This window comes from Labeo rohita, unplaced genomic scaffold, assembly GCF_022985175.1.
Source record: "Labeo rohita strain BAU-BD-2019 unplaced genomic scaffold, IGBB_LRoh.1.0 scaffold_571, whole genome shotgun sequence".
NCBI classification, from domain to species: Eukaryota; Metazoa; Chordata; class Actinopteri; order Cypriniformes; family Cyprinidae; genus Labeo; species Labeo rohita.
In genome coordinates, this window is record NW_026129495.1 from 1 (window position 1) to 50921 (window position 50921).

The 50921-nt window shown below is 40.4% G+C and overlaps 1 protein-coding gene and 2 pseudogenes across 1 annotated transcript; all 3 read right to left on the reverse strand.

Moving 5' to 3' along the window:
- Positions 1-6300: 6300 nt before the first annotated feature.
- LOC127161184 (alpha-amylase-like) lies at positions 6301-9006 on the reverse strand (annotated as a pseudogene).
- Positions 9007-21468: 12462 nt separating this feature from the next.
- LOC127161182 (alpha-amylase-like) lies at positions 21469-25397 on the reverse strand. The gene is made up of 10 exons (XM_051103823.1): positions 25195-25397; positions 24925-25071; positions 24642-24839; positions 24303-24533; positions 24092-24225; positions 22866-22988; positions 22657-22756; positions 22444-22565; positions 21899-22024; positions 21469-21723 (listed from the first exon to the last, which is right to left on the reverse strand). The coding sequence occupies exons 1-10, from the start codon at positions 25360-25362 to the stop codon at positions 21534-21536; spliced, it is 1539 nt and encodes a 512-aa protein (XP_050959780.1). The 5' UTR covers positions 25363-25397; the 3' UTR covers positions 21469-21533.
- A 9642-nt stretch (positions 25398-35039) lies between these two features.
- LOC127161183 (alpha-amylase-like) lies at positions 35040-38929 on the reverse strand (annotated as a pseudogene).
- Positions 38930-50921: the final 11992 nt, after the last annotated feature.

A 50921-nucleotide genomic window follows, 5' to 3' on the forward strand; every position in this document is an offset into this window, starting at 1 on the left:
GGGAAGAGAGAGGGGTCGATGCCTTTAAACTCTCTGGAGGCTGTGCCTCCTGGAGGTCCATGAACCAATGGTAAATTTCACCTTTGGAGGGAAAGTTTACGACTCTTTGTCTGTGAGCATGGTATTTTGCATATGTAATTCGATTGGGTGTTGATGCAAAAACTACTAAGGTTTCTTAAAACACTAACATGTTGCAAAGGTATCAACATCTAATTTACACCATCTTTTAGATCATTAAAATACGAATTAAAAGAGTCCAATCATGACATAGGTGGTTTATACAACTAGTCATCTATCATAACGCATACATAAAACAGTAGAAAGACAAATACAACAGACAAAATTAAAATACAATGCAGTAATACTGTACACAATGACCTGGGCTATGCGTGATAGGAAGGTCAAGGATGGGTTTGTCTGTGAATGAATGGGAAAGTAGTCATTTCCTATAGCAGTATGTTCCTGTTTTAGAGAGATTTAAGTAAGGGGAGATTCTCTCTACATACTTGCAGGTCGTAAAGTTTATCTGATCTGGCCGAGGTATTCTGGTTGCCATGGTAACCAGGGGCCTGGTGGGCCATTGGAGATGTCCCGGCAGCCAGTGTTGTGGATTGGGCGAGGGGGTTTGTGATTATTTGTTAAATGTAACAAATAACTGTATGTCTGATTGGTCCAGATGCTACACAGGGTTGCGTACATATGTGTGGGGAAGAGATATCAAAATAGGACCGAGGTCCTGTTGGGCTATGGGCGTGTTTGTTTTGGTGCTTTTAAATATCAACATTGTTTTGCAAAAATCGTTTACTACTGCTGCTAACATCTTGGTGCCAGATACAACAGCACACCTTCAGGGGTCTAGAGCTGTTTTGGCAGCAAAAGTGGAACCAACACAATATTGGTAAGATGGTCATAATGTTATGCCTGATCGGTGTAAATACAAATGACAAAGCCAAGTTTTGGCACCATTCTTTTGTTTCAAGCTAAAAAGCAGAAATTGCACGCACTTCCAGATCTGTTTCCCCCCTGGTCATGAGAGCAGATATGGCAGTTCAAAACAGTAAACGTTCTCCATTCTATTGTGTTTTTAACTGTATAAAGTAAATTTTATCATCTACCTCTACTATTCCTAAAGTCATGTTCCCATTCTTTATATTGTGTGGAGTGCCGCGGGAATGAGATGGAGGACCTAAAACAATGTCTAATAGAGTGGACTTACTGGCTTGAAAAGCAGCACAGAAATGGTCCTTTTGGAAGACTTTTTAAGGACATTCATTGAAAATAATACCTTTAAAACGCAAAAGTGATTGACAACTATTTTTGCTGTATCATGCTTGCTCACTTACAGATCACTATTTACACACTTTTTTATTTGTACCACTGTTATGTAATAATGTAATATGTAATAAAGTTCCTGAAAAGTGAGGTGTGCATAACTTTCACTTATTTAAGGTCCAGTAATGACTGCTTTGTAATTAACCCACAAATGTTAGTAACACATCATTTTATGTTGGACTAGTGCACACTGTACAATAAGGTTCACAAATTCCCTTAGTAAAAACTTTGTTAATGGTAAGTCATGTTAATAAACAGTCTACCAAAATGAGTAACATATTTGTTAATGTCCAGATGGTTTCCACTTTAGAACTTACCAATAACCCAAATCAGTGCCCAGATGGTGAGTATATTGTTCATCCTTCGTGTTTGTTAGCTGCTATATAATAAACTTTTTGTACATATGCAGTATGAATTAGCAATACGATAAATAAAGCTATTTTCAGGCATAGTTCATTGTTATTTCATGCTAACTAATGCAATAACCACCATTAACTAATTAAGCTGTTAATGTAAAGAGATGCATTAGTAAATGTGTAAGTTAACATTAACAAAAAATAACCCTAAACAGTGGTGTTGTTCATTGTTAGTTTATGGTAACAATATGCATAATTTAACATGAACAAAGATTAAGTAATGCTGGACAGATGCATTGTAAATTGTTAGTTCATGTTAACTAATGCATTAACTAACGCTAACTAATACAACCTTATTGTAAAGTGTTACCAATAATAATAATAGTAGTATTAGTAGTAATAACAATAACAATAAAATGTTGTTAAAATCTAAATACTAAAACATAAATGAAAAGAAGTATGCTGTGTTCAGAGTATCACAAGTATTTGTACTGATGCGTGAGATACAGTTATTATACTTTACATCTTTATTCATGTTTAATATTTACTCACAAAAGTGAGTACACCCCTCACATTTCAGCAATCATTTTAGTATATCTTCTCAAGTGACAATACTATAGAAATGAAACCTTGGATATATTTTGAAGTAGTCAATGTGCAGCTTGTATAGCAGTGTATATTTACTTTCCCCTAAAATAACTCAACATACAGCCATTATTGTCAAAACAGCTGGCAACAAAAGTGAGTACACCCTAAGTAAACTTGCCAAAACTGTGTCCAAAGTGTCAATATTTTGTGTCAAACTATTGTTATCTACCGCTGCCTTCATCATTTTGCGCATGGAATTCACCAGAGCTGCACAGGTTGTTGCTGGGATCCTCTTCAAATCCTCTATAATGATATCATGATGCTGCTGGATGTAAGACACATGGTGCTTCTCCACCTTCCACTTGAGGATGCCCCAATGGGGTTCAATAGGGTTCAGGTCAGATCACCTTCACCTTCAGGCAATTGTCATCTTGGTGGTGTGTTTGGGGTCATTATCATGTTGGAAAACTGCCGTTCGGCCCAGTTTCTGAAGGGAAGGCATCATGTTCTGCTTCAGAAATGTACAGTACATAATGGAATCCATGTTTCCCTCAATGAACCGCAGCTCCCCAGTACCAGCAGCACTTATGCAGCCCCAGACCATGATGCTACCACCACCATGCTTGACTGTAGGACAGACACAATTTTCTTGGTACTCCTCACCAGGGCATCACCACACGTGCTGGACACCATCTGAGGCAAACAAGTTTATCTTAGTCTCATCAGACCATAGGACATTCCAGTAATTCATGCTCTTGGACAGGTTGTCTTCAGCAAACTGTTTGCGGGCTTTCTTGTAAGCCAGCTTCAGAAGAGGCCTCCTTCTCAGATGACGCCAATGCAAACCAACTTGTTGCAGTGTGCAGTGTATGGTCTGAGCGGACCTTCTACTTCTGCAACCTCTAAAGCAATGCTGGCAGCACTCATGCATCTGTTTTTTGAAGCCAGGTTCTGCACCTGACGCACAGAACGAGTATTCTACTTCGTTGATCGACCTTTGCGAGGCCTGTTCCGAATGGAAAACATCTTGGAAAACCTCTGTATGACCCTGGCTCCAGTATTGTAACTCAGTTTCAGGTTGTTACCGAACCTTTTATAGGCCACCTTTGTGGAGAGCAACAATTCTAATTCTCAAATCTTCAGAGAGTTCTTTGCCATGAGGTGCCTTGTTGAACATCCAGTGGTCAGTATGAGAGAATTGTACTCAAAGCACCAAATTTTAACTGCTCTAATACAAGATACACAACTTTTTATGGTCCTGTCAAGCAGACAAAAACATGAACATATAATAGAATTGTTTGAAACATTGAATAGGACATGTGGCTTTGCATGGTTAAATGACATAGTGCTGTTATCCCTTGTTGAGTTATTTTCAGGGGACAGTAAATATACACTGCTATACTAAGTTGTAAGTTGACTATTCTAAAATATATCCAAGTTTCATTTCTATAGTATTGTCCATTGAGAAGATATACTAAAATGATTGCTGAAATGTGAGGGGTGTACTCACTTTTGTGAGATACTGTATGTCTTGAGATCAGACGGGAGCTCTGGAGCGGACTGGTGAACAGACGTGGCCTCAGGGGTTGATTTGTGAACAGACGTGACCTCAGGAGCTGACTTGTGAACAGACGTGACCTCAGGGGCACAGTGTGCAGCCCACACACACTCTGAGCCGTCGGGCAGGATGTGACTTGGTTCGTGATGACCAACTGTGACTTGACCTGCTTCGTGAAGATCAGTAGTGAATTGACTTGGCTCATGAAGGTCAGCAGTAACTTGACTCGGTTTGTGACGACCAGCTGTAACTGGGCTTGGTTCATGGAAATCCGCTGTAACATGACTTGACTCAGGGACAACAGCCTTGGTGTCGCTGGACTTGGCAGCTTGACTGGACTTGGCAGCTTGACTGGACTTGGCAGCTACAGCCGTAGCCTGACTTGACTCTGGAGCAGTGGCTGAAGCTTGACTTGGCTCTGGAAAAACAGCAGCAGCTTGGCTTGGCTCATGAAGAACAGCTGTGACTTGGCTTGACTCGTGGGAAACAGCTGTGACTTGGCTTGACTCTGTGTATTGACTTGACTCTGGGGTAGCCGCCGTGGCATTAAGGAGCGCCATTTTAGCTGCCCATACCGTCACTAGAGGAGTGTCCAGCACGTGGGCCATCATGACCACAGGTGGCGTCCGGATGGCGGCCATATTGTGGAGTGGCCTGGAGACGGCGGCCATCTTGTGTAGTTGCTCGGAGACGGCGGCCATCTTGTGCTGTTGCTTGGAGACGGCGGCCATCTTGTGCAGTGGCTCTGGCGTGGCAGCCATCTTGTGCAATGGCTCTGGCGTGGCAGCCATCTTGTGCAGTGGCTCAGGCGTGGCAGCCATCTTGTGCAGTGCCTCTGGCGTGGCAGCCATCTTGTGCAGTGGCTCTGGCGTGGCAGCCATCTTGTGCAGTCGCTCAGGAAAGATGGCTGTAATCTGACTTGAGACAGGGGCAATAGCTCTGACTTGACTTGACACAGGAGACACAGCTGCAATTTGACTTGACTTGGGAACTTGACAAGACTCAGGAAACACAGCTGCAACTTGACTTGACTTGGAAACTTGACTTGACTCAGGAAATGCAGCTGTACCTTGACTTGACTTGGAGACTCGACTTGACTCAGGAAACACAGCTGCAACTTGACTTGACTTGGAAACTTGACTTGACTCAGGAAATGCAGCTGTAACTCCATATAGCTCTGGTATAGCAGCTGTGACGTGACGGAGCTCTGTTTCCGCCGCCATCTTGTGAACGGGCTCCGCCGTCGCCGCCATCTTGTGAGCGCGCGCCGGCACTGCCGCCATCTTGTGAACGGGCACCGCTGTCGCCGCCATAGCTTGAGCGCGCTCCTGCACGGCCGCCATCTCACGAGCGATCCAGGCGGCAAACGTGTTCGTGGGATCGTGCTCCAGCATGACCGCCAATTTGCGAGTGGGACGCGCGGGCGCCATTACCGTGTTGTCGAGTTCCCTCTGCGCGACCCCCACGGTGTACGGCGAACCCACACACAACAGCGCAAAGTTCAGAGACGCCTCCAACGACGAGCGCGGGCCCTCGCGTCTCAGTCACGCACGGAGGGGCTGGTTCACGCCGTCACAGAAAATCTCAGCTTTTATACAGTCCGGGAGAGTGGAATAATTGGCAATTGAAATAAACTCACGGATGTATCGATGAAGTGTGTGCGGTCCTTGTTTTATGCGGCATAGAATCCTGTCAGTGTCTGTATCTGAATGTCCGGGGGTGAAGCTGCTGGATCCTGTTGTGATGGATTGTTCTGTTACGCGGAGTGAATGACGAGAGGCGAGCGGATCCATGTGCGAGCTTTATTTAAACAAACAAAACAGATACAGGGTCGAGCAGGCAGGGTCGAGACAGGAGCAGACAGGTGTGTAACAGGCAGACGAAGAGAATAATCCGAAAAACCAGAGCGATAATCCACAAGGCAGGCGGCTAGACAGACGTAAACGAGAAAACCAGGCGGGAGATCAAAAACCAGGAACTTGGAGCAGGAACTAGGAATACAACAATACAATAATTCAACGATTCAACAATCCATGAAGTGCACTGGGGAGGACCGGGGTTTTTATAGAACGCCTGATTAGTCACGGGGGCTGACGCAATCAGAGCGGTGGAGAATGGGAGATGCAGTCCGAGATGCAAAGTAACAGTCAGAGTGTGTAGGTGAAGCGAGAGTGACCTCTGGTGGTGAGTGGACAACGGGACACCGACGAGATTCGTGACACTGTATATGTATCATTGTTCTGCTTTCAAACTATGTAGGGTGAATGGAATTTGGAATATTACACAGTGAATCTAGAATATTTTATAATTGCAATTATATTATAGTTCTTAATGATGAATAATACTTTAATTCTAAAGATAAACTGGAAATGCACTTTTTGCAACTCAAGCCAACAGGACGAAACCCTGTAAAAATGTCAGTAGTTATACCTTTTATACTTTTCTAAAGTACCTTTATACTTTTTTATACTGTTTATTTAAATAACATTAATTAAAGCATAAAGTCAGCATGAATGGCAACATTAATTAAAACTTAGAGTCGGCATGAATGGCAATGAATGGGTCCTCTTCCTGGTTGCTGATTCTGATGCTAGCACGTCCATCTCCTCCAACCACCACCTGTTTGCCAGTACATCTGCCACTTTCCTTCTGACCAGAAATCACATCACAGTAGGTGCCTGCTGGCAGGCCAGTGCTGAGGGTCTCATTCAGCTCCCTAAAGCACAAGTGAATGTTATACTGTAATTTATATACTGTTGATAACAGTGGCTGTAGCTACATACACAGCACCTACCAGTATAACTTGTTTTAAAAACAGCATATATCTTAATAGAAATACAAACCAATTTTTTTCTCATATTGTACCTTTTTTAAAGAAAAAATTCTTACCAGTCATCGTTGTTAAAGACAATGAACCCTTTGCTGCCATGGCTGAAAGAGATTTGGTTGCTTCCATTGTCCCACCAGTTAGAGAATGCCTGTCCATTTACAACATTACGGAATGCTACCATGTTTCTGTGGAGTAAAGTTTGTTTTTATTGTACATCTCTATAATGGTTATAAATTCTCAGGTACATTAACGTGCAAAAGCTTGGATGCTTACAAGTGCAAGGCACTTTTGCAATGAAAGTGTAGGATAGAACTCACTTGATCTGACACCATCTGTGTTCACAAACCCAGCCATCTCCACAGGTAGAGTCAGGGTTGATGGGAACAGGTTTGGTGGATCCATCACTGTTGCTGGGGGGTCCCTGCCAGTCATTTTGGTCCTGAGTAATAAGAAAGTGTGCAGTTATTATAAGAACACTTTAAACCTGATTAGTATTTGTTTTCTCACTAAGCCTTATCATCTACCTGTCCATTCACAATGTTGCGGTCCCACCTGTTGCTGGACATTACTCTGGGAAATCCATATGGGTGGGCCAACATAAAGGCTACAGCCATTTTGTAAAGCCTAGAAAGAGAATGATGAATACAGTTGAAAGGAAATGTCATGTTTTCATTCAACAAGCAAATGCTGTTTTGTAAATTAAAATTAAGATAAGTTGTACCTGGGATGTCACAATAGATGCACCTCCGACACCACGTCCTCTCTGGTTCTCGTGGTTGTCAGCAAACACCAGAGCTTTATCAGAAGGCATAAAGCCCCAATCCTCATCCCAGTTCCTGAAACAAAAATGAGTTCATCTGTCAATTTTAGGTTGCAAGAAATGATAAATACAACCGGATGACAAAACAGAGCTAAAATGTTTAGAAAATGTTTAAATGAATAATTCAGTTGCTAAAATCATAAAAACGGTCACTTGTTTCTGAATGAATCTATATTTCAAAACAAATCAGCTGAGTGAATGATTCAATTGCTCACTCATAAAAGGAATCAATTGTGTGTTCCTGAATGAATACGTATTCATTCAGGAACAAACAGAACAGAAAAATGACCCAGTGCTGTGGGACTGTATATCAGCAATCTTGAAATGCTTTTTGACCAATCAAATTCCATGACCAATTAACAGTTGTATAATTAATAGTAATGCAAATCCTTTTTACTTGACGTAGGCAAGTTTTTGTCCATTCCATTTGCGGATGACATCTCTCAGTTTGGCACCATACTTGAACTCAGTCACTCTTCCAATTCCAGTGTATTCACCTGATATATATGGATCAGTCACCTAAATACATACCTAATATATCACTAATACATAATTTTCCACCTTTATACAATGTTTCATTTGAAAATGACTAGAAATACCTATTGGAAGATAAAAGGACTGGCACCAGATGAGAACCACTGTGTGTTCAGGTTATGGAGACGGCTGTAGATAGCAGAAAGATCACGGGGCCACATGTACTTGCAGGCGCCCACTCTGAATCCAGCCACCCCATGTCGATCAGCTTGTTCATGTAGTCAGCCACCTTACCACGCACATAGTCCTTCTCCAAAGCCAAGTCCAGAAGACCAAGTAGACAACAATTTCTCACTGCCCACTGCCAATGCTGCATTTGCCATCATTGAAGTCTAAGTAGAAGTAGGGAACTATGGGGAAGTCCTTGTTGTTGGCATCAAAATATGAACCACAGCTTGAGTGGGTACCGGCTCCACACATGTGGTTGATGACTGCATCAGCATAGATGTTCACCTACAAAACAAATGGAAGTCTATGAATTTTACATAGGGAACAAAGCAATTTGCTAGTTATTCTCTGATTGTCATTTATATTTACCCCAACATTGTTGCACCTAGTGATCATGTCTCTCAGCTCATTTTCATTTCCTGAACTGGAACACAGATTGTAACCAATTGGCTGATATCTCTGCCACCAAGGGTGCCAGCGGTCTGTGACGATAATGCTTTCACTTGGAGGAGAGATCTGAAATGAAAAATCAATAGTTTGTTATTACTATTAAACATTTTTCTCATAGAGCACAGTAAATTATAAACTGCAAATGAACTCCTTGCAGGCTTAACTATAATGATGTGTTTAAAATTACCTGAACTCCACCAAAGCCATTTGGTCCAAGGTAGCGCTCACACTCTGCTGCTAAATCGGCCCAGCGCCACTCAAACAGGTGGACGATAGCAGTCCTTTTGGTGTTTGGGTCAAACTGAGCAAAGCTAAATCTGAACAGCGCAGCCAAGATCAAAAGCTTCATTCTTGGTTAGTTCAGAGAAAAACCTAGAAACAAAATTAGGCTCATGTTCCGTTTATATACAAAATAACATTTTTTTCCTCTGACCTATCGGGGACCTCAGAGGTTTGGGAAAACCACTTTGAACAGGTGAAAAACACTGGCCATTTCCCATAGTGCAAACTAAAAATACAGACCTGTCTAAATACACTTACGTAAACAGTATAATAAAACAGTTAGGTAACAAATTAAAAACTTAAATTTAAACTTAAATGTTGTTTTCCCCTCCACAAACTCACTGATATCACAAAGAAGAGACTATAAGCCGTAGGTTCTTTCATTACAAAACTTGAATGCTTACACTTGCTTTTACTGAATCTGTATAAGGTGTTATATAAATAAAACTGACTGAACTTAATGACCAAAAAACAAAACAGGTGAATAAACACCATTGAATCATGTTACATAATGAGGAAGTTTTTGCAACAACCACTAATATCATGTGAGAAAAGAAATAACCAAACCTAAAAAAAAAAAAAAAAAAGTACTCTGCTTACTTCATAAGCCCTCATTTAATCTGGATATGTGACTGACATTTTTTATTATGTAATTAACAACTATAATTAACAACTGCAATACCCATTTAGATAAACCAGTGTATAATATATTAAATTAATGTTTATTACTTAAAATATAAGTAACTGTCACGTTTGCAGAGGGATGAGACCAGAAACAGGTGTAAGCAGAGTAACTTGAATGTTTCTTAACAGTTTTCACGGTGAACAGAATGCAGGAAGTAATGGCAGTGAAGTAGCTTATCTGACAGTCCTTGTTGTGAGGTTTGATGAGCAGTCCGAGGAGCAGAGCAGAGAAGTTGATGCACACACTGGAGAATCTGAGAAGCATGAGGTCTGGAGATGGCGTAGGGGAAGTGAACGGTAGACCAGACAAGGGCTGAATGAAAGGAGAGTCTATTTATAGGGCATGGTAATGAGATTCAGGTGTGCGTAATCAGAACTCCAGTGAGGCAGAACGAGTGGGTGGTGCTGTAGGTGACGTGGCTGATGGAGGTGGCTGTGGTGAATGCCTGACATTACCCCCTCCTCCAGGGGTGGCTCCCGATGCCCTAACACGACGTCAAGGACAGCCGCGACTGCGAGGGGCCGGCCGATTTGGGTGGCTGCGGTGGAATTCCAGCAAGAGTAATGGATCCAGGACATCATCTCTATTCACCCATGATCTCTCCTCCGGGCCGTACCCCTCCCAGTCCACGAGATATTTCAGGCGACCCCCGCGACGTTGCGAGTCCAGGATCTTGTGCACTGTGAAGACTGAGGGTTGGTCCAACACTTCCGGAGGAGGGGGCTCAGCTTCAGCTCCAGGGGCTTCTGTGGCAGAGGGAGAGAAGGGTTTTAGTAGGGAGACGGGAAAGGTGGGATGAATGCGATACCTGGGTGGGAGCTGAAGCTGGAATGTCACATCGTTGATCTGCCTCAGGATGCGAATCGGACCAATATAACGAGGACTGGGCAGGGCAGACATAGTCGCAGGTCACGGGTGGAGAGCCAGACTAGATCCCCTGGTTGGTAGTTGGGTGCAGCTCTCCTCCTGGCGTCAGCGAAGCTCTTATGTCGACGTACTGCCCGCTGTAGATGGTGATGAGCTGAGTCCCACACTCTCTCGCTCTCTCGAAACCCATGGTCGACAGCTGGAACATTAGAGGGTTCTTCCGTCCAGGGGAACAGCGGAGGCTGGTATCCGAGTACGCACTGGAAAGGTGTTAAGCCGGTGGTATCTTGGTGGAGGGAGATTTGTGCGTACTCGGCCCACGGGAGGAACCTACTCCAGCTGTGTTGGTCATCTTGGCAGTATGCCCAGAGGTAACGTCCCAGCTCCTGGATCTTCCTCTCAGTCTGGCCATTAGTCTGTGGGTGGTAACCGGAAGAAAGGTTAACAGTAACACCAAGCAGCTTAAAGAAAGCTTTACGTGAGAAGTGAATTGAGGACCCCGGTCCGACACTGTCTCCTCCGGGAGACCAAAATGTCTGAAGACCTGGTGAAACAGATGTTCAGCCGTTGGTAGGCCCCTCAGAGGAACCAGTTTACAGGCTTTTGAGAATCGGTCAACAATGACGAGGACACAGGTGTTACCTTCAGAGTCAGGCAGGTCGGTGATGAAATCCACTCCTAGATGGGACCAGGGCCTCTGTGGGATGGGTAGTGGAACCAGTTTTCCTGTAGGAAGATGACGGGGTGACTTGGCACAGACTGAGCAGCTTTGGACATACCTAATGGTATCCCAGTGCATACTGAGCCACCAGTAACGAGACTGCAGAAGTGAGAGGGTCCTACTGCTGCCTGGGTGTCCAGAGCCCGGAGACCCGTGAGCTGTGCCCAGAAGGGTTTGACGTTGGGAGAGGTGCACGTAGATCTAGAGGCACACTGAATAGCCTCGTCCAGTTCCCAGATGATAGGGCTGACAATTAGGTCGGAGGGTATAATGGGTTCAGGTTCTTAAGTTGTTTCAGGAGAAAATCGTCGAGAAAGAGCATCTGCGGGAATATTCTTTGAACCAGGTCTGTAGGTGATGGTAAACTGGAAGCGTGTCAGGAAGAGAGGCCAATGGGCTTGTCTTGGGTTTAGACGCCGGGCTTCTCTGAGGTACTGCGGGTTCTTGTGATCGGTGATGATGGTGAATGGATGAGTTGCTCCTTCTAGCCAGTGACGCCACTCCTCCAGGGCCAATTTGATTGCCAGCAGTTCTCGGTTCCCAACGTCGTAGTTCTGCTCCACCGGAGACAGCTTACGGGAGAAAAAGGCACAAGGATGGAGGAGAGAGGAGTTGCCGACCGCTTGTGATAGCACCGCTCTAACTCCAATGGTGGAGGCGTCGACCTCCACCGTGAATGGGCGTTCAGGGTCCGGATGGTATAGGACAGGACAGCTCTCCCAAACTCCCTTAGAAAATTTTTGCATTTAAGATGTGCTTTACTTCTATATTGGATATGGGAGACTAGTGTCCTTGCACCAGGTCTCAAGTGGTCACACCTGTATTTTTTTTTTTTTTTTCCTCATATGAGCCCTACAAGTGTATTGCCATCTGCAAACCTGATGTGATGGTTATTTTGTTTGGTGATGTAGTTCTAGGTAAGAAAGCTGTGCTGTGGTGGGATGAGTATACAGCCCTTCAACACAGTGTTGATTATGATGAAAAGTTCCTCCCAAACTATTGTTTGGAAATCCATTAATGTATGATCACTGTTATCACCAGCATATAACCACTTTGTTGCTCTAGAGAGCAGAATGGAACCCTAAACACTGGTCTGGTAGGTCGAGGTTGGAGGTGATGGACATGCTTATTTCAGAATCAGCAACCAGGAACAAGGAACTCCTGAAAAGATATGTTTAATAAATATGCAAAAACAAATATGCAGGCTTCTGTAGTTTTATGTTCTACGTCGACAATGACATTGGGGTCTCACAGGGAAACCCCATTCACCTCTGAGTACTACAAGAAAAGGCCAATGACAACTGGCGAGCGGAATTTGCATGCCAAGCCACCCCCCATACATACAGGTATATAAGATGGCGGCGTGCATACACTCATTAAGCTTTTTGCTTTGGAGCCGATCGCTTCACGAGTGCATCTCTCCATTAATTTAAAAGATACTACAAGCAGAAGAAATAAGAGCTGCATGAGTTAATCTACTGTGAACTACAATCTGTGGCTGCCCATTCGGAGTCTAAGGCTGAGTTGATGGCAATGCTCCTCCAGGCGGCCAAAAGCATCGGGGTGAATTCTCCAACTTTGCCTGAATGATCGAGACTTGATAATTGGTGTCTGGGCTCAGGACTTGACTCTCAGCCACGTTCCGCCCCAGTGCCTTTCTTTCCGGAGGCCCATGAAGAGCTCACCAAAATGTGGAAAGCCCAGTACAACACCCGACCGTGTCTGAGTTTTTCCCTCCTTGCTACCCTCAATGGTGGGGTGACCAGGGGATACGCTGACATCCCCAAGGTACAGCTTGTGGTTGCAGGTGCACTTTGTCCTGCCTTGGCGCAAGGTCGTGCCTTCAGGGAAGGGGAGTGATACAGCCATGTGAAAAAGTTAGAACACCCTATTGAATTTCATGGTTTTCTGTATCAGAACATAATAAAAAATTATCTGGTCCTTGGCAGGTCTTAAAATTTGGAAAATAAATTGTCAGATAAACATCATCACATGACATATTACACAGTGTAATTATTTATTTAAGAAAAATACAACCAAGAGGGAAAGGCCATGTGTGACAAATTTAGGACACCCTATGAGTCAATTGCCTGTAGATGCACTTTTAGCAGCAATAACTTCAAGCATTCATTTTCTGTGTGACTTTATCAGTCTCTCACATCGTTCTGGAGGAATTTGGACCACTCTTCTTTTCAACATTGCTCCTGTTTATTGCGGTTTGTGGACATTTGCTTAGCTCTCACCACAGCATTTGAGTCAGGATGAGCTCTGGACTTGGACTGGGCTATTGCAACACCTTGATTCTTTTCTTTTCAGTCATTCTGCTGTAGATTTGCTGGTGTGCTTGGGATCATTGTCCTGTTGCATGACCCAATTTTGGCCCAACTTTAGATGTCAGACAGATTGCCCTCACATTTGACTCTAGAATACTTTGATATACAGAGGAGTTCATGGCCAACTCAAAGACTGTGAGGTGCCCAGGTCATGTGACTACAAAACAAGCCCAAAATGATCAGCCCTCCTCCAGCATGCTTGTCTTTTTATATGAGGTGTTTGTGCTGATATGCTCTTTAGGTTTTCACTAATCTTGGTGCTGTGCTTTATGGCCAAACATCTCCACTTCGGTCTCGTCTGTTCAAAGGACAGTGGGTTTTTTTTAGATAGAAGAGGCTTTCTTCTGCCAAGCCTTCCAAACATGCCATGTTTGTCCCATATTTTTCTAATGGTATTGTCATGAACTTTATCATTTAACATGTTAACTGAGGCCTGTAGAGTCTGAGGTGTAGTTCTTGGGTTGTCTGCCATTTCTCTGAGCTTTACACGGTATGATCTCAAGGTGAATTTTCTGGGACGTCCACTCTTGGAAGGAGAGGTGTCTGTTTTAAATGTCTTCCACTTGTGAATAAACTTCAGATTGTTTGGAAATGGCCGTATTACTCTTCTCAGATTGATGGCAGCAACAATTGCTTCTCTAAGATGGCTGATGTCTTACCTCCTTGGCATTGTGTTAACACACCCCTGAAGGCTCCAGACCAGCAAACTGCCAAAGCTTATGCTTTTATAGAGGCACTCAGACTTGCTGATGATCAGTTAATCAAAGGTATTTGATTAGCAGTGCCTGATTGTTATTTACCCTCTTAATTCCAATGTTAACAGTAAGGGTGTCCTAACTTTGTCACAAATGGCTTATCCATTCTGGCTTTATTTTTGTTCAGTAAATAATGACACGGTGCAATTTGTCATGGGTTGTTGTTCATCTGAGGTTTCATTTTCAAAATTTTAAGACCAGCCAAGGACCAGTTTTTTTTTAATGATGTCCTCATACGGAAGACTATGGAATTCAATAGGGTGTCCTAACTTTTTCACATGACTGTATGTCACAATCACATGGACTTTTATTTTGTTTTCATTCCCTTGATCTAGTTTCTGTCTCCCCTTGATTACCTGAGTTAGTTCACCTGTGTCTTGTCAGTTATCCTCATTTGCCTGTGTATTTAAGCTCCTGTCTGTACAATTTTAGTTTGTTGGGTCTCGTCTATTGTTGTGTGGGTTTCTACCTACCTCTGTGTGGATTACTCATCTGTGGTTTTATTAAAGACTGTTAACCATCATCTTCGTTTGTCTTTATCAACACCATATCGTGACAGCAGGCAGTGGCGTAGCACAAATCCATGAATAAATTTTCCAAAGTGAAGTAAACTTTAACAGTGCTCAGGGAGTAGGGAGCAAACACAGTGTAAGGACCATGTCAGTCAGAGCACAGTTCATGCATTGAGCTCTGTTCTAACGAGCTGATGATCTGAGGTCTGTTAAACAAGAAAGACATGCAAAATATGCAGAGCGGGGTTCGCAAGGACTGGAATTGAGAACCACTAATGTATTTAATCTACACATATCATCACATCACCTTAATTTCTTAATGTTAAAACACTAACGTCCCGGGGTCAGCTAAGGCACCAGCAGGAGCACTTGCATATATTCCAGATGACAGAAAAATAACCTAAACTGCTCCCTCAGTTTTGATTGGAAACATAAAAGCAATACATTAGCTAAATCTGTAAAGGGTTTACTTTTATTTGTGTACACTCACCATATCAACCAACTTTTGTGTTTTTTTTTGTTTTTTTTTAAATAAAGAAAATATACAGGGTGTCCTTTCAGTCTTCTCAGTCTCTGTGAATATCCAGTTGAAATGCGTCACTAAAATGAACTCAGCGAATACGAGACACACAAACACGAGAGATATAGAAAGCTTGAAATGTCTACATTTAAATGAAGTAAGTCTTACCAAAAAAAAAAAAATCTGTGTTAAAGTAATTCGTATGAAACCAGTGCGATGTCCTGTTTTTCCCCTCTGAGCTCATTACCTCCAATTAGATCACGCCCACGCGCTGTTCGTGCTATTGATATTACAAACATCCATGTGAGAGAGGCGAGACATGTGAATGCCCACATCAACTCGTAAACAAAGCAGCAACGTGTTTATGTCGGATAGTTTCGTTTTTGGAAGGACGTACTGAGAAGAATAAGCCGCCTTGTATTTACTTTCTATTTATTTTTCTATTTATTTAGAAGATGACGCGCTGAGAGGAACAGGCTAAGCTTGTTTATCTCACAAACAGAACGCGAGCGCAGCTACAGACAGCTGACGAGAACTCTTATACAGTGTAAGTAATGTTTCTTATTGGCATTAGAAAACATGTTGTTGAGACATAAACTTTAATGCATTTACTAGTTGGACCTTTCCAAATAATTCCTGACTAAAATGTGAGCGAGTACAACATTTTGAAATATATGGCAACCTTTCAATGCATCTGTAAGGCATCAGGAATGTTTTATGTTTCATAAACAATACGACATAAAAGTAGGGCTAATGTTTAGACGATATAAAAGTAATGTCTAAGAATGCTTAGACCAATCTTTACTGTTAAATACTCTGTCTGCAAATATCTGCTCAAACGTGTTTGTAATGTGCTTAATAATAATTTAGTTTCTCAGATGTTTTTGTACTGTATAATAATAAATACAAAGCATGTGTGCATATGATAGCAATAAAATCACATGGGCAATATTGATGATTGCTAATGTAACAACATAGTTGCTCCTGGCCTATCAACATGCTCACTGATTTATTCATTTATTTATTTATTTTAGTGACCAGATATCTATATGAATATTTTTCGGGATAGAAATTATAGAACTAATCCTTTTATTTAGCAAGGATGCTTTAAATTGCTCCTGATATTAACATGCTCACAGATGTTTTTGTTTGTTTGTTTTAGTTTTTTGTGATCTGATACCTGCACAACAGATGAATCCTGCGAACTGCTTTTGTCACGGTACGTGCTGGATAGATGAGTCGAGAGACGAGATACGATACAAATAACAATTTAATATAACTCTTAGTAGGAACAGGCAGGAACAGAACGATAATCCACACACATCCAAATAACGTCAAGGACCGAACGCAAACTCAAATCACAAGCAGACTTATAAAGGGTGGTGATTAAGACACAGACAGGTGTAGTAAATAAACTAATCAGGACAAAATGAGGACAGGAAGAACCAAATATGGGCACAATGGGAAAAACAAACATAAACAGTCCAAATGGCACACAGAACTCTGACATTACTCCCCCCTCCCGGAAGGCGCGACCTCGCGGCGTGTGAAAGGAGTGAAAATAATAAAGTCATTGTGGGAGGAGGCTCTGGTGGCGGACGGTCTTCCGGGAGGAGGACAGTAAACAAAGTCCAGGGTGGTGACGACGGAGGGAGGAGCCAGGGAGAACTCAGGAGGGACCCGGAGCAGGAGGAGCCATGCGAGACCCAGACCACAGCCATCATGACGACCCACGGTGGAGCCGACGGAGGGAGGAGCCATGGTGGAGAAAAGGCTGACGACTCCAGGGGGCGACCGACGGAGGCGGAGCCGCTGGCGGAGGAGCTGGCGGAGGAGCCCGAGGCGGAGACGGAGAGCCGAAGATCCAGGGCGACACCGAGGATCCGGAGGGCCAAGGCGGAGCCCTAGGCTCTGGCGACCGAGGCGTAGGCGGAGATCCGAAGGTCCGCGGCGGAGCCGGAGCGACAGAGGATGGAGGCTGTGCCAGAGGGAGGAAGGAGGTCCACAGAGCCGGTGGGACGGAGTGACGAGGCGCAGCCGTAGGAACAGAGTCCTGAGGTGATGAAGGGCCGACGACCGACCAGGGCGGAGCCGGAAAGACGAGGGAGCCCGGTGGAGCTGGTGGACCGATGGGCGACGATGGAGACGAGGGCGCTGAGAGCCGTGGTGAAGCCGCAGGGTCGGAGGGCTGAGGCGGAGTTCTGGACTCTGAGGCTGGAGGCGGAGATGAGGGATCCTCCAGCCCTGACGCCGATGGAAGCTGGCAGACCCGCGGCGCACCCACTGCACAGGTGGTGGGCTGAGGGTGAGCAGAGGGGCTGTCAGGGGACAGCGGTGAGCAGACAGATGTTGACATAGGCAGAAGAGGGAGGGTGGGTGGGGATTCCATACAGGCAGGCATAACGAGACAGGTAGATACTTCTGTAAAGAAGTCTATTAAATCCCCAGAGTTATTCTCTAGATCTTCCGTAGAAAAGTCAATCAAGTCCCCAGAGTTATCCTCTAGATCTTCCGTAGAAAAGTCAATCAAGTCCCCAGAGTTATCATCCAGCTCACCCCCAGCAGTGGTGCAGTGGGCAGGGCTCTCCATAGCCCTCACACGCTCCATCTTGCACTCCCCGTCATGGTAGATGTAGCCGGCTCTCGCACCTGATCGGATGTGTAGGGCTCTGGCTCTGTGGCGATCTTTAGCTCTGTCGCTCGTGGCTCTGGCTCGTCATCCGCGGTGGGCTCGGGCTCAAACTCCGCGTGTCGGGGTGCTGGTTGGCTGGGCTCTGGGTCTTGAGTGGGGCTGGTGTCATCCTCCGCGGTCAACGAAGATCTACAGGACACCAGCACCCACTCCATGTAGTCGGCGAAGCTCTCTCGTGGACCCTCCCCGGACAGCTGCGCTTTCGTGGCGATGTTCAGTCCTGCACGGTAAAATGTGCAAAGGCTGCTGTCCGGGAAGTGTGTGAGTGGTACGAGGTGGACAAAGTCTCTAGTGTGGTCCACGAGAGAGCGATTCCCCTGCTCCAGGAGAAGGAGGAGGACAGCAGGGTTATCCATAACGAAAAACAAAAAAACAAACACTGAGAAAAAAAAAACGGAAAAAATAAAGCAGGGAAACGCCGGGGATAAACTGTAGGGTCGGTCCTTCTGTCACGGTACGTGCTGGATAGATGAGTCGAGAGACGAGATACGATACAAATAACAATTTAATATAACTCTTAGTAGGAACAGGCAGGAACAGAACGATAATCCACACACATCCAAATAACGTCAAGGACCGAACGCAAACTCAAATCACAAGCAGACTTATAAAGGGTGGTGATTAAGACACAGACAGGTGTAGTAAATAAACTAATCAGGACAAAATGAGGACAGGAAGAACCAAATATGGGCACAATGGGAAAAACAAACATAAACAGTCCAAATGGCACACAGAACTCTGACAGCTTTCCTCTGAGAGCACTGTACCAACATCAGATGTTCAACAACACTGTTATTCTATGGTAAAACAAGTTCCTTGACTACTGATGATGAGTTTTGCAAGCATTTAAATATAAGGTATGATTTACTTGTTTCACTTGTTGAACAGAATTCAGAAAACAGTTTTCAGGAATTACACAACATCTGTTCACATCTCTGTGGTTAGATCAGTGTGCTTAATAATGTGTCTTTAACCTTTATTATGTGTGTTTTGATGATACTGTGTTGTAAATAAAATACAGATAATCTAAAACCCCATTCTTTGAATCTTCTCACATTTTTACATATTCATGACCATTGTCACTCCCTCGCCTATTCCCTTTCGATCACAAAACATCTTAAAAAAATGTAAATAAGTATACTCAATAAGTATTATTATTATTTTTTTTTTTTTTGTGAACGAAACTAGATGATTTTCACATCATTTTGTAGAAAAAACTCTAGCCTGCCACATTCAGTTCTCAAAAGTCTTGTGCATGAATGTTCTGAATGTGTTTCATGGCCTTACTTCAGTGACTTTTAGTTTAATTTAGTTTTTCACTAACCACGCCAAAACGTTGTTTTCTCAAAAACACAAACATGTACATTCATGTTGCTTACATATTATTGTAGCCCAGTTTGTGCTGATTACAGTGTAATCAGACTTTAGACATCAATATATTTTTAAGATAATGAAAAAAAGCACAAATGTCAGGGCATGTCAAAACTTCTCCAGGGCCCCAAAACACCCTCAGACCCCAGAGGGTTAAGGCAGTGTTTCTCAACCCTGGTCCTGGCCGTCCCTCAACACTGCACGTTTTGTATGTCTCCCTTTTCTGACACACCCATTTCAGCTCCTGGAGTTGCTTGTAATGAGCTCATGAGTTGAATCAGGTGTGTTTGATTAGGGAGACACACAAAATGTGCCATGTTGGGTAGTGCCCTGGACCAGCGTTGAGAAACACTGCATTAAGAGATAAATAACAGTATGACCCATTGATCTGTTCTTTCACCATTGTGTCATTGTGTTATTTCAAGCTGAAAAGCAGAAATTGCACTTCATTTCAGATCTGTTTCCACTTCGGTCATGAGAGTAGATATGGCAGTGCATAACAGTAAGCATTCTCCATTCTAATTTTTAACTGTATAATATAAATTTTATCATCTACCTCCACTACAACCCAGTCTCTACTGTAGTGTCAGTGTCCTAAAGTCCCAGAATGCATTGCCTTGTCGACGTCACAATCTCATTCTTTATAATGTGTGGAGTGCTGCAGGAATAGGACGGAGGACCTAAAAATGTCTGATAGAGTGGACTTACTGGCTTGGAAAATGGCACAGAAATGGTCTTCTTGGAAGATTTTTCAAGGACATTCATTGAAAATAGCACCTTTAAAACGGTGATTACCAACTATTTGTGCTATATCATGCTTGCTCAGTTACAGATCCTCCTTGTTTAGGAGGAGTACACTATTTTGCTTAAGATTAAATTGATAATTTATACCACTGCTGTGTAATAATGTAATATGTAATATGTAGTAAGCTTCCTGAAAATGTAAGTGAGGTGTGAATAGCTTTCACTTATTTATGGTCCAGTAAAATAATAATGACTGCTTTGTAACTAACTCACAAATGTTAGTAACACATCATTTTACAATAAGGTTCAGACATTCCCTTAGTAAAAACTTTGTTAATGGTAAGTCATGTTAATAAACAGTCTTCAAATGTTAGTAAAATTTTAGTTAATGTTGGACTAGTGTACGTTTAACAAAAAAGTTCACAAATTCCTTTAATAAATACTTTGCTAGAGGTAAGTCATGCCAGTCTACCAATATGAGTGACATAACTGTTGATGTTCAGAAGGTTTACCTATAGAATTTACCAGTAGCCCAAATCAGTGGCCAGATGCGAGTTAGTATTGTTCATCCTTTGTGTGTGTTACCTGCTACATAATAAACTTTGTGTATATATGCAGTATGAATTAGCGTTGCAATAAATAAAGCTATTTACAGACATAGTTCAAGTCAACTCAAGTCAAGTCTTTTTTGTCATTCTGCTACATGTGTGGACATATAGTGGAACTAATTAAGCTGTGAATGTAAAGAGATGCATTAGTAAATGTGTAAGCTGACATTAACAAAAAATAATCCTTAACAGTGGTGTTGTTCATTGTTAGTTTATGGTAACTAATGCATTAACTAATTCATTAATATGTACATAAGTTAACATGAACAAAGATTAAGTAATGTTGAACAGATGCATTGTTCATTTTTAGTTCATGTTAACTAATACAGTAACTAACGCTAACTAATACAACCATATTGTGAAGTGTTTCCAATAATAATAATAATAATAATAAAATAACAATGAAATGTTGTTAAAATCAGAATACTCAAATATAAATGAAAAGAAGTATGCTGTGTTCAGAGTACCACAACAAGTATTTGTACTGATGCGTGAGATACAATTATTATACTTTACATCTTTATTTATGTTTAATATTTACATGTATCATTGTACTGCTCTCAATGTATGGGTTAATAGAATTTGGAATTTTACACAGTGAATCTAAAATATATTATAGTTGCAATTATATTAGAGTTCTTAATGATGAATAATACTCTAAATCTAAAAATAAACTGGAAATGCACTTTTTGTAACTGAAGCCAACAGGATGAAACCGTGTAAAAATGACAGTAGTTATAACTTTTATACTGTTTGTTTATTTAAATAACAATAATTAAATCTAGTCAGCATGAATGGCAACATTAATTAAAGCTTAGAGTCGGCATGAATGGCAATGAATGGGTCCTCTTCCTGGTTGCTGATTCTGATGCTAGCACGTCCATCTCCTCCAACCACCACCTGTTTGCCAGTACATCTGCCACTTTCCTTCTGACCAGAGATCACATCACAGTAGGTGCCTGCTGGCAGGCCAGTGGTGAGGGTCTCGTTCAGCTCCCTAAAGCACAAGTGAATGTTATAAATTATGTACTGTTGATAACAGTGTTGATAACTGTAGCGATATACACAGCACCCGCTAGTATAGCTTGTTTTAATAGCAGTATATATCTAAATAGAAATGCAAACAAAAAACCTTTCTCATATTGTACCTTTTTAAAAGAACCAATTCTTACCAGTCATCGTTGTTAATGACAAGGAACCCTTTGCTGCCACGGCTGAAAGAGATTTGGTTGCTTCCATTGTCCCACCAGTTAGAGAATGCCTGTCCATTTACAACATTACGGAAGGCCACCATGTTTCTGTGGAGTAAAATTTGTTTTTATTGTACGTCTCTATAATGGTTAGAAATTCACAGGTACATTACTGTGCAAAAGCTTGGGGTCAAATTTCTCTTATGCATTAATGCTGCTTTTATTTGATTGAAAATACAGTAAAAACAGTAATATTGTGAAACATTCTTATCATGTAAAATGAATGTTTGCTACTTTTATATATTTTCACATGAATAACTATGATAACGAAGGCTAACTTTAAATATTTGTATTTTAAATTGAAAAGATTTGTATTTTTAAATAGAAGTCTTATGAAACATCAATATTTTCGCTTTCACTTTTAATAAATTTAATGCATCTTGGCTGAATGCTGAATAAAATTACCCTAAAATGGATGCTTACAAGTGCAAGGCGTTTTTGCAATGAAACTGTTGGATAGAACTCACTTGATCTGACGCCATCTGTGCTCACAAACCCAGCCATCTCCACAGGTAGAGTCAGGGTTAATGGGAACTGGTTTGGTGGATCCATCACTATTGCTTGGGGGTCCCTGCCAGTCATTTTGGTCCTGAATAATAAAAAAGTGAGCAGTTATTAAGAAAAAAAATTTAGACCTGATTAATATATGTTTTCTCACTTGACTAAGCTTGATCATCTACCTGTCCATTCACAATGTTGCGGTCCCACCTGTAGCTGGACATTACTCGGGTAAATCCATATGGGTGGGCCAACATAAAGGCTACAGCCATTTTGTAAAGCCTACAAAGAGATAAATAAATACAAAGATAAATAAAGATTAAAGGAACTGTTATGTTTTCAATTGCCAAGCAAATGCAGTTTTGTAAATGAAAATAAGATGAAGTTGCACCTGGAATCCCAGAAAGTCACAATAGATGCACCTCCCGCACCATGTCCTCTCTGGTTATCGTGGTTGTCAGTAAACACCAGAGCTTTATCAGAAGGCATAAAGCCCCAACCCTCACCCCAGTTCCTGAAACAAAAAGCAGTTTACAATAAATACAACTAGGTGACAAAACAGAGCTAATACCCTTGGAAAATGTTTAAATGAACAATAAGGTTCACATATTTATGCAGTATTACACTTAATATCAACTATTCTTATTCTGTTTTATTGTTCAGAACTTAACATGGAGTAACAACTTTTTCTTCACTTTACTTATTTTTGTCACACTATTGTAAATATTTCCAATTACTGTACAACTGTTGTGTGTCTCTGGGAAACAGCAGTGGTGCATCATTCCTGCATGAGTTAGTGAGCTGAATGAATCGAGTAGGGTAAATTATTCAATTTCTCACTCATAAAAACTGTCCCTCATATCGATCCTGTATGAATCAGAGTTTTGAACGAACTGGCTGAGAATGATTCAGTTGGTCACTTTTAAAAACAGTCACTTGTTTAGTTCCTGAATGAATCAGTGTTTTGAAAGAATAGGCTGAGTGAATGATTAAATTGTTTACGCATAAAATCAGTCAGTCGTTTCATCTCTGACCAAATCAGTGTTTCAAAGGAATCAGCTGAATGAATGATTCAATTGCTCACACTTAAAATCAGTCACTTGTTTCATTTCTGAAAAAATCAGTGTTTCAAATGAATCAAGTGAATTATTCATAAAAACTTGTTTCATTCCAAGATGAGTGATTTGAACAGTTGGGGTGAGTGAATAATTAAAATCCTTAATCATTAAACTGTCACTTGTTTCTGAACAAATTTGTGTTTTGAAACAGTTCACCTGAGTGAATGATTCAATTGCTCTCTCATAAAAAGAGTCACCTGTTTATTCTTGAATGAATACGTGTTTGGAATACATGAGTTAAATGAATGACTCAGTGAATAACTCACACATTTGCTTGACACCACCTAACAGTGGCGTAGCATTGTAACTACTAAAACATAGTTTAACAGTTTATCTGGAACGTGCAAACACAGACAAGTGAGGCAATACAAACAGTGAAAATTTCGAATGCTGCTGGACTGTGCATCAGCAGTCTTGGAACGCTGTTTGACCAATCAAATTCAATGATCAAATAACAGTTGTATAATGAATAGTAATGCAAATCCCAAACTTTACTTACTTGACGTAGGCAAGTTTTTCTCCATTCCATTTGCGGATGACATTGCCCAGCTTGGCACCATACTTGAACTCAGTCACTCTTCCAATTCCAGTGTATTCGCCTGATGTAATAGGCTCCCCACCGAGATCAATAACCTAAAACATACCTAATTAGACACTAATACATACTTTGCCACCTTTATATATATATTTTTGGAAATTACTAGAAATACCTCTTGGAAGATAAAAGGTCTGGCACCAGATGGGAACCACTGTGTGTTCAGGTTATGGAGACGGCTGTAGACAGCAGAAAGATCACCGGGCCACATGTGCTTGCAGGCGTCCACTCTGAATCCAGCCACTCCCATGTCGATCAGCTTGTTCATGTAGTCGGCCACCTTACCACGCACATAGTCCTTCTCCAAAGCCAAGTCCAGAAGACCAACCAGACGACAGTTTCTCACCTGCCATCATTACAGTGATCAGATTTGTAATACAAAAACAACAAGAGTCAACACTGCACAATAAATCAATGGTTAAAATTAACACTTTGACAAGATATCATCTCATACTTGATAGATATCCCCGTAGTTCTCAATGTTTCCACTGCCAGTGCTACATTTGCCATCATTGAAGTCCAAGTAGGAGTAAGGAACTGTGGGGAAGTCCTTGCTGTTGGCATCGAAATATGAACCACAGCTTGAGTGGGTACCGGATCCACCACCTGCTCCACACATGTGGTTGATGACTGCATCAACATAGATGTTCACCTACAAAACAAACGGAGGTCTATGAATTTTACACAGGAAACATAAAGCAATTTGCTAGTTATACTCTGTTGTCATTTAAATTTACCCCAACATTATTGCATCTAGTGATCATGTCTCTCAGCTCATTTTCATTTCCTGATCTGGAACACAGATTGTAACCAATTGGCTGATATCTCTGCCACCAAGGGTGCCAGGGGTTTGTGACAATGATGCTTTCACTTGGAGGAGAGATCTGAAATGAGAAATCAAGAGTTTGTTATTACTATAAAATATTTTGTTCTCATAAAGCCCAATCAATTATTAACTGCAAATGAACTCCTTGCAGGCTTAAATATAATAATGTGTTTATAAATACCTGAACTCCACCAAAGCCATTTGGTCCGAGGTAGCGTTCACACTCTGCTGCGATATCGGCCCAGCGCCACTCAAACAGGTGGACGATGGCAGTCCTTCCGTATTTGGTGTTTGGGTCAAACTGAGCAAAGCTCAGTCCGAACAGCGCAGCCAAGATCAAAAGCTTCATCCTTCCCGTGTTCAGAGAAAACCCTACAACAAAACCGAGGCTCATGTTTCATTTATATACAAAATGACATTTTTACTGTGACCAATCAGGAACTTCAGAGGTTTGGAAAAGCCACTTTGAACAGGTGAAAAACACTGGCCATTTCCCATGGTGCAAACTAAAAATACAAACCTCTCTAAATACACTTATGTAAACAGTGTTGTAAAACAGTTAGGTAACAAATTAAAAGAAACTTAATTTCAACTTAAAAAATGTTGTTTTCCCCTCCACAAACTCACTGACATCACAAAGAAGAGACTATAAGCTGTAAGTTCTTTCATTACAAAACTCAAATGCTTACACATGCTTTTACTGTAAAGATGCTTTGAACTTGTATTGTATAAGGTGTTACATAAATAAAACTGACTGAACTTAATGAAAAAAAAAAAAAAACAGAACAGGTGAATAAACACCATTGAATCACATGTTACATAATGAGGAAGTTTTTGCAACAATCACTAATGTCATGTGAGAAAAGAAATAACCAAACCTAACCAAAAAAACTTACTTTGCTTACTACATAAACCGTCATTTCATCTAGATATGTGAATCTGACATTTTTTATTATGTAATTAACAACTACAATACCTGTTTAAAGAAACCAGTGTATGATATAATAAATGAATCCTTATTACTTAAAATATAAGTAACATACTGAAATAAATGAAAACCAAGCAAAGCAAAACATTGAAATTATACAGTAGTTGTACTTTTCTTGATTGCTGTATAAATTGTAAATGTTATGATAACGTACTTCTAATACTAATTTGTACTTTACACATTTACTTACTTGAAATTTTAAATAAATAAACAGACAAAAGAATATAATAATAATATAAAACAATAAATCAATACATAAATGCATAAAATGCACTAACCTCACCCTAACACTTGTATGGCTGCCCATTTCTCTGAAGTATTTGAAGTGAACATGTCATATGACAGGTCACTGATGCCGTTTGTCAAAACACGTTGAAACACTTTGAATCTGCAGAGGCTTCATCAGAGGTTATAGGTTTGCAGGCCAGCTCTCCCAAACTCCCTTAGAAAACTTTGTTTAAGGTGTGCTTTGCTTCTATATTGGATATGGGAGACTGGTGTACTTGCACCAGGTCTCAAGTGGTCACACCTGTCTATATATATATATATATATATATATATATATAATTTTTTTTTTAATTTTTATTTTATTTTTCTATTTTTATTTTCCCGCATATGAGCCCTACAAGTGTATTGCTATCTGCAAACTTGATGTGATGGTTATTTTGTTTGGTGATACAGTTCTAGGTAAGAAAGCTGTGCTGTGGTGGGATGAGTACATAGCTCTTCAGCACAGTGTTGATTATGATGAAAAGTTCCTCCCAAACTATTGTTTGGAAATCCATTAATGTGTGATCACTGTTGTCACCAGCATATAACCACTTTGTTGCTCTAGAGAGCAGAATGGGACCCTAAACACTGGTCTGGTAGGTTGAGGTTGGAGGTGATGGATGTGCTTATTTCAGAATCAGCAACCAGGAACAAGACCTGAAAAGATATGTTTAATAAATATGCAAAAACAAATATGCAGGCTTCTGTAGTTTCAAGTCTCTGTGAATATCCAGTTGAAATGGGTCACTAAAATGAACTGAAACTCAGCGAATACAAGACACACAAACATGAGAGATATAGAAAGCTTGAAATGTCTACTTTTAAACGAAGTAAGTCTTAACAAAAAAAAAATCTGTGTTAAAGTAATTTGCATGAAACCAGCGCAATGTTCTGTGTTTCCCTTCTGAGCTCATTACCTCCAATTAGATCACGCCCATGCGCTGTTCGCGCTATTGATATTACAAACATCCATGTGAGAGACGCGCGACATGTGAATGCCCACATCAACTCGTAAACAAAGCAGCAACGTGTTTATGTCGGATAGTTTTGTTCCCTTTCGAGGAACTCGAACTGCGTCCTATAGGGGTCGCTATGGGGAACGCCATCTCCGTGACCTGTGTCTGAAGCCTACATACAAAAACATCAACAGAGTTGGCCGGCGACAGCTTATGACGTCACCACCGGTGCGACTACAGTATAAAAGGATGCCGGTAGAACATAACATTCTCTTCTTCGTCTTCACTGACCTTTTGTCTGTAACCAAAAGCTCGAATTGAGTGCATGTTTTCTCACCAAATGTTTTAAGGACGGCTCGCGTGTGACGATGCGTGGTAAGGAGCAAGCGCTTTTTGCTCCCGTGGGAATTTATTGCGCTCATTTTATTCTTTGCTTGTTTCTTGCGAGAGGCAAGCACGCTCTGATACCCGCACCTTTCATACGGCTCTTGGGCTGCGCATGTATGGTGAGGATTAAGCGAAGATTGGCTCTCGAGGGAGTTGGATGAGATCGTCGCATTTATTGCTTGTTGCGAGATGCAGACACGTTCTTGTACCCGCTTCACGGGGCTTGCAGGCTGTGTGTGCCGTAGCGAGCTGCGCGTCCAGCTCTCAAGGGAGTTGAATGCGATTTGTCACATTCAGTGCTTATTTCTTGCGAGGGACTGGCATGCTCTCGTAGCCGCTTGCACGAAGCTCGCGGGCTGCGTGTGTGTGGTTAGGAGCAGCGCGTCCAGCTCGCGAGGGAACTGGATGTGCTCATCACGATGCATTCGCAAAGAAGGGAGGTGAGTCTTCTCTATACTAGAATTTGCATGAGTGTGTTCGCCTCTCGGGCATTAACAACGCATTCGCGGCGGCGGTTACGTTCCGCCTGATTCCCGGGGGAGTCTGGCGCGTGGGCGGAGCGTGTTCAGCTCCCGAGCGGGTTGAACATATGTCGTGTGTTGCGGTTGCGGTGTTAATTTTCTGCCAGTACTCGGGTGTATGGACAGAAAATAAAAAGGGACCTCCCTAGTATAGCCATCTAAGGATGGTTATAGTTCTGCCATAATTATGTGATTAGCTGCAGCTATCTGAGGCTAGCTGTGTGTTAACTTGTCCCTTCCTGGAAAGCATAACTGTCTGAGGATAGCAATGCGCTGGCTGGGGCTGTGCGAATGGTCGGATGCGATTGCCGGTTCCATGGTTGGTCATGGGTCTCCGTCACCTGCTGTCGGGTGGGGCTGCAGGTGCTGCACGGTGCATGTGCTGCAGTGTTGCGTGGCTTGTCGGTGGGCTGTGGCTCTGTGTGGTGGGTGCCTCTCCGTCTGGCTCAACGTGGTGGGGGTTTGTGGCTGGTCGCGAGACTGGCGTTGCTGCCGTGTGCCTGCTGGTGTTTTTGGCAGTTGCATGACCCCTTTCCTAGAGCCGTCTATCTGAGGATAGCCAGGTGCTTGCTCGGTGATCGCTCCCCTTCCTAGGGTTTCTAAGTAGCGGTCTCTTTGAGCTCTTAGCCAAGTAAGTGCTGTTTCCCCTGCTTGGGTTGTAAGTAGACAGCCCATTCTTTGTGGTCTGGTCAATCTCGGCTGGTTCCCTCTGGTAGCCTTCTTAGGCACATTGACTATCTAAAATACCCCTTTTGTTAACTCTGTGATTGCTCCTCTTCGTAGGGTTTTTATGCAGTGGTCTCCCTGTGCCCCTGCCTAGATGGTGTTATCTCCCCTGTTAGGGTTATAAGTAGATGACCCACTATGGTGGTCTAGGCAGCTTCACAAGAAGGTCTACCTGGCCTAACTGGAGTCATGCGTGGGAACCATGGTGGGTGAGTACGATCTCTTATTATGTGTCTAACCATGCTGTATTTCTGGGACCCGTCTCGTGTGTTTCCTTTAGTAGGTCCTCTTCGATCACCCCCCTCTGGTCTTCGACTATGGTTATGGCCTGCTTGTCTGTGGATCTGCCTTCAGCATATCGAAATGGGAAACTTTCAGTTCCCCACTACAGCACTACATCTAGGGCTACGGTCCTACCTCCAGGTAAGCTCTTCGGAAGTCTTTTCTCGCAGGATGCTCCTGGACACCCTTGGATAGACATTAGGGCCTGAGGCCACCTGGCTGAGACCCTCTTTCTGCATCCCGCCCTGAGGGGCTTCCTGTTTTAGGGTTTTCATTATGCAGACCTATCCCCATGCCATCCTGGTGATCTAGTGAGTCGCCCCTCCGAGGACTGGGCTTGACCACGCTATGTTTCACCAACTTATGAGTCAGAGGCGTTTCTGCGGAAACTCTTCTGGGTGCTCCGAGGAGCTTTGGCTACAATCCTGGCCCTTGTTCTCGAGGTTCTGTGGGCCTTGCTAGAATGGGGCCAATGCTTTCTATCGAGATAGTAAGCACAGGTCTGTCTGGGGTGAGAATAGCTTATGCCTCCTTAAGAGAATACCCGCAGCACAGCCCGAGGGCTGGGGACGTTACTGCTCTCTATGCAGTCTTATAGAGGTGATTTCTCCCCTTTATATCTGATCCCCGTGATCAGATCTTATCCAAGGCCTCTTTTACAGGGCGCGACGATGCTCCCCTCTCTGCGGAAAGGGTCTCTGAGAGCTCGTCCCCCCCTTGGGGGATCAGGTGTTTCTCCTGTCTCTCGGGAGTAGAAGCCTACAACCTCTCATTATGGTTAAGTGTATCGGGTCCATGGCAGTATTATTAGACAGCTAGCTGCGGCTACTGTCCGCTTGGCATAGTATGCTCCCCTCCCCTCGAGGGTTTGCTTTGAGCATTGCCCTATCGGGCAACTGAGGCAAGGTTATTATAGTTAACGAAAACGAACGAAAAAACTAAAACTAGAATTGAAAAAGCATTTTCGTTAACTGAAATAAAAATAACAACAAGAGTTTAAAAAAAAACGAAAACTAACTGAAACTGTTTTGTGTGTATACAAAACGAACTTAAACAAACTAATATTATAGCAAAAACGTCCTTCGTTTTCGTCTTTGTAAATACATAAGCCTTTTGGGTTGAATTAAAATCTATTTACTTCACGCTGCCAGTTTTAAGCCAGGTGTTTGACCCGTATGGCACCATGTAGTCTGTGACGTCACGTGTCCATAGTCTGTCCGCGACGCCACCGGCTAGCGTGATGGCTGCAGCGAAAGTCGGAAGAAAGCAGCAGAGTCCTATTTGGGATTTCTTTGATTATGACAGTGTCAAAAATAAAAGTAAGTGCCTTGTTGTAGAAGCAGGTGATACAAAATGTGGAATACTTCTCTTCTCAAGGGGAAAAACCCCACGAATCTGAAAGTCCATTTGAAAGAGTACCTGGACAAGCTAGCTTCTCGCCCGCCCTCCCCCGAAAGAGAAGCGATAGCCAGGCCAGGTAACATTTCTGTTTACACACACACACACACACACAAAATTTCAAAAAGCTGAATTTTAAGATAGTTCGTTCATTCATTCATAATGCAAAGGTTGTCAGGTTGTTCATGATTTCTTAGATTGAGCTCCCTGGGACTCCTGGTTGCCAAGCATGTTTGTTTTTATGTTCATGTGTGTCTTTAGTCTGTTGGCTATGTTAATTTGCACTCTGCACACTGTGTATCTAACCTCAGAAGCAGCATTGCACAAATATTGTACTTAGGGCTGTTATCTTGTGGGCTGTTGTATTTCAATTTGAGGATGGGTGTTCATGTGTCCTCTGAATACATGTTTCAAAATGTATCTTTGATTGAGTTTTTATTATACATTACTTATTCTAGTGATTTTGATTCATGCACCTGACAAAAAAAACAAAAAAAACCCCTAAAACTAACACTGTAACTAATAAAAACTAAACTAAAACTAAGCAATTTCAAAATATAAAAACTAACTGAATTTGAAAACAAAAAGTCAAAACGAAATAAAAACTAAAACTAATGAAAAATCCAAAACTATTATAACCTTGAACTGAGGTTCGCCCTTACTGCCTTCCCCTTGGAGCCTTGTTTTATGCCTGCAGTGCTCCCCTCATTCTGAGGGTCTTCCTATGTCACCGCTTCTCAATGGTACGTCTAAAAATCCATTCTTATGGTAAGGCCCACACGAACCTTTGGGCACTTTCTCAAATCCATGTATATGGTAAGTGCACACACGAACCTTTGGGCACTTTTCTAAAATCCATGCCATGGTATGGAATGCACCGGAGTTCTGCGTCCATTCTAAAATCCTTTATGGTAGGGATTCACGCGGCATTGCCCGTACCCTTTCTCGAGCTGGTTAGAACCCCGGCCACTTTGGGTCCCACTCCTTGAGCATCTGCCAGGCTAAAGGAACAGTATTACACGCGCTAGTTCCAGCGCGCTCTTTGAGATAATTCACGCTCAACCTCATGCCCATTTTTTGAGTTGGTTGTCCCTGGTCACCTTGGGCCCCACTCTATTTGGGCATCATTGAGCAGGGAGTTACCACTTGCGTTCTGTAGTACGGCTCCTGAGGGAACCTTGCAGAGCTGCGGTAGCCCCCTGGGTGACAGGTTAACCTAGGCAATTCTAGGCATTTGGCCGTATCCCCTTCTAGGCATTTGGCCGTATCCCCTTAAAGAAATACCTTCTGTTTCCAAGCTACCCCGGGTCCAGTGTTTCTGACCCCTTTCAGGTAAGTCTGGGGTATGCAGCCCAGGCTCTGGCCGTAGGGGATAATGTCACTGACAGCCGTCACTACCTCTCAGGGGCAACTCCCTTAAAGCTTAGGGAGTTGGTACTTAGTGCTCGCCTCTATGATGACAGCCACTCCCTTCAGCATGGCAGTGTGGGTATAACCGTTCCCCATAGCGACCCCTAGAGGACGCAGTTTGAGTTCCTCAAAAGGGAACGACTCAGGTTACATATGTAACCCTGGTTCCCTGAGAAGGGAACAAGACACTGCGTCCTCTAGTCTCATCGCCATGCTTCGGATGTAAGCTTCAGATGAAGAAGCGAATGTTATGTTCTACCGGCATCCTTTCATACTGTAGTCGCACCGGTACTGACACACTGGCAGCAATGAGTCGCGCCGGAAGTGACGTCATAAGCTTTCGCCGGCCAACTCTGTTGATGTTTTTGTATGTAGGTTTCAGACACGGGTCACGGAGATGGCGTTCCCCATAGCGACCCCTAGAGGACGCAGTGTCTCGTTCCCTTCTCAGGGAACCAGGGTTACATACGTAACCTGAGATGTTTTTGGAAGAAGGTGCTGAGAAGAATAAGCCGCCTTGTATTTACCCCAGAAGATGACGCGCTGAGAGGAACAGGCTAAGCTTGTTTATCTCACAAACAGAACAGCTACAGGCAGCTGAGGAGAACTCTTATACAGTGTAAGTAATGTTTCTTATTGGCATTAGAAAACGTGTTGTTGAGATATAAACTTGAATGCATTTACTAGTTGGACCTTTCCAAATAATTCCTGACTAAAATGTGTGAAATCGAGTACAACATTTTGAAATATGATAGGCAACCTTTCAATGCATCTGTAAGGCGTCAGAAATGTTTTATGTTTCATAAACAATACAGCATAAAAGTAGGGCTAATGTTTAGACAATATAAAAGTAATGTCTAAGAATGCTTAGACCAATCTAAATACTCTGTCTGCAAATATCTGCTCAAATGTGTTTGTAATGTGCTTAATAATAATTTAGTTTCTCAGATGTTTTTGTACTGTATAATAATAAATACAAAGCATGTGTGCATATGATAGCAATAAAATCACATGGGCAATATTGATGATTGCTAATGTAACAATATAGTTGCTCCTGGCCTATCAACATGCTCACTGATTTATTATTATATTATTTTAGTGACCAGATACCTATATGAATATTTTTCGGGATAGAAATTATAGAACTAATCCTTTTATTTAGCAAGGATGCTTTAAATTGCTCCTGATATTAACATGCTCACAGATGTTTTTTGTTTGTTTGTTTGTTTTAGTTGTTTGTGATCTGATACCTGCACAACAGATGAATCCTGCAAACTGTTTTCCTCTGAGAGCACTGTACCAACATCAGATCTTCAACTACACTGTTATTCTATGGTAAAACAAGTTCCTTGACTACTGATGATGAGTTTTGCAAGCACTTAAATATCAGGTATGATTTACTTGTTTCACTAGTTGAACAGAATTCAGAAAACAGTTTTCAGGAATTACACAACATAATGTGTCTTGACGTTTATTATGTATGTTTTGATGTTACTGTGTTGTAAATAAAATACAGATAATCTAAAACCCCATTCTTTGAATCTTCTCACATTGTTTCTTACCTGACAGTCAGAGTCTCATTGATGGGCCATTAGGGGAGGGCCTTTTGTCTCTCAGGTGTGAATCACTAAATATTCATGGCCATTGTCACTCCCTCGCATATTCCCTTTCGATCACAAAACACATCTTAGAAAATTTAAATAAGTATTTTGTGAATGACTAAACTAGATGATTTTCACATCATTTTGTAGAAAAAAAACTCTAGCCTAACACAGCCAGTTCTCAAAAGTCTTGTGCACGAATGCTATGAATGTTTTATAGCCTTATTTCAGAGAGTTTAATTTAGTTTTTCACTAACCACGCAAAAACGTTGTTTTCTCAAAAACACAAACATGTACATTCATGTTGCTTACATATTATTGTAGCCCAGTTTGTGCTGATTACAGTGTAATCAGACCTTAGCCATCAATATGTTTTTAAGATACTGAAAAAAGCACAAATGTCAGGGTATGTCAAAACTTCTCCAGGGCCCCAAAACACCCTCAGACCCCAGAGGATTAAGGCAGTGTTTCTCAACCCTGGTCCTGGGCGTCCCTCAACACTGCACATTTTGTATGTCTCCCTTATCTGACACATCCATTTCAGCTCCTGGAGTTGCTTGTAATGAGCTCATGAGTTGAATCAGGTGTGTTTGATTAGGGAGACAAAATGTGCCATGTTGGGTAGTGCCCTGGACCAGCGTTGAGAAACACTGCATTAAGAGATAAATAACAGTATGACCCATTGAGCTGTTCTTTCACCATTGTGTCACTGTGTTATTTCAAGCTGAACAGCAGAAATTGCGCTTCATTTCAGATCTGTTTCCACTTCAGTCAGGAGAGCAGATATGGCAGTGTGTTACAGTAAGAGTTCTCCATTCTAATTTTTTTAACTGTATAATATAAATTTTATCATCTACCTCCACTACAACCCAGTCTCTACTGTAGTGTCAGTGTCCTAAAGTCCCAGAATGCATTGCCTTGTTGACGCCACGTTCCCATTCTTTATAATGTGTGGAGTGCTGCAGGAATAGGATGGAGGACCTAAAAATGTATGACAGAGTGGACTTACTGGCTTGGAAAATGGCACAGAAATGGTCTTCTTGGAAGACTTTTCAAGGACATTCATTGAAAATAGCACCTTTAAAACGCAAAGGTGATTTCCAACTATTCGTGCTATATCATGCTTGCCCAGTTACAGATCCTCCTTGTTTAGGAGGTGTACACTATTTTGCTTAAGATTAACTTGAGATACAATTATTATACTTACACATCTTTATTTATGTTTAATATTTACATGTATCATTGTACTGCTCTCAAAGTATGGGTGAACGGAATTTGGAATTTTACACAGTGAATCTAAAATATATTATAGTTGCAATTATATTATAGTTCTTAATGATGAATAATACTCTAACTCTAAAATTAAACGGGAAATGCACTTTTGTAACTGAAGCCAACAGGATGAAACCGTGTAAAAAGGACAGTAGTTATAACTTTTATACTGTTTGTTTATTTAAATAATAATAATTAAATCTAAGAGTCAGCATGAATGACAACATTAATTAAAGCTTAGAGTCGGCATGAATGGCAATGAATGGGTCCTCCTCCTGGTTGCTGATTCTGATGCTAGCACGTCCATCTCCTCCAACCACCACCTGTTTGCCAGTACATCTGCCACTTTCCTTCTGACCAGAGATCACATCACAGTAGGTGCCTGCTGGCAGGCCAGTGGTGAGGGTCTCGTTCAGCTCCCTAAAGCACAAGTGAATGTTATAAATTATATACTGTTGATAGCAGTGTTGATAACTGTAGCTATATACACAGCACCCACTAGTATAGCTTGTTTTAATAGCAGTATATATCTCAATAGAAATGCAAACAAAAATCCTTTCTCATATTGTACCTTTTTGAAAAAGAACCAATTCTTACCAGTCATCGTTGTTAATGACAAGGAACCCTTTGCTGCCACGGCTGAAAGAGATTTGGTTGTTTCCATTGTCCCACCAGTTAGAGAATGCCTGTCCATTTACAACATTACGGAAGGCCACCATGTTTCTGTGGAGTAAAGTTTGTTTTTATTGTACGTCTCTATAACGGTTAGACATTCTCAGGTACATTATTGTACAAAAACTTGGGGTCAAATTTCTCTTATGCATTAATGCTGCTTTATTTGATTGAAAATACAGTAAAAACAGTAATATTATGAAACATTCTTCTCATGTAAAATGAATGTTTGCTACTTTTATATATTTTCACATTAATAACTATGATAACGAAGGTTAATTTCAAATATTTGTATTTTAAATTGAAAAGATTTGTATTTTTAAATAGAAGTCTTATGAAACATCAATATCTTCTCTTTCACTTTTAATAAATTTAATGCATCTTGGCTGAACGCTGAATAAAATTACCCTAAAATGGATGCTTACAAGTGCAAGGCGTTTTTGCAATGAAACTGTTGGATAGAACTCACTTGATCTGACGCCATCTGTGCTCACAAACCCAGCCATCTCCACAGGTAGAGTCAGGGTTAATGGGAACTGGTTTGGTGGATCCATCACTATTGCTGGGGGGTCCCTGCCAGTCATTTTGGTCCTGAGTAATAAAAAAGTGAGCGGTTATTAAGAAAAAAACTTTAAACCTGATTAATATTTGTTTTCTCACTTGACTAAACTTGATCATCTACCTGTCCATTCACAATGTTGCGGTCCCACCTGTAGCTGGACATTACTCGGGTAAATCCATATGGGTGGGCCAACATAAAGGCTACAGCCATTTTGTAAAGCCTACAAAGAGATAAATACATGCAAAGATAAATAAAGATTAAAGGAACTGTTATGTTTTCAATTACCAAGCAAATGCAGTTTTGTAAATGAAAATAAGATGAAGTTGCACCTGGAATCCCAGAAAGTCACAATAGATGCACCTCCGGCACCATGTCCTCTCTGGTTATTGTGGTTGTCAGTAAACACCAGAGCTTTATCAGAAGGCATAAAGCCCCAACCCTCACCCCAGTTCCTGAAACAAAAAGCAGTTCATCTGTCAATTTTAGGTTGCAAGAAACAATAAATACAACCAGGTGACAAAACAAAGCTAATACCCTTGGAAAATGTTTAAATGAACAATAAGGTTCACATATTTATGCAGTATTACACTTAACATCAACTATTCTTGTTCTGTTTTATTGTTCAGAACTTAACATGGAGTAACAACTTTTTCTTCACTTTACTTATTTTTGTCACACTATTGTAAATATTTCCAATTACTGTACAACTGTTGTGTGTCTCTGGGCAACAGCAGTGGTGCATCATTCCTGCATGAGTTAGTGAACTGAATGAATCGAGTAGGGTAAATTATTCAGTTTCTCACTCATAAAAACTGTCCCTCATATCGATCCTGAATGAATCAGTGTTTTGAAAGAATAGGCTGAGTGAATGATTAAATTGTTTACGCATAAAATCAGTCAGTCGTTTCATCTCTGACCGAATCAGTGTTTCAAAGGAATCAGCTGAATGAATGATTCAATTGCTCACACTTAAAATCAGTCACTTGTTGCATCTCTAAACAAATCAGTGTTTTAAACAAAACGGCTGAGTGTATGATTCAATTGCTCACACTTAAAATCAGTCACTTGTTTCATTTCTGAAAAAATCAGTGTTTCAAATGAATCAAGTGAATTATTCATAAAAACAATCACAGTTTCATTCCAAGATGAGTGATTTGAACAATTGGGGTGAGTGAATAATTCAAATCCTTAATCATTAAACTGTCACTTGTTTCTGAAAAAATTTGTATTTTGAAACAGTTCACCTGAGTGAATGATTCAATTGCTCCCTCATAAAAAGAGTCACCTGTTTATTCTTGAATGAATACGTGTTTTGAATACATGAGTTAAATGAATGACTCAGTGAATAACTCACACATTTGCTTGACACCACCTGACAATGGCGTAGCATTGTAACTACTAAAACATAGTTTAACAGTTTATCTGGAACATGCAAACACAGACAAGTGAGGCAATACAAACAGTGAAAATTCCCAATGCTGCTAGATTGTACATCAGCAGTCTTGGAATGCTGTTTGACCAGTCAAATTCAATGATCAAATAACCATTGTATAATGAATAGTAATGCAAATCCCAAACTTTACTTACTTGACGTAGGCAAGTTTTTCTCCATTCCATTTGCGGATGACATTGCCCAGCTTGGCACCATACTTGAACTCAGTCACTCTTCCAATTCCAGTGTATTCGCCTGATGTAATAGGCTCCCCACCGAGATCAATAACCTAAAACATACCTAATTAGACACTAATACATACTTTTCCACCTTTATATATATATTTTGGAAATAACTAGAAATACCTCTTGGAAGATAAAAGGTCTGGCACCAGATGGGAACTACTGTGTGTTCAGGTTATGGAGACGGCTGTAGACAGCAGAAAGATCACCGGGCCACATGTGCTTGCAGGCGTCTACTCTGAATCCAGCCACTCCCATGTCGATCAGCTTGTTCATGTAGTCGGCCACCTTACCACGCACATAGTCCTTCTCCAAAGCCAAGTCCAGAAGACCAACCAGACGACAGTTTCTCACCTGCCATCATTACAGTGCTCAGATTTGTAATACGAAAACAATAAGAGTCCAAAATAAATAAATGGTTGAAATGAACACTTTGACATAATATCATCTCATACTTGATAGATATCCCCGTAGTTCTCAATGTTTCCACTGCCAGTGCTGCATTTGCCATCATTGAAGTCCAAGTAGGAGTAAGGAACTGTGGGGAAGTCCTTGCTGTTGGCATCGAAATATGAACCACAGCTTGAGTGGGTACCTGATCCACCACCTGCTCCACACATGTGGTTGATGACTGCATCAACATAGATGTTCACCTACAAAACAAACAGAAGTCTATGAATTTTACACAGGAAACATAAAGCAATTTACTAGTTATACTCTGTTTGTCATTTATATTTACCCCAACATTGTTGCATCTAGTGATCATGTCTCTCAGCTCATTTTCATTTCCTGATCTGGAACACAGATTGTAACCAATTGGCTGATATCTCTGCCACCAAGGGTGCCAGGGGTTTGTGACAATAATGCTTTCACTTGGAGGAGAGATCTGAAATGGAAAATCAATAGTTTGGTATTACTATTAAACATTTTGTTCTCATAAAGCACAATCAATTATTAACTGCAAATGAACACCTTGCAGGCTTAACTATAATAATGTGTTTATAAATACCTGAACTCCACCAAAGCCATTTGGTCCAAGGTAGCGTTCACACTCTGCTGCAATATCGGCCCAGCGCCACTCAAACAGGTGGACGATGGCAGTTCTTCCGTATTTGGTGTTTGCGTCAAACTGAGCAAAGCTCAGTCCGAACAGCGCAGCCAAGATCAAAAGCTTCATCCTTCCTGTGTTCAGAGAAAACCCTACAACAAAACCGAGGCTCATGTTTAATTTATATACAAAATTAAATTTTTACTGTGACCAATCAGGAACTTCAGAGGTTTGGGAAAGCCACTTTGAACAGGTGAAAAACACTGGCCATTTCTCATGGTGCAAACTAAAAATACAAACCTCTCTAAATACACTTATGTAAACAGTGTTATAAAACAGTTAGGTAACAAATGAAAAGAAACTTAATTTAAACTTAAAAAAATATAGTTTTCCCCTCCACAAACTCAATGAAATTCACAAAGAAGAGACTAAGGTGTAAGTTCTTTCATTACAAAACTCTAATGTTTACATTTGCTTTTACTGTAAAGTTGCTTTGAACCACATTGTATTGTTTAAGGTGTTATATAAATAATATTGACTGAACTTAATGACCAAAAAAAAAAAAAAAACACAGAACAGGTGAAAAAACACAATTGAATCACATTACATAATGAGGAAATTTTATGCAACAATCACTAATATTATGTGAGAAAAGAAATGATAACCAAATCTAACCAAAGAAAAAAAAAAAACTACTTAAAAACTTACTTGGCTACATTCATGCTCATTTTATCTGGATATATGACTGTGATATTTTTATTATATAATTAACAACTACAATACCTGTTTAAAGAAACCAGTGTATGACATATTAAATTAATCCTTATTACTTAAAATATAAGTAACATACTAAAATAAATGAAAACCAAGCAAAGCAAAACAACATTGAAACTATACATTAGTTGTACTTTAGTTGATACCTGTATAAATTATACATATTATGATAATGTACTTATAATACTAATACTAATACTAATACTAATAATTTGAAAATGGAATATAATAATACATAGAAAATGCTAAATCAATATGTACATCCATAAAATGCACTAACCTCACCCTAACACTTGTATGGCTGCCCATTTCTCTGAAGAAATTGAAGTGAACATGCCATATGACAGGTGACTGATGCCGTTTGTCAAAACATTTTAAGCTCTCTCAAACCCCCTTAGAATTTTTTTTTTTTTTTTTTTTTTTTTTTTTTTTTTTTTTTTTTTGTTGAGATGTGTATTGCCTCAGTATTGAATATGGGAGACTGGTGTCCTCACACCAGGCCTCAAGTGGTCACACCTGTTCGTAATTTTTATTTTTTTTTTCTCAAACGTGCCCTACAAGTATATTTCCATCTGCACATTTGATGTGATGCACCTTGTTTTTGGTGATGTAACTGTAGGTCAGAAAGCTGTGCTGTGCTGAGTATGGCAGATGAAAAGTTCTGCTAAACAAGTTCCTCCCAAACTTTTGTTTGGAAATCCATTAGTGTGTGATCACTGTTATCACCAACATATAATCACTTTGTGCTCTAGGGAGCTGAATAGGACCCTAATCGCTGGCCTGGTAGGTGATGGTTGGAGAAAAAAAAGGCTTCTGCAGGCTTATGTAGTTTCATGTTCTGAGATGCCATCAGTGTGGAATAATAATAATAATAAAGAGGGATGCCTTTGGCGATGGGTAGATGAACACCTGGCCCTTGGCATCTTGGTGTTCGGAATGTCCAGCTGTGGCAAGATGTGTTTGATGGTCTGCGTCTGGACTGCTGAGAACTGCTGGGCAAAGTCCTTGACGGATTCGCCAAAGAGGCTGGCCTGGGATACAGGGCCATCAAGAAAGCGGACTTTGTAGAGCTGTGGGTTGGGAGACACCAAACAAAGCAGACTTTATCTGCATCAACATGGATGACCTTAGTTGCTTGTAGAGCAAAGCGTGCAGCTTTTTCAGTGCCTTGGCCTGATGTACCCGCTGGAAGGCCATGGCATGCAGGGGTTAGCTGTCTCCAAACAGAGGTTCGCTCATTTGTTGGTGGACACCATCACCTTGGTGTATCAGATGCAAGGTGAGCCGTGCCCCCTGGGAGTAAGAGCTCATTCCACTCAGGTGTGTTGCTTCTTCCTGGGTGTTAGCACATGATGCCTCTCTTGCAGATATATGTAGAGCTGCGGGTTGAGCGACACCAAACAAAGTAGATTTTGTCAGCGTCCACCACGGTGGACATTATCTGACAGAGGGACCACACCAAGACCTTAGTCGCTTGTAGAGCAAAATTAGTCACCGTACACAGTTCCTGCATCAACCCTGAGTCAGAGCTACCCTTGTGCAGCTTTTTTAGCACCTTGGCTTGATGTACCCGCATGATGGTCATGGCATGTGGGGCAGTGGCCTGGCTCACAGCGCTGTAAGCCTTGGCTTAAAAATGTCCATCATCAGAGGTAAGGAAACTACCGCATTCAGATGAACACGGTCGGAAAGACATCCCGGAAGATACTCTCGACCATGCCAGCTGTAGGAATTTATTCTTTTAGCTGGTATGCCACAGCACTTATCTGTGCTAGACAAAGGTGATCCCCTGCTGAATGCACAGTTTGTATATCACAGCAGAGAAACTCCTGCAACTCTTCTTTCTTCTGCTTGTAGAAGAAATATTTTTTGAATCAATAGAGAGATGCACTTGCGAAGCTCTGAAGCAAAAATCTGAATGAGTGTATGCACGCCGAGTAGCTTGCCATGCAAATTCCACTCACCAGATGTCCCCACTGTTTGTTTCCACTATTTGTTGAGTGGCGTTCCTCTCATCAGGAGGATCCCCAGAGATGCTCAGTTTGTATGGTGCTTTCCTTCTTGCAGGAAAAGTTTAATGTCCCACTTCAAAAATGTATGTGGCTGCCATAGCGGCACATCACGATGCAGTAGATGGTACATCTCAGGGAAAGCATCACCTGATCGTCAGGTTCCTGAGAGGAGCAAGGAGATTAAATCCTCCTGGGTCACACCTCAACCCCCTCTTGGGATCTCTCTGTGGTGCTGACAACTCTGTGGGGAGCCCTTTTTGAGCTGCTGGACTTAGTAGAGCTGAAATACCTGTCTCTCAAGACTTCGCTCTTGGTTGTGTTCACTTCTATCAAAAGGGTGGGGGACATGCAGGCATTCTCGGTCAGCGAATCGTGCCTTGAGTTTGGTCCAGCTGATTATCACGTAACCCTGAGACCCCAACCTGGTTTATGTGGCTATGGTTCCCACTATTCCTTTTCAGGTCCAGGTGGTGAACTTGCATAGTGGTGACAGCTTATTCTGTCATGTCGTCTTTGTGCTAAAATTACCACAAAGACTCTCTCACTTTTATTCCCTGTACCTCCGCCCCTCAATGGTTGCTGAAGCTTATTCCATGAAAAAACAGCAGAACCATTTTTTTGGCTTCCTTGGTAGGCCCACTTACCTGGCTTATAGGGCACTGGGAAGATTACGGATTGAGATGCATCCGTTCTGACATGCTTGCTTGTCAGCACTTGCATCCTCAATTTTACATAACACAGTTTGGTTTGCTTGTTATCACTTGCGGAAGCAGAACGTTGATCTCTACTGCCGGCCATTTCTGACATATGTAATTGTTGTGTTAATGTTGTTAATTTACCCCGAAGGCTTTTAAAAATATGCTTGATCAGAAGCATCGCCGCCACGTGAACTGATCGGTGTATGACATCAAAGTATCACAAGAGTAATTCGAACGCATGAAGATTCATCTGCTTTCCAATTGCTCTCGCAGTACTTTGATTTCATATCGATTTGATTTCATATCGATCACACTGATTTCATATCAACGAATTGTTCTGTGCAGCGCCATTGCATATCCAACAAGCCTAATGGCTCCTTTCAAACTGCAGTCTTTAATGGACTCTTCGCCTATTGACGTCATAGGATCCCTTGTTTGAGACCAGCAAGGTTTCCGGGCTGGTTTGGAACCAGGATCTGAGGACCGGCTTAGGTTTTTTTTTTTTTGAGTGGAAAAGCGGGACCTGGATCCCATTTGGGCTCCGGAGCGACTGAGGACGAAGGCAGAACCGAAGAGAAGGAGAAGCCTGACAGAGCAAGAGCGACGGAGTGAGTAGGCGAAGCCTGAGGACTGGAGCCCAGAGGTGGCGAATGGTTGACAATTGACCAAGGTAAAGCCAAAGGGACAAGGGAGCCCGGTGGAGCCAGGCTCCTCCTTTCCTCCAGCTTCACCTTGGTCCTCTTTCGCTCTGGCTCCAAAATGGCCTTCCAGAGGCCTGTGCCTCGGTCGCCTGAGCCATCTGGCTCCTCCCTCCGTCTGATCTGCCATGGTTCCTCCTGATTCCTTCATGGCTCCTCCCTCCATCATCGCAGCCCTGGTCATCTGCCTGCATGTGTTTCTACCTTTCTCTGTGTGGATTACTCATCTGTGGATTTATTAAAGACTGTTAACCTTCATCTTCATGTTCGTTTGTTTTCATCAACACCATATCATGACAGCAGGCAGTGATGTAGCACAAATCCGTGAATGAATAACTTATTAAGGCAGTGTTTCTCAACCTTGGTCCTTGGCGCCCCTCAACACTGCACCTCCCTTATCTGACACACCAATTTCAGCTCCTGGAGTTTGCTGGCCTTAAATGGAACAAATACACAATTTCTTACAAAGATTTGCGGAACAATAAATCAAAGAAGCTATGCTTTATAAACACGGAGAGTAATCATAACGACTTATATCGCACATAACATTTTCAAACGTGTTTTCGAACATTATTAATGGCGTGAGCACTTACATATTCAAGTTGATCAGAAATTCTGAATCAGTAATAAATAATAAAAAAAAAAAAAAGACAAAGCCACATTTTGGTCAAGTTGTTTGTTTTCATTGAGCTCTACTTTCACCATTGTGTAATTTTGATCTTTCAAGCTGAAAAGCAGAAATTGTGCTTCATTTCAGATCTGTTTCCACTCCGGTCATGAAAGCAGATATGGCAGTGCATAACAATAAGCGTTCTCGATTTGAATGTGTTTTTAACTGTATAATATAAATTTTATCATTTACCTCCACTATTACCCAGTCTCTACTGTTCTGTCAGTGTCCTAAAATCTCAGAAAGCATTGGGATGCTGACATCATGTTCCCATTCTTTATATTGTGTGGAGTGCCACGGGAATATGATGGAGCCTTTAACACCTTTAAAATGCAAAGGTGATTAACAACTATTTGTGCTATATCAGGCTTATCAGGCTATATCAGCCTTGTTCACTTACAGATCCTCCTCATTTAGGAGGAGTACACTATTTTGCTTAAGATTAAACTTAATTTATACCACTGTTATGTAATAATGTAATATGTAAGAAAGTTCCTGAAAATGTAAGTGAGGTCTGAATAGCTTTCACTTATTTAAGGTCCAGTAAAATCAGTAATGACTGCTTTGTAATTAACCCACAAATACTTGGTTACTGTACTTAAGTAGATTTTTCTGGCATCAGTACTTTACTTTTTACTTTTACTCCTTAAATTTTTACACAAGTATCTAAATCATGAATCGGTTTATCAGAGTAATCAATGCAAGAGACAACTGTGTAAAAAATGACAGTAGTTGGCAACATTAATTAAAGCTTAGAGTTGGCGTGAATGGCAATGAATGGGTCCTCTTCCTGGTTGCTGATTCTGATGCTAGCACGTCCATCTCCTCCAACTACCACTTGCTTGCCAGTACATCTACCACTTTCCTTCTGACCAGAGATCACATCACAGGCCAGTGCTGAGGGTCTCGTTCAGCTCCCTAAACCACAAGTGATTGTTATAAATTATATACTGTTGACAACAGTGACTGTAGCTATATGTATAGCACCTACTAGCATAGCTAATTTTAAAAGCAGTATATATCTCAATAGAAATACAAATGAAAATCTTTCTCATATTGTACCTTTTTAAAAGAACCAATTCTTACCAGTCATCGTTGTTAATGACAAGGAACCCTTTGCTGCCACGGCTGAAAGAAATCTGGTTGCTTCCATTGTCCTACCAGTTAGAGAATGCCTGTCCATTTACAACATTACAGAAGGCCACCATGTTTATGTAGAGTAAAGTAAAGTAAAGTAATAGTAGAGTAAAGTTTGTTTTTATTGTACGTCTCTATAATGGTTATAAATTCTCAGGTACATTGACATGCAAATCTTGGTGTCAAATTTCTCTCACGCATCAAGGCTACTTTTATTTGATTGAAAATACAGTAAAAACAGTAATATTGTGAAATATTCTTACAATGTAAAAAGAAAATGTTTGCTATTTTCATATATTTTCACATTAATATCTGTGATAACAAAGCTTAATTTTAAATATTTGTATTTCAAATTGAAAAGATATGTATTTTAAATAAAAGTCTTATGAAACACCAATATGTTCACTGTCACTTTTAATAAATTTAATGCATCTTTGCTGAATGCTGAATAAAAATTACCCCAAAATGGATGCTTACAAGTGCAAGGCATTTTTGCAACGAAACTGTAGGACAGAACTCATCTGATCTGACGCCATCTGTGCTCACAAACCCAGCCATCTCCACAGGCAGAGTCAGGGTTTATGGGAACAGGTTTGGTGGATCCATCACTGTTGCTGGGGGGTCCCTGCCAGTCATTTTGGTCCTGAATAATAAGAAAGTGAGCGGTTATTAAGAGAGAGAGAAAAAAAAAGTTAAACCTGATCAATATTTTTTTCACTTGACTTAGCTTGATCATCTACCTGTCTACCTGCAAGAAATACAACCAGGGGACAAAACAGAGCTAATGCCCTTGGAAAATTTTTAAATGAACAATAAGGTTCACATATTTATGCAGTATTACACTTAATATCAAATGTTCTTGTTCTATTGTATTGCTCAGAAGTTACAATACTAACATGGTGTAGCTATGGAAATAAAAGGTTCAATAACCTAAAAACATACCCAATTAGTCACTAATACATATTTTGCCACCTTTATATATTTCTTTTGGAAATGACTAGAAATACCTCTTGGAAGATAAAAGGTCTGGCACCAGATGGGAACCACTGTGTGTTCAGGTTATGGAGACGGCTGTAGACAGCAGAAAGATCACCGGGTCACATGTGCTTGCAGGCGCCCACTCTGAATCCAGCCACTCCCATGTCAATCAGCTTGTTCATGTAGTCGGCCACCTTACCACGCACATAGTCCTTCTCCAAAGCCAAGTCCAGAAGACCAACCAGACGACAGTTTCTCACCTGCCATCATTACAGTGCTCAGATTTGTAATATGAAAACAGTAAGAGTCCACAATAAATAAATGGTTGAAGTGAACACTTTGACAAGATATCATCTCATCCTTGGTAGATATCCCCATAGTTCTCAATGTTTCCACTGCCAGTGCTGCATTTGCCATCATTGAAGTCCAAGTAAGAGTAAGGAACTGTGGGGAAGTCCTTGCTGTTGGCATTGAAATATGAACCACAACTTGAGTGGGTACCGGATCCACCACCTGCTCCACACATGTGGTTGATGACTGCATCAACATAGATGTTCACCTACAAAACAAACGGAGGTCTATCAATTTTACATAGGAAACATAAAGCAACTTGCTAGTTATACTCTGTTCGTCATTTATATTTACCCCAACATTGTTGCACCTAGTGATCATGTCTCTCATCTCATTTTCTTTTCCTGATCTGGAACACAGATTGTAACCAAATTGGCTGATATCTCTGCCACCAAGGGTGCCAGGGGGTTGTGACAATAATGCTTTTACTTGGAGGACAGATCTGAAATGAGAAATCAAGAGTTTGTTATTACTACTGTATCATACATTTTTTATCATAAAGCACAAGAAATTATAGACTGCAAATGAACACCTTGCAGGCTTAACTATAACGATGTGTTTATAAATACCTGAACTCCACCAAAGCCATTTGCTCACATGCTCACACTCTGCTGCAATATCAGCCCAGCGCCACTCAAACAGGTGGACGATGGCAGTCCTTCCATTTTTGGTGTTTGTATCAGTGCATCCAAGATCAAAATGAATCCTTCCCTCGTTCACTGAAAAAAACTACAACTAAACCCAGGCTCACGTTTTGTTTATATACAAAATGACATTTTTTTCTCTGAGCAATCAGAGGTTTGGGAAAGCCACTTTGAACAGGTGAAAAACACTGGCCATTTCCCATGGCACAAACTAAAAATACAGACCTCTCTAAATACACTTATATAAACAGTGTAAATTATATAAAACAGTTAGAATGTTTTTTTAAAGAAACTTAATTTAAATTTAAAAAAACTCACTGACATCAAAAATAAGAGACTATAAGCTGTAAGTTCTTTCATTACAAAACTCTAATGCCTACAGTTGCTGCACTGAGTATATTTGTATTGTATAACATGTTATGTAAATAATATTGACCAAACTTAATGACCGGAAAAAAAGAACAGGTGAAAAAATACCATTGAATCACGTTACATAATGAGGAAGTTTTTGCAACAATCACAGATATTATGTGAGAAAAGAAATGATAACTAAACCAAACAAACAAACAAAAAAACTTGGTTACATAAACATTCATTTTATCTGGAAATGTGACTCTGACATTTTTGTTATATAATTAAGAACTACAATGCTTGTTTGAAGAAAACAGTTTATGATATATTATATGAATCCTAATTACTTAAAATATAATTAACATACTGAAATAAATGAAATCCAAGCAAAGCAAAACAACACTGAAACTTGATACCTTGTTATATTATATTATATTATATTATAAACATTTTGATAACGTACTTCTAATACTAATTTGTACTTTACATATTTACTTATTTGAAATTTTAAATAAATAAACAGAAAAAAGAATATAATAATAAATAGTCATCATCATCATTTTTATTCCTTTCATGAAAATGCATTATTTGTACAAGGCACATACAATTCATTTAAGTTTTCCTTTACATTTCCATGATCAGAAAGGAGCAGATAGAAGAATAATTTTCTTATATTTATCTGCCCCCTTTATAAACATAAACAGTAGATGGCATTAGCATTGTTTCCTCCACCATCACCCAATATTTATTAACATAAATAATAGATAACATTAGTATTGTTCCCTCCACCATCACCCAAACTCCAACATATCTGATATTTATTTAAACATTTTACAATGGTCACATACAAACAAAATCAAAGTTCAGTTTGATATAATTCAAGTTTTTTCTGTTTATAACTCCTTTTAAATACCAAAATATCTTTACCACTTTTTAAATCTTTCATTAGAGAATTCCATGCTTTTACTCCAGCAACAGACAAACACATTTGTTTCAAGTTTGATCGTACTATTGGATGTTTAAAATCATATGGCCGTCTGTGATTTCCATCTTCAGAAGTAAAAACAAATAACTTTTGTAAGTCATGTGGAAGAGCTTTGCTTCTAGCTTTAAACATCACTAATAAAGTTTGTAATTCTACAATGTCTTTAAATTTTAATAATCCTGACCTAATAAAAAGTGGATTTGTATGGTCCCTATATCCTGCTTTGAAAATAATACGAATGGCTCTTTTCTGTAAAATAAATAAAGGCATAATGTTGCTATGATACGTATTTCCCCATATTTCTACACAATAGTTTAAATAAGGCAAAATTATTGAACAGTATAACATTTTTATTGTATTATACGGTAAACTGTATTTAACCTTATTCAAAATAAATAGGCTTTTTGCCATCTTATTTTTTACATGCAATATATGACTTTTTCACGTCAATTTCTCATCCAAGATAACTCCTAGAAATCTAATTTCAGACACCTTCTCAATATTTACATTGTTTATAGATAAGCTGACTTCCTCCTTTCTTTTATTGCTGAATATCATAAACTTTGTCTTATTCAAATTTAGAGATAATTTATTTACATCAAACCACAATTTTAGTTTAACCACTTCAACTTCCATATTATTAGCTAAGGTTTTCAAGTCATTTCCTGAACTATACAAATTTGTATCGTCTGCAAATAATACAAACTGTAACGTTTTTGAAACCTCACAAATATCATTTATATATAAAATAAAAAGTTTTGGGCCTAAAATTTAGCCTTGTGGAAGTCCACATTCAATATTCATACATTTTGACTTATAACTGTCGAACTCAACATATTGTTGTCGTTGTTGTAAATAACTAGTTAACCAGTCCAGTACAACTCCTCTAATTCCATAAGTATATAATTTAGAAATAAGAATTTGATGATCTATAGTGTCAAATGCCTTCTTTAAATCAATAAACACTCCTATTGTATATTTATTTCTATCTATTGCATTTGTAATATCTTCAATAATTTTCATAATAGCCAAACTTGTAGACCTATTTGACCTAAATCCGTACTGATTTTCATTTAATAATTCATATTTTTCAATAAAGTTTTTCAAGCACTTTAGAAAATTGAGATAGGAGAGATACTGGTCTATAATTATTAAAAATATGTTTATCTCCAGTTTTAGAAAAAGGTATTACCTTAGCAATTTTCATACTGTCTGGGAAAACTCCTTCTGTAAAAGAATAATTAATTATATAATATAATGGTTTAATAATGCAATCAATTGTATTTTTTATTATTTTCATATCAATACCATCACTATCCGTTGAGGTCTTGTTTTTCAACTTATAAACCACTGATAATATTTCATTTTCAGTTACCTCACCTAAATACACTGACTGCATAACCCTATTTTCCCTTTTCCAGACTCCCCCTAGCTGATCACCAGGTATTGGTATTTCGTTTGCTAAACTAGGTCCAACATTTACAAAAAATTGATTTAATTCATGGACCATTTTATCTTTATTTTCAATCACCCTATTGTCCTTTTCAAAATATTTAGGTAATTCCGTTCGTCCGGTCTTATTCCCTATTACATTATTCAAAATATTCCATGTAGCCTTTATATTATTTTTATTTACATACAACATTTTATTATAATAGTCCTTTTTTGCTTGTCTCAATATATCAGTCAACTTATTTTTATATTTCTTATAGCATTTTTCTGCATTCTCTGTTCTTAATTTGATAAACTCCTTATAAAGTCTGTTTTTCTTTTTAGAGGCATTTTTTAATCCGTTTGTTATCCAAGGTTTACTATTTTGCCTTTGTTTGGAACTGCATGGGATCTCAGGACAATGCTTATTATACAGAGTGAGATAACATTCAAGAAAAGAATTATAAGCATTGTTTACATCATCTGTATACACCTCTTTCCACTCTTGTTTTAATAAATCATTCCTAAACTTATTGATATGATCAACACTCCTTTTCCTTTTATATATTTGATGGTATACAGTTTTTTTAACTTATAGTCAAATATTGCAAATATAGGCAGATGATCACTTATATCATTTATTACCAACCCACTAGTAATATGATTCTCTAAAACATTTGTAAAGATATTGTCTATTAAAGTTGCACTAGTTGTGGTTATTCTACTAGGCTTTGTTATTAATGGATACAGCCCGTTTTTATATAATAAATCTAAAAAATCTGAGTTTTGAACATGTGAATCTACCTTTAAAAGATCAATATTATAATCTCCACAAATTACCAGATTTCTTTTGTTATTTAAACCCTGAATCATTTCTTCTAATTTATCCATGAAGGTTCCCACTTTTGATCCTGGTTTTCTATATACACATGCAACAACAATATTCCTATTTTTTTCTAATTTTATTTCTACAGCTACACTTTCCATAAAATCATTAATAGCTGTTGTCATGCATTTAACTGATCTACATTTCAATTCATTATTGATATAAAGGGCCACTCCCCCTCCAGTCCTATTAACTCTGTTGGTGACATAAATCATAGCCCTTTATATTCAGATTAACCTCCTTGCCTTTCTTTATCCATGTTTCAGTTAAAGCAATTAACTTAAATCTTCCTTTAATTAGGGGAGTTTGGTTCCGTTTTTTTTGGAGTCGACTCCGACTCCCGACTCCTAATTTTGGAGTCGGTGGAATCGACTCCTCGACTCCATTTACTTTGAATTAAAATAGGGTCAGGATTCAGAAGGTGCGTCTCAATATGCTTCCTCGTTTCCTCACTTCTCGCTCGTATGTCCTACGACCCTGAAACCGATCGAGCTCCGCTCTCATGTAGGACATCTAAATTCTTTAA

What these genes read in the sequence shown, in the direction of transcription:
- LOC127161182 (XM_051103823.1), bottom strand. Translation starts at nt 25,362, where the DNA reads ATGAAGCTTTTGATCTTGGCTGCGCTGTTCGGACTGAGCTTTGCTCAG. An exon ending in GAAAAACTTGCCTACGTCAA is followed by an intron (nt 22,989 to 24,091) that starts GTAAGTAAAGTT and finishes TTTTTGTTTCAG; the next exon opens with GAACTGGGGTGAGGGTTGGG. An exon ending in CACAGATGGCGTCAGATCAA is followed by an intron (nt 22,025 to 22,443) that starts GTGAGTTCTATC and finishes TTTACTCCACAG; the next exon opens with AAACATGGTGGCCTTCCGTA.